At 47.2% G+C, this 72,089-nt stretch overlaps 1 protein-coding gene and 3 pseudogenes across 1 annotated transcript; 2 read left to right on the top strand and 2 right to left on the bottom strand.

Annotated features, from left to right (window-relative positions):
* Nucleotides 1-297: 297 nt before the first annotated feature.
* Nucleotides 298-845, bottom strand: LOC140912521 (olfactory receptor 5G9-like; annotated as a pseudogene).
* Nucleotides 846-34,128: 33,283 nt separating this feature from the next.
* LOC140913740 (olfactory receptor 5AP2-like) lies at nucleotides 34,129-35,067 on the top strand (annotated as a pseudogene).
* Nucleotides 35,068-49,161: 14,094 nt separating this feature from the next.
* On the bottom strand, nucleotides 49,162-50,101 carry LOC140913739 (olfactory receptor 5AR1-like; annotated as a pseudogene).
* A 5,374-nt stretch (nucleotides 50,102-55,475) lies between these two features.
* LOC140912504 (olfactory receptor 5J3) lies at nucleotides 55,476-56,420 on the top strand. The gene has a single exon (XM_073346984.2). The coding sequence runs from the start codon at nucleotides 55,476-55,478 to the stop codon at nucleotides 56,418-56,420; it is 945 nt and encodes a 314-aa protein (XP_073203085.1).
* The last annotated feature ends 15,669 nt before the right edge of the window (nucleotides 56,421-72,089 follow it).

Raw genomic sequence — 72,089 nt, 5'->3', positions numbered from 1 at the left:
TGCAACCTACGCTCTAACCTCTGGGCCTAATTATTGGATGCAGCACGTGACATTAGGTGGTGCAACTTTTTGGAGAAAAGCAGGCTCTCTGCAAGTAAGTGGCCTGTATGCAACAGGGACACACCACACCAGGTGTGAACAATGACCTCACTACATAAGTCTAGCCCGATGATATCCCTGCTGGAGTTGTGCAATGGAAATGACTGAAAAAGTCAGGGGTTACTTGAACCAGCTTCCGCCCCTGGACTTACTCCACCTTCTTGACTCGGACACCCAGCATCCTGATCAATACCCAGATTACATGGATACCTTTGAAAGAAATGGGGACTCGTTGCCTCTGCTCGAGGACAGACTGAATATAAATAGAGTTTGCACAATTGAATTCACAGAGCCACAGACATATGTGCCAGCCACCAACAGGACACAGTGTCTCTTGGACATAATGGTTCTGTAGAGCAGTGGATTACAGATAGCTTTGAAGCGGTCATAAGCAATCACAGCCAGTAGGCAACTTTCACTGGTCACAAAGAAACAGACGAAGAATAGTTGTGCCACACACTCAATGAAAGGAATGGTTCTCATCTCTGCTACCAAGGTCATGAGCAGCCTGGGAGCTATAGCTGTGGAATATCCAATATCTACAATGGACATCTGGCTTAGGAAAATGTACATGGGGGTATGAAGTTGGGTTTCAACCATGATTAAGCTATCATCCCAAGATTCCCCATCAGGCTGACCACATACATCACTAGGAACAAAATAAAGAGGGGGTCTGTAGATCTGGATGAACATCTGAATCCTACAAAAATCAACTCTGTCACCGTGGTGTGATTTCTCTCTGCCATTTCTTCCAGAAACTCTCTCCTCTGCTGGTGAAAAATAAAAATAAGGATTACAATTAATCAGGGGCCAATAAAGTACTGAGTACAGATCCCTCATAATCCCTGTGATTATACACCATTTCATAAGAACAAAAATAATACATCAAAGGACAATCCTAGGGAATGTTCTCTTTGTATTACCCACATGCTTTCCATTAGAGATAGGATATGTTCTAGCTACAGAAATATTTTATACTCTGTGTTAATATGCATGAAACCATCCAGTGGGTCAAATCTTCTATAAAATAAGAGATATATAGATTGGGAGTGTTTAGTTTAGAAGGGAGGCAAATAATCTCCTATCAATGTATCATGACATGAATGACATGACATGAATGTCTCTACAGGTACATATTAGACCTGCAACATCTTTCTGCTGGGGATTCCCAACGTTAGACACAGATCCTTTGTAGGACTTTTGCTTTGAGTTTCAGTGGTGCCAAGTGCCATCAACTCCCACTGACATTGATGGGAGCCAGAAGAGAAAACCAGTGTAAATGAAAATGTTCTACACCATTTGTTATTGTCTATACATTTACAAGAGATGATTTACCTCCTTTCCAAACTAATCTGATTTAACAACAGAGAGGGTGAGCAAAAGAGACATGGATGGCAAAGCCCTGTGCCCTAAGGGACATTTCTGGCATGGGAACAATTCAGATTTGGACAGTCTCTCGTATTGTGGCGGAATCTCTGCACATATTTAATTGAATGCAAAACAATGCACAGTGTGCTGTGTTTCTGTAAGGAGACAGTGCACCAGCTCCAGGGGGAAGTGTGTGCATAACCCATAATACATTCCCCAAGACACACTATTTCACAGGAGCAGTCAGAGTTGTTACAGGGAATCTACACATGCTCCCTTTTTGGCTCCAGTTTATTTGCAAATTTAGATTTCCCACCTATGCCGCCTCATACCATGGTGACACAATTGATTTTTCTGGGATTCATGGACCACCCAGAGCTGCAGGTCCCACTCTTCATGTTATTCCTACTGAGCTATGTTATCACACTGGTAGGGAATCTTGGGATGACTGTTTTAATCAGGATTGACGCCATCTTCACACCCCTATGTACTTCTTCCTCAGTAATCTGTCCATTGTAGATGTTGGTTATTCCTCTGTCATTGCACCTAAGGTGCTCATGACTTCTGTAGCAGAGAATAATAGAATCATTTCATTCCCTGAGTGAGCTGTGCAATTTTTCTTTGTCTGTGCCTTTGTGACCAATGAATGATGCCTCCTGGACACCATGGCCTCTCACCGATTCACAGTCATCTGTAACCCCTTGCTCTAGAGGGTCATCATGTCCAGGAAACTCTGTGTGCTGATAGTCGTTGTGTCTTTGTGAATTCAACGGCCCGAACAATTTGTATATTCAGCTTGTCTTTCTCTCACCCCAGGGTCAGCAATCATTTCTTCTCTGACATCCCTCCCCATCCTTAAGCTGTCCTGCTCTGACATACACAACGCAATGATGTTATTCATTTCCCCTTGTCAACTATATTTGTCAAGATTACTATGCTAGTTGTTCTAGATAGTCTCTTATATGTACAGCCTCGTCGCCATCTGGGGTACGATGTTGGCTGCGTGTGTGTTCGTTCAGTGTGCTGTCCCAGCTCTGTGGAGATAGCAGACCTGAATGAAACAGCCCAAGAAATCCACAGACTCAATTTTCAGTGAAGGCACCTGGCCAGGTTTACTGTCAATAGAGCACAGTAATAGCATCTGGATGGATAGTCAGACCTGTATGCTTGTGTCAATGGACGCAACTCAGTCACTGGTGGGACTCTCCACTGCTCGCTAGGCTGGCCAAAGACACTCCCTCTGAGATACATCTTTAAACACAAATACAAACAAGTGACATATTGCCCCTGACGTATCAGAATGACACCCTCTGACGTATTAGGGTGCCACCCATTGACGGATCCAAGGGCTGCCCATTACCTTGTACATGTTGGTTTGATTAAAACATCTCTATCCATCATGCTGTCATCCTGACCTTATCCTTAGGATGGGACAGCGTGCTCCTGTTATCTCTGGGGCATGTGTTTGGTATCGAGGTGTTCTGGTACCGCCTTTCTGGAATGTGCTGGCGCATATATACTTGTGCCTAGCACTACTTAAGCACGTGTGATTCTGCAATATCAACCCTGTTCTTGCCAGATTCTGTGAACGGGGCCTGCCTCTTGCTCACAGCTTGGCTTTGCTTTAGATCTGCAAAGTTTTGGTTACTTTAGCTCAGGCTTTAGGCCTCACACCAGGACTCTGAAACATGGCCTTATGTTTCAGGCTGTCTTCTTAACACACCATCCTGAAGATCCACTGAAACCTTTCTGTACTTTTGCCTCTCACCTGACAGCTGTCACTACCTTCTACAGTACTCTGATTTTATGTATTTACGACCCAGTTCTGGCTACACCTTGGACCAAGACAACGTCATCTCTGTGTTCCCTATGCTGAACCCTCTGATCTACAGCCTTAGAAACATGGAGTGAAGGACGCCTTTAGAAGGATGATATACAGGAAGATATTTTCTCAATAAATGTAGTTACTGATTTTTTAAAAAAATCAATAAACAGCTGTGAGAGAGGTGGCAAGTTCTCTGGGTCACCATCCGATTTTTCGGGTAGCACTATTTCTTTGAATTGCACAAAAATAATTGTGCATAATGCAGGCTCGTTAATATTGGCAATCCCAAGAGCAACATAGGACAGGAAGTGACCCCCCGAGGTCATGGAGTCCAGTCTACTGCTGTTGCAGGCAGCAATATGATATAATCCCATTCATAAACTTATTCAGCTCCACTTTAAATTGTTGTATAACTCCACTAATTCTAGTGGGAGGCTGTTCCTGAACCTCCCTCCTCTGATGGTTAGAAACTTTCTTCCACTTTCCAGACTAACTTTAGTCATAGACATTTTATACCCATAAATAATAAACAGGCCAGGGCTAGCTGACCCTGGTTTCAATCCACTGACCACTGGGTTATTATGGGAGTAGCACACTTCCAGCATTCTACTTAGAGGGTGTCTGCAGTTTGTTGTACTCAGTAAGGCTAGACCTCAAGAGATTCTGTTTGTAAATCACAGGCCTCTTATTCTTGATTTAAAGGTGAATTGCAGTTACCATTAGTGCTTTGGGTTGGATGCCCTCTGTAGATTAAAACTCAGGTAAAAGGATGCTGAAATCATACAAATACCTGAGCTGTTCTGAAATTGCATCTCACGAGAGGACGCTGTTAAATATACAGGTCCATCTCTTTTATATTCTCTTTTGTTAGACTGTGCTCAACTCCTGGTGTGCTAAGATCACACAATCTCAATTCTAGCACTACTGTGACAGAATTGTAAGGAGGCCAGGACTGCAGAGAACAGTACATGTCAATCCTGTGGGATCAGAGAGAGAACTCAGGGCCTGGTATGTGGAAAATATTTCCATCAAACTCATAGATCATGTGAAGTTCACTCTGATCCCAGTGCAGACTCAGATATGGACCTATACAAAATCAGGGAGGGTTAGAATCATTCTAAACAATCCCAGCTCCCTCAGCCTCTCCTCATAAGTCATGTGTTCCAGACCCCTAATCATTTTTGTTGCCCTTCGCTGGACTCTCTCCAATTTATCCACATCCTTCTTGTAGTGTGGGGCCCAAAACTGGACACAGTACTCCAGATGAGGTCTCACCAATGTCGAATAGAGGGGAACGATCACGTCCCTCGATCTGCTCGCTATGCCCCTACTTATACATCCCAAAATGCCATTGGCCTTCTTGGCAACAAGGGCACACTGCTGACTCATATCCAGCTTCTCGTCCACTGTCACCCCTAGGTCCTTTTCCGCCGAACTGCTGCCTAGCCATTCGGTCCCTAGTCTGTAGCTGTGCATTGGGTTCTTTCGTCCTAAGTGCAGGACCCTGCACTTATCCTTATTGAACCTCATCAGATTTCTTTTGGCCCAATCTTCCAATTTGTCTAGGTCCTTCTGTATCCTATCCCTCCCCTCCAGCGTATCTACCACTCCTCCCAGTTTAGTATCATCCGCAAGTTTACTGAGAGTGCAATCCACACTATCCTCCAGATCATTTATGAAGATATTGAACAAAACCGGCCCCAGGACCAACCCTTGGGGCACTCCACTTGATACCGGCTGCCAACTAGACATGGAGCCATTGATCACTACCCGTTGAGCCCGACAATCTAGCCAGCTTTCTACCCACCTTGTAGTGCATTCATCCAGCCCATACTTCCTTAACTTACTGACAAGAATACTGTGTGAGACCGTGTCAAAAGCTTTGCTAAAGTGAAGAAACAATATATCCACTGTTTTCCCTTCATCCACAGAACCAGTAATCTCATCATAAAAGGCGATTAGATTAGTCAGGCATGACCTTCCCTTGGTGAATCCATGCTGGCTGTTCCTGATCACTTTCCTCTCATGCAAGTGCTTCAGGATTGATTCTTTGAGGACCTGCTCCATGATTTTTCCAGGGACTGAGGTGAGGCTGACTGGCCTGTAGTTCCCAGGATCCTCCTTCTTCCCTTTTTTAAAGATTGGCACTACATTAGCCTTAATCTGTTCTCCCTAAGAATCGTCTGCTTTGTCAGCTTTGTCCACAACCCGGCAACAAAAATGATTAGGGGACTGGAACACATGAGTTATGAGGAGAGGCTGAGGGAGCTGGGATTGTTTAGCCTGCAGAAGAGAAGAATGGGGGCGGGGATTTGATAGCTGCTTTCAACTACCTGAAAGGGGGTTCCAAAGAGGATGGCTCTAGACTGTTCTCAATGGTAGCAGATGACAGAACGAGGAGTAATGGTCTTAAGTTGCAGTGGGGGAGGTTTAGATTGGATATTAGGAAAAACTTTTTCACTAAGAGGGTGGTGAAACACTGGAATGCGTTACCTAGGGAGGTGGTAGAATCTCCTTCCTTAGAGGTTTTTAAGGTCAGGCTTGACAAAGCCCTGGCTGGGATGATTTAACTGGGAATTGGTCCTGCTTTGAGCATGGGGTTGGACTAGATGACCTTCTGGGGTCCCTTCCAACCCTGATATTCTGTGATTCTATGATTCTATGACTAAACAACGTCAGAATAACCACTGCATGGGCCTCTGACAAAATGCCAAGATGGAAACAGACCATCACCTAATATACCACTATTTTCATTCTCCAGTGACCTAATGTTGGGGGAAGATTATCCCACATCTGCCTACTATCAGCTTCTTCCGCTTTCCTTAGAAGAATCTGGTATAAGCTACAGTCATAGACAGGCTATTGGACTAGATACACCTTGTGTCTGATCCTGTCTGGCAATCCCCATGTTTCTATGAGACCGAGGGGAACTGGTAGCTTCTACAGGTTAGTTCAGTCATGGAACAAGAGTCTGTCCCAGAACTTCCCCAAACTCTGCAGGGGTATGGTTAGGATTAAGGTTAATGTTGGGAAGCTATGAACATCAGACAATTCACACTTGCCCCTGTGGGTGGATAATTTGATGTGCATCTGTAACACCGACAGGCCCCAGTCTTCGGCGGGCGGGATGGAACATGGGACCTCTGCAGCTTAGTACTTGAGCCTCTACCACATGAGCTAAAAGCCACATGGCTCTTGACTAAGGATGTAGGGTAGACTCATTAAACTCTCTCTGAGTGGTCTCAGTGCCAGCAGATGGGACAGAGCACCACACCCAGGCGGTGTGTGGGTTACATATCTACACCAGGTTACAAGTTAAGGACATGATCTGCCAACTGGATAGAACAAGCCAGACTGCTGCCCCAATAAGGGGCGTTTGCCCGTAACTCATTTATGTGCCTTGGGAAAGCCTATGGTCAGAAGGGCCAGATCCTCTTCTTGTGTAAAGGTGTGTAGCCCCACTGACTTCAATGGAATGACACCAATTTTGACTAGTTATGGTTCTGGCCCAATGCGTTCAGTAGCGCTCCACCTATTTACTTTGGGGTCTCACGCATTAGCACCAATGGAGCTAATGCTGATTTTCACCTGCTGGGGATCTGGCCCCATTGATTGCAATGTAGTGACGCTAGCTTACACCAACTGGAGCTGGAGCGCCATTGATTTCAGTCTGTATCTGTGAGTTTTTTGTTGAGGTTGATGGATTTCCACTCAATTTAGCCGTATGGAATTGATTTCAATGGGGCAAAGATGATTTACACCCACTGGAGATATAACCACATTGATTTAAGTGGCACTCCATAAGTTACATTAGCTGGGGTTTCTGCCCCTTTGGCATCAATGGGGTGATGCTGATTTACACTAGCTTAGAATCTGGCCAATTGTATTTCACTTCACCATCAGGTTCAATACTGATTTATATTAATGTTGTATTGACATAAAACATTCTGAGGATTGCATTGTTTCTTCCAGATTAAATAAGAGATTCTGCTTATTTCCTGAACATAGTTTTGTGGCTTTTTAATGACAGATTTTTATCCCCTTACCCACACTTTTTCAGCAGGTGGGAGTCCATGAGACCACTCTCACAGTAAGGGGCTATTCAGTGTAAGGAAATCAGAATCGAGCCTCTAGTTTTGAGATGCTCTAACATGTTGTTATGTATGGGATAAAGCCCCTTCTTGTCTGTCTTGTTCCATTAACACTTTTAGTTTATTTAGAACCTAAGCCGATCTTGCTTTACTTGCAGTGAGTAGAACTTGATCTTATTGGGGCCACTGCTATGAGTAAGTGCTAGTCAATGTGAGCAAGGATCATAGACTCACGCCTGCAGTGACCTGGTTTGATTTGTCATGGCTTTGGACACAATGGGCCGAATATAGCCCTGGCATAAAAGAATGTTGCTAGAGATGAGGGGGAGGGATAGCTCAGTGGTTTGAGCATTGGCCTGCTAAACCCAGGGTTGTGAGTTCAATCTTTGAGGGGGCCATTTAGGGATCGGGGGCAAAAAATTGGGGATTGGTCCTGCTTTGAGCAAGGGGGTTGGACTAGATGACCTCCTGAGATCTTAATTTCCTTAGGTTTTTTAATAGAAAGAAAAACTATTATATAAGTGCTGTTTAAACAATGAACCTCTTAATCATCTGTTGTTTTCAGTATATATTTTATTGCCATCCTTATCTTTGTGAAGCTCCCTTTTCACCACTCAGTGCTGTGCTGAACACAGTATTGAAAGTAATTAAATTAAACTGTATTAAAACAAAACTCATTTTATGCAACTTGAGTTTCCGTGAAAGTGCTAAGCTATAACCCTGAATGTGTAAGAAGCAGATAAACAATATCCAAGAAAAAGAGCATGAATTTCGCATCTTATTTTCACCTAGCACTTACTAAGAAAAGTAGCAAACAATTGTCCTTTGAGAAGAAACACTGTACCGTACCACAGTACAAACCCAAATGAGCACAGCAGGCAGCTGTCCTGCTTATCCAAATCTGGTCCTGTTTCATTACAAACTGCCTTTCTGTGATGATGTTCTGGTCATAAGGGGACAAGCAGTTGTCACAGGTAGCTGTTGCCATGGCAGCCAGGGGGCTAGTCATTCTCCCCAGGTGTGACAAGGAGCTGGAGGCAGGGAGCGCTGAGTGGTGGATTATCTCTGATGTCACAATGCTACTGCTCAGGCAGCACCAGTGGGCAGCAAATATGCAGTGTGAGAGTGTGTGTGTGTGGGGAGGGAAATAGGCTTTCCCAGTGCTCCTGTTTCCCCAAATTTCCTAAAGAAACCAACAACATAACACCGAATGCACATTAGTGATTGTTCCACACACATGCTAATTAGTAGCTGAAATTTGATTCAAATTCCCCATGGCATGTTTAGAAACCAGTGTTCCAAAACAAGGATCGACCTTGTAAAACAGAAAATTTGGATGCTCTGGTGTATTTGTGGTTGTGTTAAAATTGAATACTGCGACTTTACGTTTTGGGCATGGTTCCTGGACCTACTTGCATGCTAGACAGCTCAGTGGGGGCTTAGCAGCAGTCAGTCAGCAGGTACCCAGAGACTTGTGCCTCTCTGTTATAGGCGGTAGCTTACATTCTCTCCCTCTGATTTTGGGGCTCTTGTGTGTTATTGTTCTTGCTGGAAGTTTGCAATGTCTTGCAAACTTCTCTGCTTGTGTGCCACACAACCTAAAAGACGCAATCTCATTAAAAAATGAAATAAAATTCTGCAGCCAAGAGTCCTAACTTCCCCCATACTAATTTTCCCCTACTCTTACTCACACCTTCTTATCAACTGTTTGAAATGGGCCTCCCACATTACCACGACAAAAGTGTTTTTTCCTTCCTTGGTATCCTACTCTTAATTCAATTGTCTCATTAGACTGACCTCCCACTTGGTAAGGCAATGCCCATCCTTTCATGTGATGTGTATTTATACCTGCTACTGTATTTTCCACTCCATGCATGTGATGAAGTGGGTTCTAGTCCATGAAAGCTTATGCCCAAATAAATTTGTTAGTCTCTAAGGTGCCCCAAGGACTCCTCATTGTTTTTGCTGATACAGACTAAGATGGCCACGACACTGAAAAAAAATTGAAAGTTTTCCAGGAGAGCATTTGTTTTCAACTGGGAAATGTTGATTCCTTGAAATTGACACATTCCTTGGGAACACATCCATCTCAATGACATTTCGTTTGGTGGGGGTCCCGACCAAAATGGGATCGTGGGGGAGTTCAGAGGTTGTTCTGGGGGGGTCAAAACATTGCCACACTCACTTCCATGCTTCCTTCAGACCTGGGCTCTGAGGGCAGCAGCCAAGAATCTTTCTGAAGTTAGAGGAGGTTCTAAGATGTGTGAGAGGGTCCCTGCTTCTGAGAGCACCTCAGCTGGGGGCTCCTACCTACTAGTCCCTGGCAAATTAAGACAAGGGCCAATTTGGTGGCATCCTTAAAAATGGAGCCCTGAGCCCCAGAAGGAAGTGCAAGGGAAGCCCTGAGCCCCAGCTGCACATGCCGGGCAGAAGCCCCAAGCCCAGGCACCCAGAGATGTGGATGGAGCAGAAGTTGCCAAGGACAAACGCCTGAGCCCAACACAGGGCTGATGCAGTGCACTCTCTTCTGCATGCCTCTGGTGTGTCTGATATCCCCAGCCCAGCAGACAAACAGCTAGGAGGACCCTACTGGGTTCTCCTGGCTGGGGGGATTCCAGCAGGACGGGGAGATTGGATTTCATGGGACAGGGCTACGTCAATCTAGCCAAGAAAGGCAAAACAGGAACCAACGGCTGTCAGTTGAAGTCAGAGAAATTCAAATGAGACATAAGGCACACATTTTTGACAGTGAGGGAGACTAACCCCTGGAACAAATTACCCAGGGAAGAGGTGGATTCTCTTTTTCCTGGTATCATCACATCAACTGGTTATCATTCTGGAAGGTGACATGCCACCTTTTCATAAATTACAAGCAATTTGGGCTTAATATGGTGGTAAACGTGTGAAATTTCATAGCCGATGAAACAGAGGATGGATTAGGAGATGAAATAGTTTTACAATCTATATCTGTATGAAAAACTCAGTGTGGGGTGAGGCATAGACTCTGCTGTTTTACTGGGTGGCCTGCTTGCTCCCCAGAATCAATAATGAGCAAGTGGTGTGATCCAGGGTGCAGCTCAAACATCCAGCCAGGCTGGCCAGGGGCAGACATCAGGCCTGCAAGGGAAAGGTGAGTGTGGCAGTGACTTCACAAAGGCCTTTGGCAGGAACTCAGCCTATTGGGCAAAGATGATGAGGCGGGTGTGACCCCACAGAACTCCCTTGACAACAGCCCGGCAGGACAGGGATGCGGGTCAGGGGGAACCTCGGAGACCCCTGTAGCCTTGCTGCAGCAAGCCTCCATCTCGCGGTCTCTCGGTGAGGACCAAGAGACGGCTGGTGTGCAGGAGATTCTCTGGGATTGTTTTCATTACTGTATTGATTGTGTGGAAAGAAATCATCATCTGTGTAGAAGGTAAGAAAAAATATAGGCTCTAAGTAAAAGATGGGGGACTCTATCCTAGCAGATTCAAAGGCATCCCCACCCTCCCAGGGAAAAAGGTTTTCCTAATATCCAAGCCTTCCACACTGCAACTTGAGATCATTGCTCCTTGTTCTGTCGTCTGCCAGCTCTACGAATTTCATGAGAATCAATCTTTCATTAGGAAAATAATTCAAAAATACATATACAAAAGGCTTGGAGTGAAATCAGTCCATCCTGATCTTTAGTATCTCAGGGTGTGGGCCTCGGAGGCCAGACTGAGACCCTCATTGGCTAGGGACCCCCAGGAAGCCAGTAAAAAAAATCCAGTCCTCTTAGCAATCAAGCCTCCATAATCCAAGGAACACCTGAGGGCTGCGGGAGACAGAGGGGTGCTGAGAATGTCTAACTCATGATTGCAGATGCAGAGATGTGTTATTGGCTTTGGATGGGGGACAACTATCAACTCCATCGGGATTCTTGCCCCAAACAACCGTCACTCATTGTCCTTTCGAGCACAAGGGCTCTAACACATCTGACGTGCTCTAATCTCTTGCCTGCTAGGACTTAGAGAATTTTCTCCATCCCCATGATACAGAGGGAGAGTGAAAAGAAGTGACCTCTCTTTGGTCACTCACCAAGGTCATGCTGGAGCTAAAAAAGGAAGCATCAGAAAAAAAGTTGAATCTAAATATTTTGCATTTCAAACGGATTTCTTAAACAAAGGAAATTTGAAGTGTGGTTAGTGAACTGAAATGATACGTTCTGGTCTCCACATGTTCCTAGATTTATGAACCAGTAGATCCATCCCCTCACACGTAGTTTTTTCTCCTGTGCTCCATCCCCGGCTCTATCCATGACTCCCAGTGTGACCCTGAGGCAGTGGCTTCTCCTGACAAGGCCTCTGTTTCCATCAGTGGGGCTGGGGACACTCCCCTACAGCCCATGGGTCGTCACGCTTCAGGAACTTGCGTGAGGTATGAGGAGACATGGAGATGGGAGGTGTCCTGCTGGCCGTCAGTCAGTGTTGTGAACACCCGGCTGCTAGGCTGAGTTTATCCATCCCCTGAGAATAAAACATTGTCTTGTTTACACAGCCACTTTCGATCTCCAGGCTTCTACCCCATGCCCTGCTGGCAGGGCATTGGGCAGCACCCTTTCCAGCCCACCTGGGTGTGGGAGATCGAGGAGGAGGGCAAATTACCAACAATCTGTGAGCATTTGCCACCCATCTCCATCCCATCTAGAGCAAGGGAGTGGAGTGCTCCAGAGCCATCCTCAGTGTGGGGGGAATGGCCCAGCAAGAGGGCTCCCAGCCCTTCCCTTGCAGGAGATTTTTCCCCATGTTGAGAGTCTTTGGGGAGAGCAGAACCTGCCAGGCGCTGAACACCCACAACCGCAATCAGTGAAATCAGTGGGAACTGAGGGCCACTCCTGCCTCCTAGGATTGGCACCTTGCGAACTTTCGCTGAAGACTATCTGGGTGCTGCTCTTTCTCTGGCCTGGGAGGGAGCGGGGCCTGGAGGGGTGGAGGGAGCTACTTCTCCAAACTAACGGAGAGCCCCACTGATCTGAAAGGACGAGACTCTCCCAGTGTCACAGGGCCACAGTGGTGAGAGGGAACGTTGGGAGCAGCCTGTGCTGTGAGCTGCTGCCAGTGGGTGTGAACTGCAGCCCCCATTCCCTGGGGTGGGGTGTGTGGTGAGGAGAAAGTGCCTCAGCAATCGGAGGTTGGCAGGGTGCAGGCAGGCACGTTAATGAGCGGCTGTCTTGAGCCCAGACTCATGGCTGCTCCCCACTCATTCCCAGGATGCAGCGGCTGAGGCGGATGCTGAGGAGGAAGGCCGGGCTGGTGGCTCCGGAGCTGGTAGGGAGCAGCAGCCGGCTTGCCCAGGAGGAGAGCGGCCCCTCTGTCCCCGCGGGCGGGGAAGAGGCCAGTGGCCAGGCGAGGAGGAGGAGCTCCCTGGCTTTCTGGAGGAGGAGGAAGACACCAGCTCCCTTATCATACCCTGAGGCACCTTCTGGTCCCAAATGGAGGTGGCCCAGGGTGATGCTCTGCGGGAAGGACACAGGAGCAGGCGGGGTCTGGGCAAGGCGGCTCTGCGGCTTCCTTCTAAGGAAGCAGAGGAGCCAGGAGCTGCACCCCAGTGCCCAGCCAGAGCCATCCACCAGCCTGGCCACTGGGGAGCCCGCAGCTAGCCCAGAGCAGGAGCTGGGCGACTCTGGCACGGGGACCAGCAGCTCTACCTACTCCCGAGGGGCCAGCAGCCCCTCCGTGGGGTCTGACAGCCCTGAGGCTCAAGGCTCCCTCTTTGCGGTGAGGGGAGACCCAGGGGAACGGGGGAGGACAGTGGTGGTGGGGGACTAGTAATACCCTGCGCCCAATGGCTCCCCAAGGTGCCAGGACTGAGCCACAGGAGCCCCACTGACACCAGTGGGAGTGGCCCAGCCACACCATGTGGCAGGGGATGCTGGGCAGTGTCAGGGGAGCTCCAGCCTCCCCTGATGAAGTTTGGATGGGGGCTGATGGCCACGGGGCCCTGAGGCTGATGGGGCTGAGGACATCTCTGGGAGGGGCAGGGTGGGACCCTCGATGCCATGGGGTTCCTTGAAGAGAGGCAGACATTGAGCCATTTCTCTACCCTGCATTCCCACAGCATCAGCACAAATGACCCTTTCTCCTTCTCTCCCTGGTGCAGAGACCCTCAGTGCCCAGCTGGAGGAGGTGGAGATGAGGCGGAGGAGAATGTGTCCCCTGAACAAGACACCATCAGGGTCATCCAGCAGCACCTCCAGGGCAGAGCTGAGGTACAAAAATCTTCCAGCTGTGCTTCCCCCGAGTCTGTCCTGCCCCTTGTTCCATCCCCACCCACACTGGGGGGTCTTGTCCCAGAGAATCCGTGACCCTCAATGGGGGGAACTTCTCTCCTGTTATCTGGTACCCCAAAGTGGGGGTGTTTGTCTCTCGCAGGCCAAGGTGTCCGCTCCCCGCAGACACTGACCCAGTTACAACCCCGTCTGTGCAGGGCGACACTGGTTTGGGGAAGCAGGGCGGCTTTGCCTGTCCAACTCCATGGGGCTCCTGAGCCCGGGAGCTGGTGTAGGTGGGGTGGGGAGGTCCCTACCTAACCATCTCTCTCTCTCCACCAATCCCACTCTTAGTGGGTGGAGGACAGGGACAAACAGCTCCACTTCCTCCATGCTGTCCCACGTCTGTGCTTCTCGGCACAGCAGCAGGGGCGGGACACTCTGGAGCCACAGTTCTCCAAAGCTGCCCTCGTGGAGAGCATTGCGGTGAGTGGGACCCTGTGCCTGGCCCCTGGGGTGAGGAAGCCAGACATGGGAGGAAGAGTTAGTGGGGCTGGAGTGGGGAGCAGAGCACAGGGGTTCCTGGGACTGAGGGCTGGGGAGCAGGGAAGGGGGAAATTCTGACTCTGACACTGATGGGGAGGTGGCAGTGGGGGAACTGTAAGGCCGGGGGGGCAGCTGAGGCTGAGGGGAGGGAGGAATTGGATGGGAGAGGGGGAAGGAAGGGGTAAGTTTGATGGATGGGAGGAAGGAGGGGCCCAGCTGGTTGCGGATGGGGGTGACACTGACTGTTTCTGCAGTGCACTGTGGCCTCCTCCCGGGGAAGCACCTGAGGGTCTGCGCTGAGTCTCACATGGGGTTTTATCTTCTTGGGGTCTGTCAGGAGCTGATTGAAAATCTGCCCATGGTGTCTGAGCTGAGCTCCATCGTCTCCAGCTCTGTGGCTGCGGTTTGCAGCCTGAGGTACCAGGACCCTCCCATCCAGCTTCCCTAACCCTGGTGCTGATCAGGTCCAGAGACGGTAACCCAGATCCTCTCCAGCCTACATTACCCCCAGCCGTGGCTGTTTGCATCCCCCAGCAGAGTAGGTGGAAACATCCCCTCTTTCCTGGCTGGGGGGTGATTTCACTCCCGTAACGTGACAGTGGCCATAGGGAGGGATCATTGCAGTGGAGGAGGGTCATGTGCATAGCATGTCCTCTCTCCTGCCAGCAAACTGAAGCCGCCACTTCCCCTGGAGCTGGAGTCTCGCCTCCTGCGGGCTCTACTCTACACCATCTTCACCATGGGCACTGGACAGACACCACCCACTTCCGAGTATGTCATGATCCTTCTTCTCTGTCCCAGGAGCAGGAGCGGCCACTGGTCCCTGCTCCCTTGGTTTGATGGAGCTGCTGAGAATAGGGGAGGGGTGAGCAGAGCTGGGAACAGGCTCGGGCAGGGAGGAGTTGGGGGGAACAACACAAACTGTCAGAGAGGACCCCTTCCCTCCAGAGGGGATTGCGTTACCCCTCTGTGGTTGATCTCAGCCTTCCCTCTTCTCCTCACTCTCTGCTCTGCTGCCTGGACTCTTCCGGGGATCCCACCTCCCACCCATTGCGGTTTGGCTTTTCCATATTCTGCTGGGTACCAGGCCCTGCGCAGAGAACTGCTAAGGGCAAGGATTGAAGAGCCAGCAGATTGCTAAGTGACCCTGCAGTGATGTGAATGGCAGAGGCCAGGATGTTCCTTTTGGGTCTGGCCAGGGCTCCCCAGAGAATCCTCCAGATCCCCTGACTGGGGTAGCCCCATGTCCCATGACTGATGGGTGCTCCCTCTTCTTGCAGGTTCTGCACAACACCTATTCAGAGAGCCTTGGACACCATGCTTGGGGGCCTGCTCACCGAGACCCCCACCACAGACAAGCTGCAGCACCTCTTTAAGGTGAGGAGAATGGGAGGGTCTGGGGGGGGGATTTCCCATGAACCCCGTGGGAGGGCTGCAAAGGAGAGACTGGAAGAACCATGTTTCCATTGTGTCCTCCCCCCTCGGTCCCAGGTGGCCACAGTTTCCCAGAGCCGTCAGTGCAGTGCAATGTTGGGACCCTTCCGCCATCCGGGGTAGCGGCGGACGGGAAGGGGGGGCAGAGGGAAGGAGCTGGGACTGTCAGCCAGAGCTCTGCACGGTTCCATTGAGCACTAACAGTGAGCACCAGACCTGGCTGGGGACTGAGAGGCTGAAACCCCTGAGTGATCTGGGACACAGGCCTCTGAGAAACGTTACTGGCTCCTTTCTAGGGAGACCCTGAGATACAGGAGGAGCCTCAGAAAATCAGCTCTTCTGTCCTAGAGACACGGCAGTTCCTGGAGGGATTGACCTCATGGTCCATCCATCCATCCATCCTACCAAGGCCTCTGGATCTGGGGTCTGGGGGCCCAGGGCATGTGCCTTGATCCTGATGGGCTGGTCATGGATCAGAGGTACAGAGCAAATAGAGCAGCCCCAAGGCCCAGCTTTGTCCCAGGCTGGAGGGACACTGACAGCTTGTGCCCAGTAAGACGTGGACAGTGTCATGAACCCCCACAGGAGGATTCAGATATTCCACCCTGAACATAAGGCCTCAGCCCCGTGTGGAGTGGGAGAGGCTCGTTTGTAGAGCACGTACGCCTGCTCGCTGACCCTCCCCACCTTCTTCTCCAGCAGCATGTCCATTTTTCGCTCGACTCCGGGAATACCAAGGAGAGAGCTAGGGCCATAAGAAGCAACGCTGCCCTGCTCCGATTCGCCACCTCCCTCGCCGGATTTGACGTAAGTGACCTTTGATCCCAGCATCCTGCAGAGCCAGGGCTTGAGTCAAATTCCTCATCCCCTGGTTAAGTGGTCCCACCTTGCTCCTTAAGGGACTGCGACATTCCAACGGCCACTGGCTGGCAGGGTCGTGCCTGGCCTCAGTGCCCTTGTTACTCCGGAGAATCCTGGCAGCGAGTGCTCATAGAAGTCCCATGCCCTGGTCCCTTTACTCCAAGCTCCCTTGGGGGCAGAGAGAAAGAGGGCTCTAGTTCCTCTCCTCCAGCGCCTCCTACAGATGGATGGGAGCAGAGCTCTGGCCCAGGGGAGCTGGGGAGCTGAAGGCAGAATGTTGATGGATTCCCCCCTTCTCCTCCTCCACCAGACCTCCTCCGATTTCCCCAAGGCAGACAATTTTGTGCTGCAGCTGGGTCTCTACATCTCTGACCCAGCCAACGACATCAGTGGGCAAGCCTGGGATGGGATCTATTGGCCTCAGAGGCTCCTGCTGCAGAGGAGGGGTCAGAAGCCCAGCTGGGCAATGGGACCCCGTAGAAGTGAGTCCCTTGGAGACTAGCTCCAGCTGGCCATTGGGACACCAATAGAACTAAGGCCTCTTCTCTTAGACCAACTGCAGCAGGGCAGAGGGACCCCAATGGAAAGAAGGCCCCTGTTTTGGGCCCTCCACTTACCGGCCAAGGGACCCTACAGAAAGAACCCTCCTCCTCTGAGACTGACCCCAGCTTAGATGATGACTCACACTCATCTCCCTAATTCAGAGAGAGAGGAAGGGGGTGAACATGCCAAGGAAATTGGCTGCTTTACCTCAGAGCCTGGCTCTGTCCCTCAGTCCAGGGAAATCAGCCCCCCCAGGGGGCTGCCAGCTGGTGAGGGGACAGGAACAGAGCTGTTGAGACACACGGAGGGAAGGAGCCATCATGAGGGCAGGGGACGGACACAAAGCTTGTAGGATGTCACCAGTTCGGTAGCGAGGGTCAGATCCTGATGTCAGTGGGTGTGGGAGGTTCTCAATATTAGACGCTACCATTAACAGGCACCCACTCCCAGAGCACAGTGACCGTAAGGGTCACATGATTACTGTGATGAATGAGACAAATCGCCCTTCAGGTACTAAACCACCTGGTGGGGACCCTGCGAGTCCACTGGGCCGTGGATTCCACGAGGACCCCGGCCAGTGTTCACCCAGCAAAGGGAACAGAAGGAAACAGGCACTAAAGCCGGATGCCAAACCTCCCCAATGGGTCTGTCTTTCTCCCCCAGGGCTGAACATCAGAGAAGAGAGCGAACTGTGGTGTCGGGATGGGCTCCAAGACACCGAGTGCCTGGCCTACAGGAACATGGCCAGGGTGGGGGAGGTAAGGACTCTCTGCCGGTGCATTTCAGTAGATCAGGTGTGGAGCTGTCTCCCCCTGCAGTGAGTGTGTTCTCTAGGGGGAGGGATAGCTCAGTGGTTTGAGCATTGCCGGCTAAACCTAGGGTTCTAAGTTCAATCCTTGAGGGAGCCATTTAGGGACCTGGGGCAAAAATTCATTCGATGATTTAATCGGTGATTGGTCCTGCTTTGAGTAGGGGGTTGGACGAGATCAACTCCAGAGGTCCCTTCCAACCCTGATATTCTTGGATACTTATTTCCAGCAGAGAGTGTTCAGCTGCAAGAGGCTGAGAACCCTGGGTTGGGTTGGAGCCTTGCTAATGGTCCAAACTTGTGTGTGTTGCATGGATCCATGGTTACGTAGCATAAAAGGGATCCCCTTGGGGGGTTGAGTTAACAGAGGATTCTATCTACAGGGATCTGGCTCTGCTCACTGTCTCCCTGGTTGACACCCTGGTGTCTGAGAGGGGAGCCCCTGGGTCAGTGAGTTGGGAAGCTCACACCAGCAAGTGCTGGAGCAGGTCCTTGTTGGATTCCCTGCACCTCTGGAAGCACAGGCAGGGTGTGGAGTTTGCCAGGCACCATAGTGAGTCAGGGAGCAGAACCTGACCTGCACCTGCCCTGGGCGTCAGGTGAGGGACACTGATCTCCTTTTCTGGGCTGAATCACGGCACCTGTCAAGGTTCCTTCCCCACTCTGAACTCTCGGGTACAGATGTGGGGACCTGCATGAAAACCTCCTTAGCTTACTTTAACCAGCTTAGGTTAAAATTTCCCCAAGGTACAAAGTATTTTACCCTTTGCCCCTGGACTTCCACTGCCACCACCAAACTTTATCTGGGTCCTGAAAAAACATAGTTTGGACACTTCTTTCCCCCCAAAATCCTCCCAACAAATGCACCCCACTTCCTGGGGAAGGTTTGGTAAAAATCCTCACCAATTTGCATAGGTGACCACAGACCCAAACCCTTGGATCTCAGAACAATGAAAAAGCATTCAGTTTTCGTACAAGAAGACTTTTAATAGAAGTAAAAAGGAATCACCTCTGTAAAATCAGGATGGTAGGTACCTTACAGGGTAATTAGGTTCAAAACATAGAGAATCCCTCTAGGCAAAACCTTAAGTTACAAAAAAGACACACAAACAAAAATAGGCATTCTATTCAGCACAGTTCTTTTCTCAGCCATTTAAAGAAATCATAATCTAACACATACCTAGCTAGATTACTTACTACATTCTAAGACTCCATTCCTGTGGAGTGACAGTGGCCATAGGGAGGGATCATTGCAGGGGAGGAGGGTCATGTGCATGACACTGCCAGCGCCACTCCGGTGCTGCCAAGCATAACATGGGCTCCTCTCTCCCGCCAGCAAACTGAAGCCACCACTTGCCCTGGAGCTGGAGTCACGCCTCCTGCGGGCTCTACTCTACACCATCTTCACCATGGGCACGGGGCAGGACACCACTCTCTTCCGGGTATGTTATGATCCTTCTTCTCTGTCCCAGGAGCAGGAGCGGCCTCTGGTCCCTGCTCCCTAGGTTTGATGAAGCTGCGGAGAATAGGGGAGAGGTGAGCAGAACTGGGAACAGGCCCGCTCAGGTTGGGGTTGGGGGGGGGAACACCACAAACTCTCAAGGAGGATTCCTTTCCCTCCAGAGGGGATTGCGTTACCCCTCTGTGGCTGATCCCAGCCTTCCCTCTTCTCCTCACGCTCTGCTCTGCTGCCTGGACTTTCCCAGGGATCCTACCTCCCACCCATTGCAGTTTGGCTGTCCCAAACTCTGCTGGGTACCAGGCCCTGCGCAGAGAACTGCTAAGGGCAAGGATTGAAGAGCCAGCAGGCATCCGGCCATGAACTCTTGCTAAGTGTCCTTGGAGTGATGTGAATGGCAGAGGCCAGGATGTGCCTTTTGGGTCTGGCCAGGGCTCCCCAGAGAATCCTCCAGATCCCCTGACTGGGGTAGCCCTATGTCCCATGACTGATGGGTGCTCCCTCTTCTTGTAGGCTCTGCACAAAACCTATTCAGATAGCCTTGGACACCATGCTCGGGGGCCTGCTCACCGAGACCCCCACCACAGACAAGCTGCAGCACCTCTTGGAGGTGAGCAAAATGGGAGGGTCTGGGGGGAAATTTCCCATGAACCTCGTCGGAGGGCTGCAAAGGAGAGACTGGAAGAACCATGATTCCATTGTGTCCTCCCACCTCGGTCCCAGCCGGCCACACTTTCCCAGAGCCATCAGTGCAGTGCAATGTTGGGGCCCTTCCACCACCCGGGGTAGCGGCGGACAGGAAGTGGGGACAGAGGGAAGGAGCTGGGACTGTCAGCCAGAGCTCTGCACGGTTCCATTGAGCACTAACAATGAGCTCCAGGCCTGGCTGGGGACTGAGAGACTGAAATCCGTGTGCGATCTGGGACACAGGCTTCTGAGAAAAGTCACTGGCTCCTTTCTAGGGAGACCCTGAGATACAGGAGGAGACGCAGGGAATCAGCTCTTCTGTCCTAGGGACACGGCAGTTCCCGGAGGGTTCCCTCACGGCCCCTCCATCCATCCTACCAAGGCCTCTGGATCTGGGGTCTGGTGGCCCAGGGCATGTGCCTTGATCCTGATGGGCTGGTCATGGATCAGGGGTTCAGAGCAAATAGAGCAGCCCCAAGGCCGAGCTTTGTCCCAGGATGGAGAGACACTGACAGTTTGTGCCCAGCAAGATTTGGGCAGTTCATGAACCCCCACATGAGGAGTCAGATATTCCACCCTAAACATAAGGCCTCAGCCCCGTGTGGAGTGGGAGAGTCTCATTTGTAGAGCATGTACGCCTGCTCGCTGACCCTCCCCTGCCTTCTTCTCCCGCATCATGTCCATTTCTGGCTCAACTCCAGGAACACCAAGGAGAGAGCTTGGGCCATACGGAGCAGCGCTTCCCTTCTCCGATTTGCCACCTCCCTCGCCGGATTTGACCTAAGTGACCATTGACCCCAGCATCCTGCAGAGCCAGGGCTTGAGTCAAATTCCTCATCCCCTGGTTAAGTGGTCCCCCCCGACTCCGTAAAGGACTGCGATGTTCCATAGGCCACTGGCTGGCAGGGTCGTGCCTGGCCTCAGTGCCCTTGTTACTCCGGAGAAGCCTGGCAGCTAGTACTCATAGAGGGCCCAGGCCCTCGTCCCTTTGCTCCCTTGGGGGCAGAGAGAAAGGGGGCTCTAGTTCCTCTCCCCTAGCACCTCCTACAGATGGATGGGAGCAGAGCTCTGGCCCAGGGAACTGGGGAGCTGAAGGCAGAATGTTGATGGATTCCCCTCTTCTCGTTCTCCATCAGACCTCCTCCGATTTCCCCAAGGCGGGCAACTTTGTGCTGCAGCTGGGTCTCTACATCTCTGACCCAGCCAACGACATTAGTGGGCAAGCCAGGGATGGGATCTATTGGCTGCAGAGGCTCCTGCTGCAGAGGAGGGGTCAGAAACCCAGCTGGGCAATGGGACCCCGTAGAAGTGAGTCCCTTGGAGACTAGCTTCAGCTGGCCATTGGGACACCAATAGAACTAAGGTCTCGTCTGTTAGACTAACTGCAGCAGGGCAGAGGGACCCCAATGGAAAGAAGGCCCCTGTTTTGGGCCCCCAACTTGCTGGCCAAGGGACCTTACAGAAAGAAGCCCCCTCCTCTGAGACTGACCCCAGCTTAGATGATGACTCACACTCATCTCCCTAATTCAGGAGACAGGAAGGGAACGAACATGCCAAGGAAATTGGCTGCTTTACCTCAGAGCCTGGCTCTGTCCCCCAGTCCAGGGAAATCAGCCCTCCCAGGGGGCTGCCAGCTGGTGAGGAGACAGGAACGGAGCTATTTAGATCCGTGGAGGGAACGAGCCCATCATGAGGGCAGGGGCAGGACTACAGGGGATGGACGTAAAGCTTGTAGGATGTCACCAGTTGGTTAGCTAGGGTCAGATCCTGATGTCAGTGGGTATAGGAGTTTCTCAGTATTAGATGCCACCATTAACGGGCACCCACTCCCAGAGCACAGTGACCGTAAGGGTCACATGATTACTGTGATGAATGAGACAAATCCTGCTTGAGGTACTAAACCACCTGGTGGGGACCTTGTGAGTCCATTCGGCCATGGATGCCACTAGGACCCTAGCCAGTGTTCACCCAGCAAAGGGAAGAGAAGGAAACAGGCATTAAAGCCAGATGCCAAACCTCCCCAATGGGTGTCTTTCTCCCCCAGGGCTGAACATCAGAGAGGAGAGCGATCTGTGGTGTCGGGACGGGCTCCAAGACACCGAGCGCCTGGCGTTCAGGAACATGGCCAGGGTGGGGGAGGTAAGGACTCTCCACCAGGGCATTTCAGCAGCTCAGGTGTGGAGCTGTCTCTCCCTGCAGTGAGTGCATTCTGTAGGGGGAGGGATAGCTCAGTGGTTTGAGCATTGGCCTGCTAAACCTAGGGTTATGAGTTCAATCCTTGAGGGGACCATTTAGGGACCTGGAACAAAAATCTTTTGGATGATTTAGTTGGGGATTGGTCCTGCTTTGAGCAGGGGGTAGGACTAGATGAACTCCTGAGGTCCCTTCCAACCCTGATATTCTATGATACTTATTTCCAGCAGAGAGTGTTCAGCTGCAAGAGGCCAAGGACCCTGGCTTGGAGCCTTGCTAATGGTCCAGGCTTGTGTGTGTTGCATGGATCGTGGCAGAAAAGGGATCCTCTGGGGTTAATAGAGGATTGTATCCCCAGGGGTCTGGCTCTGCTCACTGTCTCCCTGGCTGACGCCTTGGTCTCTGAGAGGGGAGCCCTTGTCTCAGTGAGTTGGGAAGCTCACACCAGCAATTGCTGGACCAGATCCTCACTGGTTTCCCTGCACCTGTGGAAGCACAGACAGAGTGTGGGATTTTTCCAACACCAGGGCGGGTCAGGGAGCAGAACCTGACCTGCCCCTGCCCTGGCCATTGGGTGAGGGACACTGAGCTCCTTTCCTGGGCTGAGTCACTGCACCATATATGACACTCGTGGGATTGTCGGTGGGGTGGGGAGCAGGAACGGAAGCAGATCGAAAAGGCCCCTAACCTCCAGCGGGTGAGCTGCAGGAGATAGCGCTGCTCGGAGCAGTAAGGGGTCTTTGTTGTCTTTGTGAGCTGGGTTCCAGAGCACGCAGACACGTTCCCAGCCTGTCATGGCACCTGTGGCGAATTCTGCTCCAGAAAGAGCTATTCCTCAGTGCCTGCAACCTCTTACTGAAGGGGGGTTCCATGGTCCATGGGACCGCAAAGGTTGACTGCCCCAGGACTCTTATTCACCTTGTGAGATGCTAGAGGGATTTGGAGCCTGGTTCTGGGCAATTGACAAGGGCTCTGGTACTGTTGGTTTTAGGTCTTTGGAGATATCTTCATGGAAGGCCAGAGAAGATCGTTCCTCCAGGTGGTGCTTCTGGTCATCCACGACCCCCAGCTCCATGTCAGCCAGGCTGGGCTTCTGCTGACATATTCCATCCTGGGGGAAGTCATCCAGCTGATAGGGACCGAGGTAACCAAAGAAGGATCAGTTGGGGAGGGACCTCCAGGCCGTTTACAGTCACTCCCATCCCATCCCCATGTACTGACCTGGGAGCAAGGAGAGGATGAACCCGGGCAGGTGCCATTGATAGGAGCCAGCTTGTCCCCTGAGCAGCTCAAAGCAGAGCAGACCCAGCTTGGGTATTTCCTAGCAGGCATCACATCAACATGACACGCTGCTATTGCTCATGCTAGGGGCTGCCAACTCTCCATGTGAGCCTTTCATATGCCTGCGGGCCTCAGGCTGGTTCCTAGGGCCCTGGTATCATGTTATCCCAGCCACCACCTGCTCTGGGAGAACTGGAAGAGTCAGTCAGCAGAGGCTGCTGAAGTTCCCCATTCTCCAGAGCTGCTGTCCATGGCACCACCTTAACAACAAGGGGGTCCCTTGGGAAAGGTGTCCACATCCTCTCACCCCACAGCACTACTGCCCAGAGCCTTCCAGCCCCTCAGCTGGAGCGGGAGAGGGTGGATGAGGGGATTCTGGGGAGCGGAGTTTAATCCCCGGCTGGGTTGGAGGTAGAACAGCTCTCACGGGGGGACTAAGAGGAAGGGGGCAGGAGTTCATTCAACAATGGTGGGAGTGGGGTTGGAGATCACTAGAGAGGAGACAAGATTTCATCGCAGGGGTTGGGTGTGGGAATCCATCCCTCAGACGTGGGAGGTTTGGGGTGGAAATTTTGGTGGTTCCCATTGCTGTTAATGCCCTTCGTTGCCATGATTGTCAGAGTCTCTGACTGATTCTTGTTCCCTTGCAGCAGGAGGAGGTTACAGCGACGATAATGGCCTACCTCTTCTATATCTGGTGCTTGCATCAGGTTCCCAAAGAGCTGAAGGGGCTGTGCTGAGTGGGACAGCCTTGAAGGGCCCCCCTTCCCATGCCCAGAAGCTCCCACTCCCTGCCGCAGGTACTGCTATTTCTCATTGGGCCTGGGGGAGAAGGGCTGCGGGGAGTGGACATAAACCCCACAGCACTGAGAGAAACCCAGGCCGAGCACCTCGCTCCCACCACCATGTCCCAACCCGACTCCTGGAGCTCGGGCCAGGCCAGATAAGGTCCCTTCCCCTATGCCCAGAGACCAGTTTCCGAAGCATCAAGCTGTCAGGGCTGTGGGCTGTCCCAGAAATGAGAGCATCCTCAGAGCCAGGGGTTATCGTCAGTAACCATTGCAGTCTGGGAGGGGTGGCCCGATGTGGAGCCCCTCCCCTGTCATCACTGCTCAGACCTCCCCATGGACCATGTCACCCCGTCGCTGTGAATGTCTGACCATCCCCCACCTGGGTCCCAAGCCACACACATGGTATCTGAACCCTTCCCATCCACAAATGAACCCCCCCCCCCTTAGCACCCTGGGGCAAGGAAGGATCCTCCCCATCTGGCAGGTGGGGTCTGAGACACAGAGGAAGGGCTGTGCTCCTGGTCACACACTTCTGGGGGTAGATCTGGGAACTGGACTGGGTCCCAGGCTAGTCCCTTTCCCCCAGGGACATCTTTATTTTCTGTCCCTTTCCCTGAGGGGCAACTTCACTTTCTACCCTTTATTCTCCCCTCCTGCTCGGGGGGTCTCTGAGTGCACAATGAACAGGGATGGTGATGGGATCCTGGCTCATAGCCTGGATGGGAGCTCCCCTTGGCTTGGACCCCAGGGTCAGAGACAGCTTTGTCAGCTTGCTCTCCTTCTTTTATTCCCAGGAAGGGAGACCCCTGATGGGGGGTCTCTAGGGATCCAGTTGGGCAGTGCCTAGGAGAACCTGTAAATCATCCTGATTCCCACCTGCATGCACCACCCTGTCCTGCCCTGCCCTCCAGTTCCTCGTTATTGAATCTTGCTTGACTCTTGGCTCCGCTCTGAAGGGTTCATGTAGCGTTCATGCACCTGGAAACAGTCAGGGCACACCCTGACTGTTGTGTAGGAGCAATGCACACATTGCTCTGCTTTGTCCAAGGACATGAACCATGGAAACATGGACCATCTGGGAAGTCAAAATAAGGACATCAACCGTGGGAAGCTTCCTCAGCCTAAGCTCAAGGCCTGAGAACAAAGACTGTAGTAGATAGAGGCTAGTAAATAGGAATATTAATCAAAGTCATATTATTTCCTTTGTTGATGCCTTTTGCGGTCGGTTGGGGTATGTAATGCGCAGGGGGGAGAGAAATAAAAGAGAGGTGGAAAAGCTGACAGGGGCAATCCCGTCAGCAGACCAGCCTGCTTGCTTGCCTAAAGCCGTGTCCTGTCTTGTATTGAACTGCCACACCGCTCTCTGGCTATGACTTTGGCATGACCCTTGGCTCCAGATTTTGGTTACCAACCCTGGCTCAGTATTCTCCTTGCCCTTCTCTAGCCTCTCTCCAGGCCCTCCACCCACCCGCACCGCCTCCTCCTCCTCATATTCGTCAAGCCCTCAGATTTTGACTACCCGGCTTTGACCCTCGGCCTGTATCTGGACTCTGGCTTGACATGGCCTTGGCTGATCTTTGGTCTCTGGCCACCCGGCTTCGACCTCTGGCCTGGACTGGCTCTGGTTTTGCTTCTGTTTTGTTGTTGGACTCTGATCTCGGTTTTGACCCTGGTGTGTCCCTCGTCCTTGATTCTAGCACCACTCTTAGCCTAGGCACAATCCTGCACCTCACTGCGACCTGCGCTCCAACCACTGGGCCTAATTATCAGATGCAGCATGTGACATAAGGTGGTTCAACTTTTTGCAGAAAAGCAGTGGCCCGTATGCAAGAGGGACACTCCACACCAGGTGTGAACTATGCCCTCACTACATGAGCCTGGCCCAGGGATACCCCTACTGGAGTTGTTGAATGGAAATGACTGAAAATGTTGGGGTTCCTTGAACCAGCCTCCACCCCTGGACCTACTCCACCATTCTTGACTTGGACACCCGGCATTCCTGATAAATGCCCGGATTACATGGATACCTTTGAAAGAAATGTGGACTCGTTGCCTCTGCACCAGGACTATGACTGCCCTGTTGACCTACAACCTTGGTTGAAAGTTACCTTTGGCTGTATTTACACATTGTTGGAACCAGAATTTTTGGCTCTCCCAGCGTACAGTCATGAAAACTGGTCCAAAGGGTTTATTAGCTACTCTGCGTTTCCCACGGGTTTCCAGGGCCTTTTGGGGAAGAAGAAATGTGGGACTCTACTATGCTTCTGTTTTGACAATTGGCCCCTGAAGAAAGTGATCGTTTGGAACCATAACCCCCTGCTGTGAATCCCACAATTGTTGGCTCACAGGAAATTTGCAAAGGTTTTTATCAAACTACATCTGCGAGGATTTGCAATCTAACACTCATTTGGGCAGTGGACAAATGGAAGACAGATTTCAAAACACACTATGGACATTTTAACTCTCTGGTATGCTATTTGGGCTCACTAACGGATGGTCCCCTGCCCTTGCAACACTTCATCAGTGACGTATCTGGGGACATTGCGGATCCATAGAGTGTCATCTATTCAGGTGGCAGACTTCTCTTTTTGGAGAACCCAGAGCAGCACACGCACCACAGCCAAAACTTTCTACCTTTCCTCTTCCCTAATGCTTAATGCGCTGACTTCCCCCCAGGAAGGGGAATAACTCACTGCATTAACTAACTACACCAGAAAATTAGGTTGTCATAAATCCACATCCCTGAGCGATGTAGTTAAGCCAACCTAAGTGCCTATGTAGGCAATGCTAAGTCAAAGGAAAAATTCTTCCATCCACCTAGCTCCTGCCTGTCGGGGAGAGGGATTGCCTCCGCCAACAGGAGACTCCCTCCCATCAGTGCAGGTCGCGTTTACGCTGTAGTGTTTTAAGGGTAAACCAGCCCTTAGCCTAGCCTTAAGCCACACAGGCTATTTCTATACTGCTGCTGGGAGCTCTCCTCCCAGCCCGGGTAGGCAGACTCACTTTAGCTCCCCTAGATCTAGTGTGTTAAAACTTGCCATTTAGACATTGCGGCACAGACAGTGACTCTGGGTAGCCGCATGAGTTTGGACCCAGGGGTCGCGCAGGCTTGGAGACGGCCAGCTGGTTTGAGCTGCCACGGGTGCTGCAATGTCCACGTTAGTATTTGTAGCATGCTAGCTTGCGTGCACTCTCTGAGGCGCAGTACAGACATACCCACAGTTGCTGTAACAACGGGCTGCTTGGAATTTCTCTTGGTTCAACAGAGAACTAGCACAGAAAATAGAATCCAAAGAAGCAATCAGATGTTTAAGCATATAGGAGAGAGGACTTTTAACCAAAAAGTGCTGCTCAAAATTAATTGTAATATATCATTATAATAATGGTCCCTTCTGGCCTTAAAATCTGCAAATTTATCTTATCCCTTACACAATCTGACGTTCTGAATTTGCCTTCCTGGCTTGTGTTGCATATAGGAACATAGGCCCCGATCCCCAGCGGTATTTAGGCACCTAACTCCCAAAGATTTGGGCCATAAGAAATTATCTTAATGCATCAGATTACAGTGGTGCCCAACCTTATTACACAGGAGGGTCACATGAACCAAACAGTGGGGGCAAGCAGATTCTACCCATTTTAATAAAAAGAAAAGGAGGAAGTGAGCTGTAGCTCACGAAAGCTCATGCTCAAATAAATTGGTTAGTCTCTAAGGTGCCACAAGTCCTCCTTTTCTTTTTGCGGATACAGACTAACACGGCTGTTACTCTGAAACCTGCCATTTTAATAAGTTTTAAGTCGCTGATATTGATTTATATTTTAAGATCTGTCCGTTTTTTATGTCTTTGGATTGTTTCTATGTACAGGATTGTCTATTTGCACACATGTGTAAACTAAAATGATGTAAACCTGGCGCCAAAATACTAATGAATTGGCCCATGGGTGCTGGACCTAGGGGGGCTGCTGCCGCACCCCCCCTGGCTTGAAGTGGTTTCCATCATGTACAGGATTTACAGTTTGGTTCAATGGCTTTCAGCAGCTCCACTATAAAAACTGTTCCAGCACTCCTGAATTGGCCGTCAGTAGATTGTGTTGAAGCGGGCTGCGGATCTTACAAAATGCTCTCGTGGTCCATATATGGAGTGCAGGACATAATCTGTGCATCCCAGTATCAGAACAATGGGAAATATAGTCCTGTCAGGCACCCCAGCTCTTTGAGGAGGATTGCCACACGAGACACCTGAACAATAACTTCCCTAAGGCCACAAGGAAACTTTTCCAAAGAGACATTTTTTAGTTTTCAGTCAAAAGTTTCAGGCTGAACATTTCTAGGGGTTTAATATTTTCTTTAAGAAACAACACCCCCAAAAAGAAAAACACAATTTGCTGTGTAAAAACTCCCCTGTTTTGTGACAAGCACCAGTATTTCCATTGTTCAGTTCTGAATTTGCCAAGTTTCCATTTCACTGGGGAGAAGCTGTCGTTCAGCTCTTCATGGGAACCCCAGAGAATGTTTCACTGGCAGTTACTGAACTTAGAACACAGAACTGTGCGTGAGCTGTTCAAATCCTTTAATGTCACCTGCCACTGAGCTGCCCATTCACACAACTTCCAGCTAGGTCCCTCTGAACTTTTCATGCTCATTCCCCAGCCTGGACTCACCAAAACAATTCCTTGTCATCCGCAAATGTTGCCACTCCCCAGCCCAGTTAGACAGACTCACTTTAGCTCCTCCAGAGCTAGTGTGCTAAAACTTGCCATTTAGACATTGCGGCACAGACAGTGACTCTGGGTAGCCGCATGAGTTTGGACCCAGGGGTCGCGCAGGCTTGGAGATGGCCAGCTGGTTTGAGCTGCCATGGGTGCTGCAGTGTCCACGTTACTATTTGTAGCATGCTAGCTTGCGTGCACTCTCTGAGGCGCAGTACAGACATACCCACAGTTGCTGTAACAACGGGCTGCTTGGAATTTCTCTTGGTTCAACAGAGAACTAGCACAGAAAATAGAATCCAAAGAAGCAATCAGATGTTTAAGCATATAGGAGAGAGGACCTTTAACCAAAAAGTGCTGCTCAAAATTAATTGTAATATATCATTATAATAATGGTCCCTTCTGGCCTTAAAATCTGCAAATTTATCTTATCCCTTACACAATCTGATGTTCTGATTTTGCCTTCCTGGCTTGTGTTGCATATAGGAACATAGGCCCCGATCCCCAGCAGTATTTAGGCACCTAACTCCCAAAGATTTGGGCCATAAGAAATTATTTTAATGGATCAGATTACAGTGGTACCCAACCTTATTACACAGGAGGGCCATGTAAACCAAACAGTGGGGGCCAGCAATTTCTACACATTTTAATAAGCTTTAAAGTCGCCGATATTGATTTATATTTTAAGATCAGCTTGTTTCCTGTGTCTTTGGTTTGTTTCTATGTACAGGATTGGCTATTTGCACACATGTATAAACTAAAATGATGTAAACATCGCACCAAAACACTAATGAATTGGCCCATGGGTGCTGGACCTAGAGGGGCTTCTGCACCCCCTGGCTTTAAGTTGTTTCCATCATGTACAGGGTTTAAAGTTTGGTTCAGTGGCTTTAAGCAGCCCCACTATAAAAATTGTTCCAGCGCCCCTGAATTGGCCATCAGTAGATTGTGTTCAAGTGGCCTGCAGACTTTACAAAATGCTCTGGTCGTACATATATGGACTGCAGGCCATAGGATGGGCACCCCGGTATCAGAAGAGTGGGAGATATAATCCTGCTAGACACCCCAGCTGTTTGAGGACAACTGCCACACAAGACACCCAAACAATAAGTCCCCTAAGGCAGCAGGGAAACTTTTCCAAAGAGACGTTTTTGGTTTTCAGCCAAAAGTTTTAGGCTGAACATTTCTGGGGTTTAATATTTTCTGTAAAAAAAACAAACAAAAAACAAAAAAAAAACAACAACAGCAGCAAATTTCCTGTTTAAAAACTCCCCTGTTTTGTGACAAGCATGAGTATTTCCATTGTTCAGTTCTGAATTTGCCAAGTTTCCATTTCACTGGGGAGTAGTTGTCATTCAGCTCTTCATGGGAACCCCAGAGAATGTTTCACTGGCGGTTACTGAACTTAGAACACAGAACTGTGCATGAGATGTTCAAATCCTTTGTCAACAGTTAATGTCACCTGCCACTGAGCTGCCCATTCACACAACTTCCAGCTCGGTCCCTCTGAAGTTTTCACTCTCATTCCCCAGCCTGGACTCACCAAAATAATTCCATGTCATCTGCAAATTTTGCCATCTTACTGCTCGCTCCTTGTACCAGATCATAATAAATATTTGAAACACCACCAGTCCTAATGCAGAACATTGTGTCGACCCATATTTTTTTCCCTGTTGCTGTGTTGAAATTGACCTTTTATTCTACTCTTTGGCCCAGATGCTCAAAGGTAGGTAGGCTCCTAACTTCCACTGAAATCAACGGACGTTAGGTGTCTAGATGTCTCTGATGACATGTGCACTTGTTTCCTGTTGTGTAACCAGTTTCTCATTCATGACAGCATTTTGCCTCTTATTCCATGACTACCTAACTTCCTTAATAGCCTCATGTGAGGGACTTTGTCAAAGAAAGTCCAAGTATATTATGTCAAATGGTTCCCCACATATTTACTCTTTTGTCAACAAAATAAAAGAATTATAGCAGATCGATGAGGAATGATTTTCCATAGTAGAATCACAAGTGTTTAGTCTCTATCATGACATGCTCATCCTGGTATTTTTTAATTCCATTTCATCATCACTATTAGAGACACACACACATTATTGCTGATATAGGGTGAGATATGTCCCAGGCCATGCCCTTCATCCCATTACTCTTGGCATCACTCTAGGCTACTGCAGCCCTTTCTGAATCCCTGAGTCTGCCAGTGCCCCTCAGTCCTGATCTCCAGCCATTTTTCCCACTCCAATCCCAGGCTTTTAGACATCTCTTGGGGGGAAAAGAAGCATCTTAATTCTGATCCATTGCATTCTACATGGTAACTGCTTAAAAAGTTTCTGTCTCTGAGCTCTCAAAAAAAAACAGTGTTATGAATGATTCCATTCTTATTTTCTCTGCAATTACAAAATAATTAAATAAATGTAATGGAAAACGCATTTTCAATAAACATTCCCACATTTACTCCCGACTGGAAGTAATTCTTGCTGGGGGAGTGTCAGATTTATAGAATGCACAAAACAGGGGAAAGGGATGGAGAGCAGCATCAACACTTCAAAGAACTTGAACAAAGTTAGAAGCCAACAGATTGGCATCCCATTATCTACTGCTCCCATGCGACCTAAAGGGCATTTTAATGATGCCTTTAGTGCCAGACCTGAGATTAACGGCTCTGAGGGATTCTGTCTCCAAATGCCAGCAGACCAAATAAATACGCCCTGCCGCTAATTACACCGTTTGAATCCAGGAAAGAGAGAGGTTTCCCTTGCAACAGGCCGCTTTAATATTACCGGACAAAGACTAACTTGAGTAAAAGAAATGTTTTCTTTTCTTCAGCTACCTGGTAAAGACACCCAGATCAATTCTTTTTACTGAGAAACAGCGTTGTTGTTTTTTCTGTTCTCAAAATGGAGACACTTTTACCACCAAAATGTTGTCTTGATGATCTCTCACTGTACAATTTGCAATAAAATGGGATAAAAAGCCTAAAATACCCTGAATGCGGGAAGTGATTTTTTGGGGGGTATCATATATGGGGCTAGAGACCCTCAGCTGTTGTCGCAATAGAGCTGTGATGAGTTACACCAACTACGGATCTGGCCCAATGTGCTTTAATGCGCTAAGTTATTGTATATGCTCCCCAAAGGAAAAGAAGGAAAAGGTAAGATAAAAATACCCCTTGTTTGCCAGGAATCAAGTTACAAGGGTGTTTTTCCCTGTAAATGCAATTCATGCTTTTGAACAACAAATGCTTTCATTTTAAACGTCTTAGAGCAGGTTTTCTGCTGGTGAAATTTTCTAGATTGGCAGCCCTAGAGAGAGATGGTCTCTCCCTGTAGAAAGAAGGTCCTGTACAGAATGGGCAGCACTGGCTTCCCCCAACACACCAGTCTCTGTGCTGATGGAAGGTCTCGCGGGTTCAGGGCGGATACACAGAGATAATGGAATGAAAATAAAAAGCTTGTGTATATTTCAGATTTTCTCATTAGCTTGAAGTGGAAGAACAAACACATTTGGACCCACTTGGACTCCAAGGAAACGTCTCCCTGGACGCTGTCTGACCGACACTCCCTGCTACTGGGGCATCTCATTGTGGAGTTCTCGGTGGCTATCGGGTGCGTATTCACTATGAAGCTGCTTAATGTCTCTGCTTTCAAAATATCTTCTGAGAAAGAAAGAACGGTCCTGCCTTCATCTCCATGCATGCTGGGTACATGAGAGAGGTTAACACAGCTTCAAAGTATGTCTACACTGCAGAATGGAAAAGTAACCCCTGGCAGAGAGTCTTCGAGGCCAGGTCAATTGATTCTGCCTTGTGTGGCTTGCTCTACAGGGCAAAAAATAGCTGTGTAGACATTCAGACCCACACTGGAGCCTGGCCTCTGACACCAGGCGAGGAGGGAGGGTGATCTGATATTGCCATAGTGAGCATGGGCGGGGGGCGTGGGGGCATATTTGTATCACTGTTCAGTAGATTGTTTTTCTCTTGAATAGTGATCTTTACCAAACCCACTCGTGTTGCTTCTGATTCCCTGCTGAGTTATACCAGTTCCATGCTCGTGCCAGGGGCCAGAATGGGTGTGAGAGCGTCTTTCAACCATGCTTTAACTACAGCCTCTCTTTGTTGAACTCTGCTGTTCATTCATACCTCCTTTAGTTATGTGAACACCCCCCTTTGTGAATATTAACTTAGTTTTCTCCAAAATAATTGTCTTTGTTGAATTTACTCTGGGACTTTATTCCAAATGTGAGGTTTTGGCTGACTTGTCATAAATATATACTGGTTCCTAACTGATGATTTAATTATGGAAGGAAACTAAAGCTGCAATCTAAGGCTGGTTTTCAAACACCTCATTATGTTGTTGCAGAGTCCAGAGAATCATAGAACCATAGGTTTAGAAGGGATCACATGGGTCGTGTTCTAGTCGAACCCCCAGCCAAGATGCAGGAATTGTTGTTTCTGACCAACCCAAGACTGATGGCGATCCAGCCTCCTTTCAAAAACCTCCAGTGAAGGAGTTTCCACAACCTCCCTTGACAGATCTGTTCCATTGCCCTACTGTACTGACAGTTAGGAAGCTTTTCCTGAGGTTTAATTGAAATCATCTGTGCTGTAGTTTGAACCCATTGCCTCTTGTCCTGCCCTCTGCGGCAAGACAGAGCAACTTTTCTCAAACTTTTTTATGGCAGCCTTTCAAGTATTTGAAAAAGAGGAGATTAAGGAGGGACATGATAGCCATCTTCAAACTAAACATACCCAGTTCCTTCAGCCTTTGCTCACATGGCTTGCATTCCATCACTTTGATCACCTTTGTCACTCCTCTCTGGATCCTTTCTAGTTTCTCTACATCCTTTCAAATCATGCCTAGCCATATAATACCATGAAAAGATATTAGCAAATGCCAATGCCTGCTTGGGATGCAGACTTAGAAAGATCACTTCAGAATTTTCAATTTTATTTTATTTTATCATCTCTTTTCTTTAAAAGGAGTAAAATCTTGGCAATTATAAAGATGCACATGAAATTATTTTAAGTTTTCAAATGTTACGCAGCCAGAACAACATAACTTATTTTTTTTATCTTGGCTTTCTACTGTATTTCACAATGGTGGTGTCCACCAACCAGCCCCATACGGTTAATTTTGAATCATAAGCTTTATCTTGGCTGTGTTTCTTTCTTCTACCCCAACAGCGTTGATCGCATCTGGAATACATGGCGCATGGCAATCACACTGGAGTGTCCATGTTCATCCTTCTAGGATTCAAAGGCAGCTGATCAGTGCAAGCTGTCCTCTTTGGGATGTTTTTGCTTATCTACACCATGAGCCTTGCGGGGAATCTCAGCATGATCTCTTTAATCAGGATCGAGACGCGGCTACACACCCCCATGTATTTTTTCCTCAGCAACTTGTCCCTTGTAGACATCACTTACTCCTTCATTATTGCCCCTAAGGCACTGGTGAACTTCTTAGCAGAGGGTAAAGTCATTTCCTTTGCTGGGTGTGCCACGCAATTTTTCTTTCACTCCTTCTCCGTGAACTCTGAGGGTTTACTTCTGGCTGTGATGGCATATGATCGATTCATAGCTATATGCGAGCCACTGATGTACACACTCATTATGTCCAGGAAAGTCTGTGTACAGCTGGTAGCTGCATCATACTTTTATGCCTCCATTAATGCCACTGTGCATACAGGCTCTTTGTTCAGCCTGTCCTTCTGTGGTCCCAATATCATTGATCACTTTTTCTGTGACCTCCCCCCACTCCAGAAACTCTCCTGCTCTGACACTCGCATGGGTGAGACAGTGCATTTCCTCTTTGCCGCTGTAGCTGCATTAAGTACTATCCTGGTCATCCTCGTCTCCTATGTTTCTATCATGGTGGCCATCTTGCGGATTCGTTCCAACGAGGGCAGACACAAAGCCTTCTCCACCTGCGCCTCCCACCTGACGGCCGTGTCCATACTGTATGGGGCTCTGTTCTTTATGTACTTACGACCCACATCCAGCAACTCATCAGAGTACGACAAAGTGGTGTCCATGTTCTATACCCTTGTGATCCCCATGTTGAACCCCCTGATCTACAGCCTGAGGAACAAGGAGGTGAAGGACGCCCTGAGGAAGACAATATGCCATAAAATTATTCCTCACTGAATCTAACTGAGAGGATGAGTTTCATGATTTAATAATAAATAGAAGTGAGAGGAGCTAGCCTAAAAATGGAATTTCTCTCCTATGGAAAATGTTGAGACTTCAAAAAAAAGAAGAACCATCCTAACTCAGGACAAAAAGTTAACATCTCAAAATACTTTGTGGGACAGAAATTCTGAAACATTCCATTTTGAGAAAACCAAAATGAATTTTTTTGCCTGGCTGGCCACCCGCCAAGAAGGCTCTTCCCGATTTCACTTTCTATCTGTTGGTAGAAGACGAGATTGGCACTCGCTTCCCAAGAGGATAGCCAGGAAGCTGTCCTTTTGACTTCTCCAATGGCAAATAAACTTTTCCTCCCTAAAATTTTGTGAGAAAGGTTTGTTCTACCAGAACATCATCCCAATGGAAAACTCCCAACTGGCTCTAGCGATGTGGCAAAAGTGAGATCTTACCGTTGTTACCCCTGTCACTGGGCCTTGCATGGTGAGAAAGAAGGCAGGAGCAACATAAGAGGGAGATGCCTTTTGGCTCCAACCCAGAGAAGTGGATCCAATGGCCAGAGAGGGCCGAAGGGAGGGGGATCAGCAGAGAGGCTTACATGCTGATGTCTCCTTGCAGAACAGCTGGATCCTAATGGACAGTGAGAAGAGCCAGGGGAGCAAGGGATGCTCCCTGGCAAAGATGTGGGAGTGCCCACTGGGAAGTGGGGGGGTTGCACCAGAGAAGGAAGGGCTGGACGGTGGGGGGAGGGAGGTTGGGGGGGCTGTTCTGGCACAGGGTTGGAAGAGGACAGCTAAGGAGCTGAGCTGTGGTGGAGGACACTGGGATATGGGGAGAACAAGGACTGTATGCATTGAGATGGTATGGAGTACTTCCCTGGAAGTCAGGGAGATCCCAGATCCTGGGTGTGCAGGCAGTCACTCCTCCCCCTCCTCCCACAGCACACCAGACAGGCAGCCTGGGTAACTGGCCCCCAGGATGACTACTGTTTGAGTAAGAGTGTGAAATGAAGAGCTTGGAGTTACCCAGAAGGGAAACTGAGATGGGGGGCCACTTGCAGGGTTGCCTCAAAGCCACAAAGAGACATTTGGGAGGAGGCCACACATTTACAGACTGAATTAAAATGTACCACAGGAAGCCTGGTCTTCTTGCCTGGTCTCATACCAGGCCACGTGCATGCTTGCTGGCTGATGGGTGGGTGGGCAAGCCGTCCTGCTCCTCCAAGCTCTCAGGCTCCCCAGCCTACCTGGTTCCCCATTTTCCTGGGAGGCCAGTTGCCCAGGCTGCCTGCTTGATGTGCTGGTGGACTGGAGAATTTCCTGCATCCCCAGAATCTGAGACTTCCCTGACTTCCAGGATGCCCAGATTATCCGCTTCCCTAATCGTTGTTTTTTCCATCTTTAACCCACTTTAATTAGTTGGCTTTTTTAAATAGTTTCTCTCTGAAGGGCTTTATATATTTGAAGCTCTTCTTCATGAGGTGCAGACAGGCTGAAATCATTCTGATTCAGTGTGATTTTCACACAGAATTAGGTATTTGAGTGAAATATAATAGTTGATCCTCTCTTCAGTAGTCACTGTGATCAGGTATAAACGATAGCACAAGAAGCGAGGCAGGAGAGAATCAGAGTCAATAACGGCAACTTTTCCCCCATGCTGGCTGAGCAACATGGAAGGAATATAGCCACTGCAGGCAATGGCATTCCCCCGTTCAACATCCAGTCAGCCGAGCACTCCATAAACATTAGTAGAGCTGTGTTAGAAATAGAACTGGTCAGAAACTACGATCCCTCTTCCTCAGAAAATTCCCACATTTCATTCCGAATTGTAACAGAGAGCCAATATTTTGACATTTCCCACAAAAACCACAATTCAGAGCAATTTCAGTTTGGGACCATGAAGAAGTTTCATTCTGATAATGTCTAAACATGTCATTTTAATAATCTTGAAACTTTTTGTTTTAAGAAGGTAAAAATGTATTATTTCAATAAGGAAAAATCTTTTGGTTCAACCTTATCATTTCCTTTTTAAAAAATGTTTATATTATATTAAAATATTAAATATAATATATTATACACCTAGAGCATAAAACCTGGCAAGTCAAGTGTGAATGTCTAATTAGGCAGGTGAAAAAATAATTTGAAGAGCAACTAGCAAAAGACTCAAAAGCTAACAGCATTTGTTTTAGGTACATCAGAAGCAGGAAGCCTGACAAAGAATGGGGGTGGGGGGCACTAGATGTTTGAAGTGCTGAAGGAGCCCTCAAGGAAGACAAGGCCATTGCAGAGAAGCTAAATGAATACTTTGCATTGGTCTTCACTGTAGAGTATATGAGGGAGACTCCCACAGCTGAGCCATTCTTTTAAGGTGACAGATCTGAGGAACCATCCCAGACTGAGGACTCATACAACTATCCCCATAAAATGATGGGGTCTAGATTAGCGGTTACCACTCAAGAGAAAGATCTTGGAGTCATTGTGGACAGTTCTCTGAAAACATCCAGTCTAGCTGCCGTAGCAGTCAAAAAGCTAACAGAATGATAAGAACCCTAAGGTAAGGGAGAGATAATAAGACAGTAAATATCGTAAGACTACTATATAAATCCATGGTACACTCACATCTTAAATACTGCATGCAGTTTTGGTTGGCCCATCTCAAAAATAGATATTAGCAGTGGAAAAGATACAGGGAAGGGTAACAAAAATGATCAAGATTATGTAACAGCTTCCATATGAGGAAAGATTAAAAGGACTGGGACAGTTCAGTTCGGAAAAGAGACAACTACGGGGGGATATGATGGAGGTCAATAAAATCATTAACGATATGGAGAAAGTGAATAAGGCAGGTTATTTACCCCAGGAAATGCTACTTCCCCCTACACAAAGGACAAGAATCAGAGATCAGCCAAAGAAATTAATAGGAAGCAGCTAGTGACTCCTGCTGTGTTTACGGGCAGGTTACTTCTACAAGAGATATTTTGTTGCCTTCATGATAGTTTCCGAACAGTCCAGCTTAATCAATGTATGTATTACATCATCCAAGAACGCAGTGTAACTAGTCCGATTTAATCTCACTATCCATGTCATATACAGTAGCTATAAATGATTACGGACGAACCCTCCCAAACTTCACATTGCAACAGGACTAAGAAATGGTGCCCAGATCCTTGCCTCCAGCCCTCGATTATGGTGCGTCTATACTTAAAATACTCCCACAGCACAGGGCCAGTGCTGCACCCGTAGCACTTCGGTGAAGACGCTCACGACAGGGATAGGAGGTACGCCCATCTGTGTCGTTAATCCCCCTTCCCGAGAGGCGGTAGCTAGGTTGACAGAAGGATTTTTCCATGGACCTAGCACTGTGTGTGTCAGGGGTTATGTAGGGATGGATACATCTCTCGGAGGGTGTGTGTGGATTGTTCACACTCCGGAGAGACGTAGCTACACTGATGTTAGTAATCAGTGTAGATCAGCCCTTATACAGGTGGAAATAGAGTGAAAGGATATGAAACAGTTAAAAATCAAATCTCTAGAGAGGGTGGGAGCAGTTGTCAGGTGCTGTTTGTGAGGCTCAGGCTGACATAGCCAAGGGCCCTGCAGAAGGGCCTTCCTAATCTACCCGGGGTTCTGAAGCCCTAGGTGAGACACTCGTGCACACAGACTGGTTTACTGTCTGAAAATCCTTTTGCTCCCATGCTGCATTGTGTTTTTGTTGTTAAGATGAAACACAGATGTTGGTTGTTGGGGTTTTTTTTAAGAAAGCTGGTCACTGTGTTAATTATTCATCACAGCTCCCAAAGGAAAGACTTGCGGGCTCCATGCCCAGATGGACCAGATGAGAAGTCACTGTAGATACACAGGAGGCGATAACCTAAGAGTGGGAGAGTCCGGGGATTCCATCCCAGGACAGGTGAAGGCAAGAGCCCAAACATGTGAGGGAGTGCAAAAATACTGTGAATACATGGAAGAGCCAGTTCCAAAGAACACTGTGATGGCCACCAGGCGGAAGATGCAGGTGGAGGAGGCTTTGCACCAGTCCTCCATGGATTTGGCCAAAGAGGGTTCAAAGACCGTTAACTCTTGACGCGTTTCACCTTGGCTACATTGCATTAGCCCAGAACAGCCTCACCACTTGCAGAAGTGGCAACTGTGATAACGCAGTGGGGAAAATATTGTGCATATGACTCCTGTGACATCCTCGGAGATCCTTCAGTGGATGTAATGTGCCAGGCAAATACATGGAAACCATAGCTATCACTGCCAAAATGGACCTTCCTAAGGGACAGATCAGCATTTAAGTAGATCCATCTTCCCATCACATGACATTTTAAAGCATCACTTTGAATAGTTTCCAAGGTATAAACAGAGGAACTATTAATGGCACAGATACCATCCAAAAATGGGACATGTAATGTTGTATTAACGAGAGAGGAAATTTCATTTTGCTGCATTTACTGGCCCAAGCTGAATTTGGCTCTTCAGATATTTGTGCAAGATGGGTAAATAAAAATCATTTGGAAAATGGAGAAGCTCAGAGAATTCCCTGTCCCCACCCTCTTTAAGGGCTTGATTTGCATCAGTGAAATCAGAGGAAGTTGTGCAATTGGCTTTTAAGGCACACTGGATCCAGCCCTAAATCATTGCCACGTGTTACAGGTTCGACTGAATTCAATAATACCAAATGGCTAGGCTTAATCATTTTTTATGAAGAAAAGATTATTAGTAACAGATAAATACAGCATAACAAAGAAAGGAGGACTACATATATTACCAACCCATCTGGACGGTAATAGTGCAGAGGTCACACTGCCTTAAAATCTGAGCTTCACTCTGCCTCTGTATATACACTAGAGTTGAGGGGTTTTTTAATCTCTTATCTTTGACATGTTTTTGAATGTTTTTGCTAGGCTGGCACAGACTCGAAAGTAAACAGGACAACATGTATAACTACCTTAATATCTATGGTCTGACCACTATATTTGAGAAGTTGGCAAAACCTTAGAAGCATCCTCTACCAGTAAAAACTTGTTATAAAGCCAACGTTAGTGAGGCTTTAGCAAAATTATTTGTCTTATCCTTGTTCTCTGAGATTACCATAGTTCACATCTCCCCTTGGCTAAATAGCATAACGTAAGTAAAAATCGTTTGGGAAGATCTTAAAATGAATACAGTTCATATTTGTATAAACATACCTACTATTATATATAATATTGTATATGATATTGGCAAACACTATAAAACGTTTACATAGGTAGGTAGATATGCAAGACAGAAGGTTGCAGAAGCCAAGCATAGGAGAATACCTAAATGCTGTCAGGTTGAAAGTATTTCTCTAGCCATGTTGAATTCTCCTACTGTATACAGAGCAAGGGTCATGCAAAGGTTACATCATCTAACAGTACAGTTTCAGCATGAATATAACGCATTCTAAATACAATGTACTTTACCTATTCACTACTTTCTTATTGTGGCTACACCACTTCTCCTTTTTAATTGCACTTATAGCTGCAACAACAAACACATCCCATGATTTCATTAATATATTTTGCCTGTGTGAGTTAAATGCATCTATTTTCTATGGGTTAGCAAAAGGCAATTTGGATTTGCATTGCTGGTTCATGATTCTCTTTGTTAGACAGGTTTTCCTAATATATTTTTGTGTTATAAGAGCCAGCTGCACAAACCTTGACAAAATCCCCCATTTCTTCTCTGATAACTGTCACTGCCGCATTTAGCAATGTAAGAACTTTGCGAGATGGGTTTTCCCATTTGTGCCTCTGACCTGGCTGGACACACAAGGGGGCCTGGACTTAATCCAGTCAACACGTCTCTTGGAAATGATCATTTGCCATTTGACATGGATTCCACTAGAGTAATTACTGATCAGGCCTGATCCAAGGCTGCTGTTGTTGTGAGTCTTTCTTTAAGTTTTAGGATTAAATCCTTCTAATGTTTGGTTGTGGGATTTTTTGTTTGTTTGTTTTTAAGTTTCTGCTCCCATCTTAGTCAACTATTTCTATTCTGGAAATCATTTAAGAGTGTGCTTAAATCGCCGGGAATTCAATGGGATTTAATCACGTGATCAATATCAAGCATATGCTTAATGGATTCACTAGACAGAGAGGGGTGGGAGCACATGCTTAAGGGCTTTCCAGAACCAGGACCTATGTTTGTAAGGGCTCTATTCTGATAAAATGGGAAAGCTTTCCAAACTGGCAATATACCTCAAAAGAAGAGAAAACTTTGAGTGAACATTTCGGGACAGACAGTACAACATGTCTAGCAGCACCTACAATTGGAGGCAGATTTTCAGAGGTGCTGCTCTCTCCATTAGACACCTCGGTTAGGAAGCCCGAGTTATAGCAGCAGTCAGCACCCAACACTGGGATAAATAGTGCAGGTCCCAAATGAATAATTTAAGTCCCCAAGTGGGAAAAGAGACCTTTGGCAAATCTACTCACTTGTTTGAGTGGTGAAATGTTAGCTGTTGAATACAGAGCTTTTTGGAAAAATCTGGCCATTCGTTTGTTTTTAATGAAAGACAAACACATCTGGTTATTCATATAAAGATAATGACACAGAAAACTCACTCCTCCATCTCGCTCCCATTTATTGATTAACCGCCAAGTCTAACATTTACATACATCAAGGAAAACCCTTTTTTTTTTTCCCTATCACCCTCCTAAAGACCTCTTTCACCTCCTTTCAGAGAGGTAGCCGGTAGTCTGTTTCAGCAAAAACAACAGGGAGTCCTGTGGCACCTTAAAGATGAACAAGTTTATTTGGGCGTAAGCTTTCATGGCCTGGAATCCACTTTGTCAGCTTATGCCCAAATAAATTTGTTAGTCTCTAAGGTGATATCAGGACTCGTCATTGTTTTTGCTGACACAGACATAAATGGCTACCCCTCTGAAACCAAGATCAAACAGCTTCCAAAAGAAAGTCGCACTGAAGAGCATTATGGTTTTAGGAGTTAAATATCCAACTAAAAACAATAGGGAGTGGGTGCTTTTTATTTAGGCAGTTCCAAAATTCCACACGCAATATTTAGCTGCAAATTTGGCCTAAATTCAATTCCCAAACCTTTGTTAATGCAGAGTTAAGTTTGCCCACTGGTGTCTTGTGCCATTCAGGTATGCAGACAGAAATGAAGAGTTAAGGTATTTTCCATGCCTGAAACGCAATGTTATCTTTTCTCACTTTAGCTGGCAACAACAACTGGCAATGGTGCATTACAAAGAAAACATAACAATAAAAGGGTCTAAAAAATGCTCATTTGGCTTACCAAGGCCCAACCATCATCCACATGGAGATCTGGCAGGTTCCAGTCTTAAAATCCCTCCAGGTAGGTTTTGTGCCCTTGATTAATGGCCCGTGCCAGTTTGCTGGATCAAAACAAGGGCCCCTCTTAATTTCAATTCAGCCTTTGTACCCAAAAGGCTTTCTTTGTGTTTCAGGCCTCCTGAAACAGGTAAAACCAATCACTGCTACTTATCCCAAAGGACAAAGCTTTATAGGCTAGGTTTTGCATAACTCACCCCGAGTGACTCCAGATTCCGTGGGAAACCCACTGTGATGGTGCACCCCATCGTGCCATATGGGGAGATGCTTATAAATGTATATGTGATAGAACTGGAATATGTTTTGTGCGACATATGCCATGTAGCATGTCTCTGTAGAGGTTGTCATCTGCTGAATCTTTTCCTCCTATTTGTACGCATGTATCATTTTTGTGTTCGAGGTTATGAATATTGGCTGTGTACTTGCTTGATTTCTGGGTAGCCTTGGTAAAAGTATTTCATCAGATTTCTAAGAGAAGACTATTCTCAGGAAGTGCCCAGTCAAGAACCACTTAAGCCAACAATGAATTGGGAAAAAGAAAAGGAGGACTTGTGGCACCTTAGAGACTAACCAATTTATTAGAGCATAAGCTTTCGTGAGCTACAGCTCACTTCCTCAGATGCATATCGTGGAAACTGCAGCAGGCTTTATATATACACAGAGAATATGAAACAATACCTATTCCCACCCCACTGTCCTGCTGGTAATAGCTTATCTAAAGTGATTTCCAGCACAAATCCAGGTTTTCTCACCCTCCACCCCCCCACACAAATTCACTCTCCTGCTGGTGATAGCCCATCCAAAGTGACAACTCTTTACACAATGTGCATGACAATCAAGCTGGGCTATTTCCTGCATAAATCCAGGTTCTCACATCCCCCCCACCCCCATACACACACAAACTCACTCTCCTGCTGGTAATAGCTCATCCAAACTGACCACTCTTCAAGTTAAAATCCAAGTTAAACCAGAACATCTGGGGGGGGGTAGGAAAAAACAAGAGGAAACAGGCTACCTTGCATAATGACTTAGCCACTCCAAGTCTCTATTTAAGCCTAAATTAATAGTATCCAATTTGCAAATGAATTCCAATTCAGCAGTTTCTCGCTGGAGTCTGGATTTGAAGTTTTTTTGTTTTAAGATAGCGACCTTCATGTCTGTGATCGCGTGACCAGAGAGATTGAAGTGTTCTCCGACTGGTTTATGAATGTTATAATTCTTGACATCTGATTTGTGTCCATTTATTCTTTTACGTAGAGACTGTCCAGTTTGACCAATGTACATGGCAGAGGGGCATTGCTGGCACATGATGGCATATATCACATTGGTGGATGTGCAGGTGAACGAGCCTCTGATAGTGTGGCTGATGTTATTAGGCCCTGTGATGGTGTCCCCTGAATAGATATGTGGGCACAGTTGGCAACGGGCTTTGTTGCAAGGATAAGTTCCTGGGTTAGTGGTTCTGTTGTGTGGTATGTGGTTGTTGGTGAGTATTTGCTTCAGGTTGCGGGGCTGTCTGTAGGCAAGGACTGGCCTGTCTCCCAAGATTTGTGAGAGTGTTGGGTCATCCTTTAGGATAGGTTGTAGATCCTTAATAATGCGTTGGAGGGGTTTTAGTTGGGGGCTGAAGGTGACGGCTAGTGGCGTTCTGTTATTTTCTTTGTTAGGCCTGTCCTGTAGTAGGTAACTTCTGGGAACTCTTCTGGCTCTATCAATCTGTTTCTTTACTTCTGCAGGTGGGTATTGTAGTTGTAAGAAAGCTTGACAGAGATCTTGTAGGTGTTTGTCTCTGTCTGAGGGGTTGGAGCAAATGCAGTTGTATCGCAGAGCTTGGCTGTAGACGATGGATCGTGTGGTGTGGTCAGGGTGAAAGCTGGAGGCATGCAGGTAGGAATAGCGGTTTCTAAACTACTACATGCTACAAGGGGCCACAGCAACGGTTCCCTCAACCCACCTAGCAATATTGTTAACCTATCCAACTATACTCTCAGCCCAGCAGAAGCAGCTGTTCTATCTCGGGGCCTCTCCTTCTGCCCCTCCACCCCCACGAACATGATACAGTTCTGTGGTGACCTAGAATCCTATTTTCGACGTCTCCAACTCAAGGAATATTTCCAAAATACCTCTGAACAGCATACTAATCCACAGAGGTCTCCCTACCAACACTACAGAAAGAGGGATTCTAGGTGGACTCCTCCTGAAGGTCGAAACAGCAGACTGGACTTCTACATAGAGTGCTTCCGCCGACGTGCACGGGCTGAAATTGTGGAAAAGCAGCATCACTTGCCCCATAACCTCAGCCATGCGGAACGCAATGCCATCCACAGCCTCAGAAACAACTCTGACATCATAATCAAAAAGGCTGACAAAGGAGGTGCTGTTGTCGTCATGAATAGGTCGGAATATGAACAAGAGGCTGCTCGGCAGCTCTCCAACACGAGTTTCTACAAGCCATTACCCTCTGATCCCACTGAGAGTTACCAAAAGCAACTACAGCATTTGCTCAAGAAACTTCCTGAAAAAGCACAAGATCAAATCCGCACAGACACACCCCTGGAACCCCGACCTGGGATATTCTATCTACTACCCAAGATCCATAAACCTGGAAATCCTGAGCGCCCCATCATCTCAGGCATTGGCACCCTGACAGCAGGATTGTCTGGCTATGTAGACTCCCTCCTCAGGCCCTACGCTACCAGCACTCCCAGCTACCTTCGAGACACCACTGACTTCCTGAGGAAACTACAATCCATCGGTGATCTTCCTGATAACACCATCCTGGCCACTATGGATGTAGAAGCCCTCTACACCAACATTCCACACAAAGATGGACTACAAGCCGTCAAGAACACTATCCCCGATAATGTCACGGCTAACCTGGTGGCTGAACTTTGTGACTTTGTCCTTACCCATAACTACTTCACATTTGGGGACAATGTATACCTTCAGATCAGCGGCACTGCTATGGGTACCCGCATGGCCCCACAGTATGCCAACATTTTTATGGCTGATTTAGAACAACGCTTCCTCAGCTCTCGTCCCCTAAAGCCCCTACTCTACTTGCGCTATATTGATGACATCTTCATCATCTGGACCCATGGAAAAGAAGCCCTTGAGGAATTCCACCATGATTTCAACAATTTCCATCCCACCACCAACCTCAGCCTGGTCCAGTCCACACAAGAGATCCACTTCCTGGACACTACAGTGCTAATAAACAATGGTCACATAAACACCACCCTATACCGGAAACCTACTGACCGCTATTCCTACCTGCATGCCTCCAGCTTTCACCCTGACCACACCACACGATCCATCGTCTACAGCCAAGCTCTGCGATGCAACCGCATTTGCTCCAACCCCTCAGACAGAGACAAACACCTACAAGATCTCTGTCAAGCTTTCTTACAACTACAATACCCACCTGCAGAAGTAAAGAAACAGATTGATAGAGCCAGAAGAGTTCCCAGAAGTTACCTACTACAGGACAGGCCTAACAAAGAAAATAACAGAACGCCACTAGCCGTCACCTTCAGCCCCCAACTAAAACCCCTCCAACGCATTATTAAGGATCTACAACCTATCCTAAAGGATGACCCAACACTCTCACAAATCTTGGGAGACAGGCCAGTCCTTGCCTACAGACAGCCCCGCAACCTGAAGCAAATACTCACCAACAACCACATACCACACAACAGAACCACTAACCCAGGAACTTATCCTTGCAACAAAGCCCGTTGCCAACTGTGCCCACATATCTATTCAGGGGACACCATCACAGGGCCTAATAACATCAGCCACACTATCAGAGGCTCGTTCACCTGCACATCCACCAATGTGATATATGCCATCATGTGCCAGCAATGCCCCTCTGCCATGTACATTGGTCAAACTGGACAGTCTCTACGTAAAAGAATAAATGGACACAAATCAGATGTCAAGAATTATAACATTCATAAACCAGTCGGAGAACACTTCAATCTCTCTGGTCACGCGATCACAGACATGAAGGTCGCTATCTTAAAACAAAAAAACTTCAAATCCAGACTCCAGCGAGAAACTGCTGAATTGGAATTCATTTGCAAATTGGATACTATTAATTTAGGCTTAAATAGAGACTTGGAGTGGCTAAGTCATTATGCAAGGTAGCCTGTTTCCTCTTGTTTTTTCCTACCCCCCCCCCAGATGTTCTGGTTTAACTTGGATTTTAACTTGAAGAGTGGTCAGTTTGGATGAGCTATTACCAGCAGGAGAGTGAGTTTGTGTGTGTATGGGGGTGGGGGGGATGTGAGAACCTGGATTTATGCAGGAAATAGCCCAGCTTGATTGTCATGCACATTGTGTAAAGAGTTGTCACTTTGGATGGGCTATCACCAGCAGGAGAGTGAATTTGTGTGGGGGGGTGGAGGGTGAGAAAACCTGGATTTGTGCTGGAAATCACTTTAGATAAGCTATTACCAGCAGGACAGTGGGGTGGGAATAGGTATTGTTTCATATTCTCTGTGTATATATAAAGCCTGCTGCAGTTTCCACGATATGCATCTGAGGAAGTGAGCTGTAGCTCACGAAAGCTTATGCTCTAATAAATTGGTTAGTCTCTAAGGTGCCACAAGTCCTCCTTTTCTTTTTGCGAATACAGACTAACACGGCTGTTACTCTGAAACCAATGAATTGGGAGACGCCATTCCACATCTGAGCTTTCCCAGGAATGTGGCTTGACTGGTAAGGAACTCAGTCTTGCAGGGACATGTGACTTGCCCATGTGACTCCAAAACTCCATCTTGTAACTGGATTCTACACAGGGAGAGAGAGGGGTGTCCACCCAGAGGACAAAGTCTATAAAAATCCCTGGGAGACCCCTCCATTTTGTCTTCAGCTGGCTCAAGGGATAGCCTCTCCACCCCCAAGGATACCTGAAAGAAACTGGAACAGAGGACAGTGACTACAGGGGGGTGAGAGTGATTTCTGGACCCAGAGTAGGGGGAGTCTAGTCTGTAAAAGGAAGCTCATGGAAACTTTGCTGAGGGTGAGGCTTTTATCTGTATTCAGTTTTATTACTGTATTAGAGATAGATCAGAGTGTTTTATTTTATTTTACTTGGGAATTCACTTTGTTCTGTCTGTTACTACTTGGAACCACTTAAATCCTACTTTCAGTACTTAAAATCACTTTTTACTCATTAATTAACCTGGAGTACGAATTAGTATCTGGGGAAGGGGTGAAAACAGCTGTGCATATCTCTCTATCAGTGCTAGAGAGGGCGAACAATCTATGAGTTTACCCTGTATAAGCTTCATACAGGGTAAAACGGATTTATTTAAGATTTGGACTCCATTGGGAGTTGAGCATCTGAGTGCTAAAGACAGGAACACTTCCTAAGCTGCTTCCAAGTAAGCCTACAGCTGTTAGGGGACATGGTTCAGACTGGGTCTGGGTTTGCAGCAGGCTAGCGGATCTGGCTCAAACCAGGTAGGGCTCTGGAGTCCTAACCTGGGAAGGGCAAGGAAGCAGGGGCAGAAGGAGTCTTGGCACATCAGTTGGCAGCTCCCAGGGGGGTTTCTGTGATCCAACACATCACACCCACCCAGCGAAACCAGAACACACAAATACATATAACACTTATTGAATACAAAGGGCTATGAATATTTTCTGGGCACCTCTTAATATGACAATCTATGATGTTGTCATGTTTCCTGAGTTTTTGCTCACCGACATACAGATAACATTTTAAAAGTTAATGCGATAGTCTCAACACCATTCCTGTGTTTGTCATTTCTGTCACTGATGTATGTATGGGACCAAATTGTCAGGTGATCCTTAGAAACCTGAGAAGAACAAACCCATACAAAACTTTTAGCATCGACAATCAGCCAACTATCAGATGTAAATTATATTTGGACATCCATGAAACAGAAAGGGCTGTTGGTGAGTAAGTAGAAGGTTGTACAAAATAAGTGGACTAGTACTGTATAAGGCAGTGATGAAATGCCCCTAAGTGGCTCACTGGCACATGCCCGTAATGCTAGGAAAGACCCTGTTATGAAATCTTCCAAACATGACCAGAGTTCACCCAAATATTCACTAGTTTGAATAACTCAAATATTCAAAAACTAGAAGGCAAATAATGAGCACACACACCTCATTATTATTATGAAATATAAATGATTTTTCAGCCACTCTCATTATTAGAGGACCCAGCTCATGCTTTTAAAACACTTAATAAATCAATAAATAATAATAAAAATAATGCCTATTGCTTACATCAGTAGCTCTCTGAGCACTTTACTGTCTTTTTCTTTAACGTTTCTCCCCTCTCAGCACTCCGGGAGACTGGGCAGTGCCACCATCCCCGTTGTAAGGATGGAGAACAGAGGCACAGAGAGGCTAAGTGACTTGCCCAAGGTCACACAGGAAGTCCATTGTGGACCCAGAAATTGAACCCAGGCTTTCTATGTCCTCAGCCAGTGCCTGAACCACGGGACCAGCCTGCCCTTCCCTTGAGGATGGCAACGTGGCCTTAGCACAAAATGGTTCCTAACTGGGAGTTGAGCAGCTCTGAGAAGCTGGCTACTTGATGAGTTGCCAAATCATAGCTGTCTGGTGCAGATCTCCTTGGAAAACCTGCCCCTTAGTTCTTTTTGGTGCAAGACGAACAGGGCTGGTTATCCACAAAAACCAAGATAATGATGTAAAGAACTCACTCCCCACTTACACTCCTGTTTACCATTAAAAAACCCATTCCCAACATTTAAATTCACTGAGAATAAATCTTCCTGTGTAACATCCTCATAAAGGCCTCTTTCACTTCCTTGTTCCTCAGGCTGTAGATCAGGGGGTTCAACATGGGGATCACAAGGGTATAAAACAAAGAAATGATTTTGTCCTGATCTATGGGGTACTTTGAACTGGGCCGTATATACATGAAAGCGCCTGTTCCGTAGAAGATGGTGATGGCCATCAGGTGGGAGGCGCAGGTGGAGAAAGCTTTGAGTTGGCCGTAGGCAGAGTTGATCCTTAGGATAGCGACCACAATGTAGATGTAGGAGATAAGAATGATCAAGATAGTAGGTGTTACCACCACAGCGGTACAGGTGAAATGAACAATGTCTGTGATGTGGGTGTCAGAGCAGGACAGTTTCAGGATGGGGGGGTACATCACAGAAGAAACGGTTGATGGCATTCGAGTCGCAGAAGGACAAAAGGAATATAAACATAGTTTGAACAATTGCATTCACGCAGCCCACTAGGTACGACCCCAGCACCAGCAGCATGCAAAACCACTTGGACATGATGACAGTGTAGCGCAATGGGTTGCAAATGGCCATGAAGCGATCGTATGCCATGACACCCAAGACGTAACATTCACAGGACAATGCGATGCATAAGAAGAAAAATTGCAGAGCACACCCAGGGAACAAAATGACTTTTCTCGCTGATACTAAAGTAATCAGTATGCTGGAAGTGATAATGGTGGTGTAATCAACATCTAAGAGGGCCAGGTTGCTGATGAAAAAGTACATGGGGTTGTGAAGCTGGTAGTCAGTCCTGATTAAGGTGACCAAGGTGAGGTTCCCCACTAGGATCAGCAGGTAGATCAACAGAAACATCACAAGGAGGATGACCTGCAGCTTTGGGTCTTGTGTGAATCCCAACAAGACAAACTCACTCACTGCAGTGTGATTCCTCTCCGTCATTTATCCCAGACGCACTCTCCACTGCAGGTGAGAAAGTGAGGCCTACACTAAAAAAGGAGACAAATGAGGGCTGAATGCAAACACCTCAAAGTCTGTTACTTTCAACAAAGCATAAACTCTAGGCAGTGGATCCATCTCAGGATTCCATAAGCCTCACACCCACCATGAAGATCTCTGTTTCCCTCCACTGTCTGAACTACATGTAGTATTCGGAGTCCAGCAGTGGCTTCAAGCTAGGTTTTCTAGCTCAGGGAGCGGTGGCTCATGCTCTTGAGATCAATCTTTGCAGCTGACAACCCACACACCTGCACAATGTCATTTCCATGGTCAGATTCTGATACAATCACCCACATCAATTAGTGAGACCACTGGGCAATGAGACTTTTTGCAGGGCAAAGTACTACTTGGGGTGTGAACGTATATGAGGCATGGATGCTTATGCACTGTCTGTTATGGAGCCAGGCTAGTTGTCTCATTAGCAATAAGGGATATGGGCAGGCAGGGAGTTGCAGGAAAGAGAACTTTATTCAGCAGCCTGGGGCTACCCAGCATTCTATGCAGAGCCTCTAGCATTTGTGCACAAGTAGCCTGACCCCTGTTCACACTCCTGAGCTCCTGATGTCACAATAAACTAGGTCCCTCCAGAAAACTGACCCTCTTTCTCCAGTTCCACTCCTCACATTACTGCAGTGACTCAGCTCTTAAAACTGCATGGCCATGTTTATCACAAGCTGAGTTTTACAACCCTGCCTTTCTGAAGAAAAAACAAAGTTCCTTCACTCAGAGCACCAGATCCAATACATTTCCTCATGTGAGCAGCAAACTTACCCCAGTCGGGCAGTGGTGCTATTCACTTCGACGGGAGCAATGGTGGGTTCTGATGCTATTTGGCATGTCCATGGGGATGATCGTCTGGCCCACAGTGTTTAAGTCTCATAGTCTGGAATCCATGCAAGGACTCAGGCATTGCAGCTCCGAGCATCCTGGCACCTCATGTTTAGGTGCCTAAACGAAAAAAACCACAGCAGTGCAATCCAGAAAGCCAAGTTAGGTACCTCCCTGTAGAATCATAGAACCGTAGCGGTCGAAGGGACTGCAAGGGTCATCCAGTCTCACCCCCTACCAAGAGGCAGGATTTGTTGTGCCCAAACCATCCAAGGCAGGTGGCTCTCTAGCCTCCTTTTGAAAACCTCCAGGGAAGGAGCTTCCACAGTCTCCCTGTACAATAAATGGGGACAGATAGGCACCTTAAAATGCATTCCACAACAGCCCACAGGATGCCAGGTGGGAAGTCCCCTAAGCTTGCCAGTGGGACCCACTGATTTGCGAAGCACTGCCCCTTCCTCACAGATCGGCACCTCCATTCCACCTGGATTTATGTGACTCTCTCTACTAGCAACCCACACACAGGTACCCCTCTCCTGGCTTCGTAGCAGTTTCTTGAGGGAATGAATTGGACACTGGCCTCGTTCTACACAAAATGGCGGAAGGAGGCAGGTGTGGTGCTCCTGCCCCCATGATAACTTTTGGCCCAGTGGTTAGAGAACTCGCCCGGGATGTGGGAGACCCAAGTTCCATTCCCCTTCCCTGGCAGAGAGGAAAGAAAGGATTTAAACAGGTATCTCCCACCTCTCAGGAGAGTGCTCTTACCTCAGGCCTCTGGCATATCGTGTCTCTCCTGTTGAAGCTGTTCCATTGTGGATAAAGAAAGAGCGATTGGCACAGGGAGACTCGACCCAGGGTCTCCTTCCCATGAGGTGTGTGCCCGAACCACTCGCACTCTCTGGTCCAATAATTTTGGCATCCTCATGTTCCACTGCCCAGCTCTCCTCAGCCACTGCCCCTTTGGCAAGGATGCCCATGGCCACAGAAGGCAGGAGCTGAATGTCAGTCCCTTCACTATCTTTACATCATCTCCTTGTCTCCTGTTTCTCTGTCTGTACAGAGCAGACCAGTCCTCCAATCACGTGGCCTCCTGCAGGTCGAGGATGCAGGACCAGCACAAGGATTAACACGGAGTCAGTGGAGGCAATTGTTTGAAGAGGGGACACAATTAGAGAGCTTGGCTGTGAGGAGGTTTTTCTGGGGGGAGGGAGAGTAGAAGCTCCTGCTAGACTTCAGGACCTGGTGGAGAGGGAGAGCCTGGATCCCCCTACCCTTTTCTTCTCCTCCATCCACCCCCAGAGACCTCAGAGGGATCTAGGGGTAGTGGGGAGGTGATAAACTGTGACTTGGCTGCTGGGCCCACCAGGCTGCCCAGAAAACCCATCCCAAAACTCAGAGAGATAGTTTGGCAGCAGCCTGACCACTAGGCCTGCTAGACCTCAAGAAAGCCCCTCTGCAAAATCTATGATGGGTTAATTCCTCCCCCTCTCCCCCGAGGAAGATGTTATCTTGAAAGTTGAGTTGCTGGTCTCAGTTGTGCTCAGCTAAGAGACTTAGGAACCCAACTTCCATTGAATTCTAATGGAGATTTGGGCTCCGAACTCCCTCAAGCCTCTTTGATAATCCCAGAAATTGCTAACGTTCAGGTATTTATATCCCCACGCAACCCAACCGAATAACCATAGAGTGATAACTGGCTCTGGCTGGGACCCCGGTAGGCAGCCTGGGCACAGTTGCCGAAGAGTGAGAGAATGAACTCCCCCTTGTTCCCTCTCCTGACGATTCCATTATCAAAAAATCTGCTGTCTGCAGAGGCAGCGGCTATTTTGTAAGGCAGAGGTGATGCATCACGTGACTGAGGACAAAGACATACACCCACTGTGCTGTCGCCTGAGGACTTACATTCGTTCTTTCTTGTTCTGTTTTCCTTCATCCAGAATGAAAGTCATTCTGGCATTTGGTTCCTCTCTGTGTATGTTAAATATATATTCCCTATGAATATGAATGAACTTGTTCCAACCCCCCCACCCAGAACAAACCATCGACCCCCCGCATAGACCCCACCTCTTCTTCACGTTCAGACATGAGTTGGTTTAAGATTCTGAAACACTCACATATATTTGTATGCCTTAGACTATGTCTATGCTACACAGCTTTTAGTGACATGGCCGGGTTGCTAAAAGTTGGGCTTGTGTGAACACTGTTGGTCGGCACTTTTGCCAACAAAATACTTCTACCCCCAATGAGTGGGATTTGCATTGTGGACAGGAGAGCGCTCCTGCTGACAACGCGGTCGTTCACACAGGCACTTCTCACAGCAAACTTTTGTCTTTCGAGGGGTGGGGGAAGGTTAAGTACCTGTGAACGACAAAAGTTTTGTCTTTCAATTACCAGTGTAGACATGGACTTAGTGTTTTCAGTGTCCAACTGAGACCAGGAGTAGAGGTGCTGGGACTCTCGTGAGAAAGTGGATGTTTGCCACCCACTTTTTGCTCATTGCCAGCCCAGTGTTATAGGTTCCAGATGTTTGCTGTGCACAGAAAAGTTTGGATGCTTAAACAAAACAGACATACATTCTGAGAGCCAGAGCCTGGCCTAGCTCTACGGGGGTCATTCACACACAAGGAGGAGCAGGACCCCACAGACTTGACCCTACGTAGGGGACACAATGGGGAAAGTGGGGGCTGCACAGCAGACACACAGGTGGGTGGAAAGTTGGCAGAGCATTGCCTCTTCCCCTCTGTCTCAATGAGCCCACATAGGTGAGGGTAGCGATCGGCTCCAGCACCTGAGTCACAATTCAATCCCTGACCTCCTCCTGGGGTGGTGTAGTTAAGCACTGCCCCTTACACAGAGCAGGTGATCAAAGCACAATGTAGCTCTGAACCTCTCGATAATTCCCAATCTCTTGAGCCATCCAATCTGCCCAACCTGCACAACACCTAGCATTGAAAAGTCTCCATATTCCATTCCCAGTGCTTTGAATCACTCAGTCTCAGCGATCTAGGGACACACTGGGACCAATTACCGACACGCATCACAACGGCCTGGCACGGTGTTATACAAATCACTTCTCCACAAATACACTTGGCCCCAGCAACAAGAAGATAGCTGAAGCTCCTTTGTCTGACGGTCCGAGCCTGGAGAGACTTAAGATCCCAACAGACTGTAAGGGAATATAACTCAGCCCCCTGCCCTTCCTCCAGATGGGAATCTCTTGGACCCATCACATAAATGATTCATCCTTACGCAGGTAGGTTTGCTTTGTCTGGGTGTAGCACTGCGGGAGGGAGGGGGGAAGAGTAAAAGCCTGTTGCGAGCAGCAAGAAAAAATCTCACAATCCACTGGAAAGTCAGTTTGAAGGTATAATTTTGACCTAAAACTTCCTAACTGATATGAGAGCTACTTATGTAGGAAACGACCCCTTCAGCTGAAGCTGCTACATCCAGAATCTAAGGAGCAGCCCTGGGTGCAGACCCACCAGCAGTACACAGCAGGTGAATCGTTGTGTCGCTCAGCTGTAGCCTGGGCTTGGGCTGTGTCTGGGGAGAGGGATGGTGCTGCAGATAACAGCAGAATGTTTTTGATTCATTTCCTGTGCTGTAGTTATTAACTGTCCGCCCAAACTCTGAGTCATTTCTTCTCTCGCCCCCTTGTATGAGGCCACCTTGTAAGATCCCAATGGGTAGTGTATACATCCCAGTTCATCGTCTGAGCTTTACAGGTTCGGCAACTGCCCTGCACTGGCTAGAGGTTAATAATGCCTATGAGATTTCCAGGAGGAGGCACCAGAATTGACGCCAAGGATCATTCACACCAAAGCAACAGTGTTAGCCCTGGCAACACAATACTGGGAGTGTAAGAGTCACAGAAATAATCTTCCAACGGAGTTATTCTGAAATAAAAAGGTGAACTATTTCAATTTTGACATTTTTGAAATAATGTGTTTCAAGGTTTTGTTTTGAAATGATGTTTTGTTTCCAAAAATCTGTTAGATTTAACTTGAAAAAAAAAGGGAGAAGAGGGTAAAAACCTGACAACGAAATGATTTATTTTGGGAGAGAAGGGAACAAGTTGCTGTTATTTTGGGATTTTTCAGGTCAGCCACTGAACCAAAAAACAAAACAGCCCCCCACCCCCCCCCAAAAAAAACCAACCACCCAGCTGTAATGCAAACTCTCTAGATTTCTGCTGTGGGGGGAAAAAGTTTTCCAACTGAGCCAACAGTGAACTTCACCCTCTGGCAATCAAGTCGGCACTATGCTACAGTTTTTTGCCAATAGTTGCTCTTTGCAGATTGTCCACATCAAAAGAGAAAGAATGAGATACGCACACATGGGTAAAAATATTCTTACTTTCAGCAAACAAGGGTCTCAAATGGACTAAAATGCTGTCATTGGTCATACGGAATTCCAGGTCCTCACACTGTTTTTTATTTCTACAGAAATTCCCCCTGTGCATGTCTCTCCTCAAAGCCCATGTGAAGCAATGGCCCAGGGAAATGACACTACCGTGACTGAATTCATCCTTGCAGGATTCACTGACCATCCAGAACTGCAGGTTACCCTCTTCCTCATATTTCTGGTGATCTATGTTCTCACCTTGCTGGGGAATTTTGGGATGATTGCCCTAATCTGGACGGACTCCCGATTTCACACCCCCATGTATCTCTTGCTCAGCAACTTGTCACTCGTTGACCTTGGCTACTCCTCATCCATCGCCCCCAGGGTGCTGGTGAGCCTCTCAAGGGAGAGTAAGGCCATTTCCTACGCTGGATGTGCTGCACAGATGTACTTTTTTGCTGCCTTTGCCACCACTGAGTCCTTCCTCCTTGTGGTGATGGCCTATGACCGTTATGTGGCCATCTGTAATCCACTGCTCTATCAGCTCATCATATCTGAGAGGTCCTGCATCTGGCTCTTGGCTGGCTCCTACATGGCTGGGGTTGCAAATGCAACCGTGTTTACCAGCTGCACCTTTCAGCTGTCCTTCTGTGGGCCCAATGTAATTGATCATTACGTTTGTGATGTCCTTCCGCTCATGCGGCTCTCCTGCACCGACACTCACACAAATGAAATGCTGCTTTCTATCTTTACTGGTTCCATACAACTGACAACCATGCTGATCATCCTCTTCTCATATCTGTATGTTACTGCTGCCATACTGAGGATCCGCTCCTCCGAGGGCAGGCGCAAAGCCTTCTCCACCTGCACCTCCCACCTGACAGCCGTAGCTATATGCTATGGGACAACGTGCTTTACCTACTTACAACCCAGTTCCACCTCCTCACTGGAGCAGGACCAGGTGATCTCTGTGTTCTACACGATGGTGATCCCCATGCTGAACCCCCTGATCTACAGCCTGAGGAACAAGGAGGTGAAGGACGCCCTGGGGAGAATGTTAGAGAGAAGAAAGTTCTCTCAGCATCTTTGATGAATAATTTAATCATGTTTTGAACTAAAGTGACAATGTTCTTTCCATTCCCTTCCACTCTATGTAATTTTATAATGAAAATAAAAACTCTAATGTGTTCAAGTTTTAAGAAAAATGTTTTAGAGGTGGCATTGTCCAACAGATAAGACACTCAGAAGATCTGGTGTGACAGATATTGCGACCCCATGCAGTATCTTTGGGACCATTATATTAACTTGCATTGTATGAATGATTTATGTATGACTGTGTTCTACTCCACGGGGGGGGGGGGGGGGGGGGGTTCTGCAGCTCCTTCCAGAACTAAAACCTGCGGGGGTGCGGGGGGGTGATTAAGGCAAGTCCCTGAGACTAAACTCCAGAGAAATTCCAAGGGGAGTGGAGTCTGTCTCATTCAGGACCCTTGAACCTGTAACCCCCCCAGCAAGGACACCTGCTTTTAGGTTTTCCAGTTCCTCAGCTGTCACCTCTCTTGGGTGGAGATGTACACCTCTCACCCTCTTGATTGGGGTTTTTTGAGGCTCCACAGTTCCCCACCTACACTGTGAATTCCCCAGTAAGCCAGACTGCCTAAGCCAACCTGCTATACTTTACTCCTTAGATAGACAATGGTGTTATAAGTTACCACGCCACTCTTTCTAAGCAAACAAATTTATTCTCAAGGGGAAAGTGTTATAGAGAAAACTTTAAAAGCAATAAAAGAACCTACATACATGCTAACAACCTCACCAGAGATCACCCCAGCTCCAACAAGGGCTCTAGATACTGAACAGTAATTCAAACCTTACCACCAAAGATTTTTTTCTGTGGTTAAAAGCTCACACCACCTTTTGCTCAGAACAAACACACAGACTGGGCCATGTCCTTCCAAACCTTCCCAGGAAGGATTGAAGCAGCCCTTGGACAGAAGGTCCTGTCTATTTGGAGCACTAGAAATAAGGCTCTGAATCAGTTTTAACTAAGGCTATTTAATTCAAACTCCCTTCTTTGTCCATTGACCCTTAAAGAATCCAGTTTGAACAAGCATATGTAAGCCTCTCTCCAGGTGGTGGTAGCTCTCTGGAGGTGTTACAACTTGAGTAAATTTGCCTCTCCAACCTGTTCTTAATTTTTGGAGGGTGGTGGTCCTCCTGTCCCATGTAATCAAATACAGTCCCTAGCACACCATGATACATACATTTAATTCAATAAGATTTCACAGAATTCAGTAAGGTTTGTGCAGGATATTGTGGGATGCACCATCATAGGGCCTAATCACATCAGCCATGCTATCAGAGGCTCGTTCACCTGCACATCTACCAACGTGATATATGCCATCATGTGCCAGCAATGCCCCTCTGCCATGTACATTGGTCAAACTGGACAGTCTCTACGTAAAAGAATAAATGGACACAAATCAGATGTCAAGAATTATAACATTCATAAACCAGTCGGAGAACACTTCAATCTCTCTGGTCACTCGATTACAGACCTAAAAGTCGCAATATTACAGCAAAAAGACTTCAAAAACAGACTCCAACGAGAGACTGCTGAATGGGAATTAATTTGCAAATTGGATACAATTAACTTAGGCTTGAATAGAGACTGGGAGTGGATGGGTCATTACACAAAGTAAACCATTTCCCCATGTTTATTTCCCCCCTCCCCCACTGTTCCTCAGAAGTTCTTGTCAATTGCTGGAAATGGCCCACCTTGATTATCACTACAAAAGGTTTTCTTCCCCCCGCTCCCCCCGGCTCTTCTGCTGGTATTAGCTCATCTTAAGTGATCACGCTCCTTACAGTGTGTATGGTAACACCCATTGTTTCATGTTCTCTGTGTATATAAATCTCCCCACTGTATTTTTCACTGAATGTGTCTGATGAAGTGAGCTGTAGCTCACGAAAGCTTATGCTCAAATAAATTTGTTAGTCTCTAAGGTGCCACAAGTTCTCCTTTTCATTTTACAGTTGGGGATTCGAAGTACAGAGAGACTAAAGGCCCGTCTACATAGGGACATCCAGAACAGTTAATCTGGATTAACTAAAAGCATGAATTTAAAGTGGATTTGTGGAGAAAAAAAGAAGTAGATAAATTCATGGAGGATGGGTCCATCAATGACTATTAGTCAAGATGGTCAGGGATGCAACCCCATGCTCTGGTTGTCCCTAAACTTCCAACTGCTAGAAGCAGGGTCTGAATGACAAGGAATCACTTGAAATCACCCAATCCTGTGATCTGAAACCTCTCCTTCTGACCAGGCCTGGCACCTGATTCCACACTGACCATTAGGTCAGACTGCCCACAACCTGGTGGATGAAGGTCTGGTAAGTGTGAGGGATTCCAAAGCCTTCTGAGACTCAAATGGGATTAATCAGAGAGAAGCGGCTGTCTAGGTCTGGATTTGTTTTGGTCCCTGAAATAAAAAAATAACCTAAGTGTGAACTGAGTTATTGTGATTTCCATGTGGTTCCAGGAGAGCAGAGAGGCCCATGGGTGTAATTCGTAATATTTGTACAGCTGGGGAAGAGTAGATGAAGCTGGATTTGAATGCTAAGCAAAGACACCAAACTTTAAACCAAGCTTGATCTCCCCCCTCTTCTCAGCCTTATGTTGCGAGGCTAGTCCAGATTCTCATTTCAGGCCTTTGCCCAGCCTAGGAATGAGTGCCAGCATTATACTATCAAAGTAATCCAGTCAGGAGGCCTTTATATACTGAGTGAGAGAAACATACTAAAGACAAAGCTGAGCAAGTGGTCAGCCATTTTGTGTGGACAAAAATGAGACACCTTAAAGGGGCCTAATTTTTCAGAAGGTGGGTGCTCAGTGCTCTCTGAAAATCCAGTCCTTTTGAGGTGCTTCAAGCTAGGGACCCAAAATCACTATTCACTTTTGAAAGGCTTGCCTCTCGCAGCTTCACTCTTCTAGCCTTCGTCCCCCACCTCACACCCAAACCCATGAGGGGAGCGAGTGCTAATGCGAATCAAACTCATATTATCATTCTTTAAACATCACTGTTTTTCCCCACTCAGCCATGTGAAAGCTGGATCCCTAGCTGGTCTGGGTTAGCATAACCCTATTCATGCCAATGGACCAGGTGTAAATAAGAAATGCTCTATTCAGGTTACCCAGATCTCCTGCTAATGTACACTGGCCATAAACACTATGTAATTCAAAGGGCCCAGATCCCCAGCTGGCATAAATCAGCTTAGATCCACTGAAGTCAGTGGGCCAGATCCTTAGGTGGTGTGAAGCAAAAAAGCCCCATCCAAGTCTCTACACCAGATTCTTTGCTCGTGTAACTGACAACGGTCATTTGGAACTTCTGGATGGTGTAAACTGGAGTGTTGCCATTGAAGTCAACAGACCGGAGCCACTGCAGTTGTGACTCCTGAGCCAATTTGCACCCGCAGAGGATCTGAGCTAAGGATCACCAATGCACAGCCTCCTTTGGGGAACTTCTATACTATGTCCGTAGGAATCAGAGCCGGCCAACAATGGCACTTTATTTATTAAAACTCTCACAAATTATGGTTTTGGTATTTGGCCATCTTGAGGCCAGGTGTACACTGGAAACTTGTTGCCAGTATAACGATGTGGGTCAGGCGTGTGATTTTTTTTTATATAGAACATTTCTGTACCAGCAAAAGCCGTAGGGCTTGTCTAGACTTGGAATGCTACCGTGGCACTGCTGTAGTTCTTCAGTGTAGAGGCTATCAATGCTGACGGGAGGTGTTCTCTTGTCGGTAGAGGTAATCCGCCTCTGTCATAAATATAAAGGGAAGGGTAAACCCCTTTAAAATCCTCCCTGGCCAGAGGAAAAATCCTTTCACCTGTAAAGGGTTAAGAAGCTATGATAACCTCACTGGCACCTGACCAAAATGACCAATGAGGAGACAAGATACTTTCAAAAGCTGGGAGGAGGGACAAAAACGAAGGGGCTGTGTCTGTCTGAGTGAGGCTTTTGCCGGGGACAGAACAGGAATGGAGTCTTAGAACTTAGTAAGTAATCCAGCTAGATATGCGTTAGATTATGATTTCTTTAAATGGCTGAGAAAATAAGCTGTGCTGAATAGAATGGATATTCCTGTCTGTGTGTCTTTTTGGAACTTAAGGTTTTGCCTAGAGGGATTCTCTATGTTTTGAATCTTATTACCCTGTAAGGTATTTACCATCCTGATTTTACAGAGGTGATTCATTTTTACTTTTTACTTCTATTAAAATCCTTGTTTTCAGAAACTGAATGCTTTTTCATTGTTCTTAAGATCAAAGGGGGGAGGTTCAGTAGGCTGACAATCACTTTCAGAGAATATAGGTATCCTATTACAGCACAGCAAAATTTTACAAGCCAAGTTTTGTTTGTTTTATTTCTAACCCTCGGGTGTAAAGTTTGTTAAAAACAGAGAGGTAAAGATGACAGACACCAAGGTACTACACAAATTGGAGTTAGCCAAACTGGAGGCAGTGAAAGAAGCCGAAAAAGCCCTAGGAGCTGCTCACCAGAGAGCAATGGAGGCAAAGGACAAAGAAAGGGAGGTAGCGAAAGAGACAGAACAACACCAAGCGGCTGCTCACAGGAGAGCTATGGAGGCAAAGGAAAAAGAAGTGGAGGCAAGGACCAAAGAACTGGAGGAGAAGGAAAAAGAGAGGAAGCATGAACTGGAGATGGAGAAGGCAAGGGCTCAGCAGAATATACGAACAAACCCTAGCAATCCTTCTCCAGGTACCACTTCCCATCCCAGAAAGTTCCCCACCTACAAGGCAGGCGATGATACCGAGGCCTTCTTAGAAAACTTTCATCGGGCCTGCCTTGGGTACAGCATCTCTACTGACCAATATATGGTAGACCTGAGGCCGCGGCTCAGTGGACCCTCAGCTGAGGTGGCGGCAGAAATTCTCAAGGCACAAATGAACGAGCATGAAATGTTTAAAACCAAGGCGAGAGTCATAATGCTAACACCCGAGCATTCCCATTGGCAATTCAGAGCCTTAAGGTGGAAACCAGACGTGTCATTTACCCGGCGTGCCTACCACATTCTGAAACATTGGGATGCCTGGATATCATGAGCAAGTGTTGAATCTCCAGTAGATTTGCCCTTCCTAATGGAAAGGGAACAGTTCTTAGAGGGTGTTCCTGAGGAAATAGAAAGGTACATCTTAGTTGGGAAACCCAAAACTGTAATCGAGGCAGGGCAGATTGGAGCCAAACTGGTGGAGGTGACAGAGAAGAAAAAGCTGGTCGCAGTTGGAGCAGATACCAGAATGGACAACCTCAGACCACGCCCTATTACCAGGGTCCGCCCAAGGACCCACCTACCCCCCAAGGAACCCTCCAGCCACCTTATCATCCCACCACACCTTTCTCCAGCAACCCACCTCGCCCCAGTGACCCGTCAGCTGGACGATGTTTTAAATGCAACGAGATCGGGCATGTAAAGGCCAACTACCCCAAGAACCCCAACAGATTACAGTTCATTGTACTGGAATCACACCAGAGGTCCTCAGGCCCAGATACCTCCCAGATACTCTTGGAGCGGAGGAAAACTGTGAGTGTGGGTGTGAAGAAGGTCACCGCATGGAGAGACACCGGAGCACAAGTGTCAGCTATCCATGCTTCCTTAGTGGACCCAAATTTAATCAACCCAGAGATCCAAGTGACGATTCAACCCCTCAAGTCCAACTCTTTCAACCCCAACACCAGAGGGCCCCACCGACCCTGAACCGGCAGCAGCCCATAACACTACACGAGAGGCTCAGCTGGAACCTAAATCCCAACATAGTGTCCCAGCAGAGAGCGGTTCACAGTCAACGGAAACAACCCCATCCCCTACATCGCTTCCAGAGGGACCAAGCATAGGTCCACAATCCAATGAGGAACTGACGTCTCTAGCATCAAGGGAACAGTTCCAGACCGAACAGGAAGCAGATGAAAGCCTCCAGAGAGTTTGGACGGTGGCATGGAGCAACACACCACCTCTCAGCTCTTAATTGATCCAGGTTTGTTGTAGAAAGAGTACTTTTATACAAGGAAACTCTTTCTGGTGGACACCAGGAAGACTGGCATCCTCAGAGACAGTTGGTAGTTCCAACTAAGTACTGGGACAAGCTCTTGAGCTTAGCCCACGATCATTCTAGTGGCCATGCTGGGGTGAACAGGACCAAAGACCGTTTGCAGGGGTCATTCCACTGGGAGGGAATGGGCAAGGATGTTTCTACCCATGTCCAGTCTTGTGAAGTATGCCGAAGAGTGGGAAAACCCCAGGACCAAATCAAAGCCCCTCTCCAGCCACTCCCCATCATTGAAGTTCCATTTCAGCGAGTAGCTGTGGATATTCTGGGTCTTTTTCTGAAAAAGACACCCAGAGGAAAGCAGTACATACTGACTTTCATGGATTTTGCCACCCGATGGCCAGAAACAGTAGCTCTAAGCAACACCAGGGCTAAAAGTGTGTGCCAGGCACTAGCAGACATTTTTGCCAGGGTAGGTTGGCCCTCCAACATCCTCACAGATGCAGGGACTAATTTCCTGGCAGGAACTATGGAAAACCTTTGGGATGCTCATGGGGTAAATCACTTGGTTGCCACTCCTTACCACCATCAAACATATGGCATGGTGAAGAAGTTTAATGGAACTTTGGGGGTTATGATACATAAATTCGTAAATGAGCACTCCAGTGATTGGGACCTAGTGTTGCAGCAGTTGCTCTTTCCCTACAGAGCTGTACCACATCCCAGTTTAGGGTTTTCACCATTTGAACTTGTATATGGCCGCGAGGTTAAGGAGCCATTACAGTTGGTGAAGTAGCAATGGGAGGGATTTATACCTTCATAAGGAACTAACATTCTGGACTTTGTAACCAACCTACAAAACACCCTCCGAACCTCTTTAGCCCTTGCTAAAAAAAAATACAGGATGCTCTTAAAAGAGCAAAAAGCCTGGTATGATAAACATGCCAGAGAGTGTTCCTTCAGAATAGGGGAACAGGTCATGGTCTTAAAGGCGCTCCAGGTGCATAAAATGGAAGCCTCGTGGGAAGGGCCATTCACGGTCCAGGAGCGCCTGGGAGCTGTTAATTATCTCATAGCATTCCTCACCTCCAACTGAAAGCCTAAAGTGTATCAAATTAATTCTCTAAAGCCCTTTTATTCCAGAGAGTTAAAAGTTTGTCAGTTTACAGCCCAGAGAGGAGAGGACGCTGAGTGGCCTGAAGGTGTCTACTACAAAGGGAAAAGTGCTGGTGGTGTGGAAGAGGTGAACCTCTCCATGACCCTTGGGTGTATGCAGTGACAGCAGATCAAGGAGCTGTGCACTAGCTACACGCCGACGTTCTCAGCCACCCCAGGACTGACTGAACGGGCATACCACTCCATTGACACAGGTAATGCTCACCCAATTAAAGTCCAACCTTACCGGGTGTCTCCTCAAGCTAAAACTGCTATAGAACACGAGATCCACGATATGTTACAGATGGGTGTAATCCTCCACTCTGGAAGTGCATGGGCATCTCCAGTAGTTCTAGTTCCCAAACCAGATTGGGAGATACATTTTTGCCTGGACTACCGTAAGCTAAAAGCTGTAACTCTCCCAGACAACTATCCAATGCCACACACAGATGAACTACTAGATAAACTGGGACGGGCCCAGTTCATCTCTACCTTGGACTTAACCAAGGGGTACTGGCAGGTACCTCTAGATGAATCCATCAAGGAAAGGTCAGCCTTCACTACACATGTCGGGCTGTATGAATTTAATGTACTCCCTTTCAGGCAGTGAAATGCACCCGCCACCTTCCAAAGACTTGTAGATGGTCTCCTAGTGGGATTAGAAGAATATGCAGTTGCCTACCTTGATGATGTGGCCATATTTTCGGATACCTGGGCAGAACACCTGGAACATCTAAAAAAACTCTTTGAGCGCATAAGGGAGGCAGGACTAACTGTTAAGGCTAAGAAGTGTCAAATAGGCCTAAACAAAGTGACTTACCTTGGACACCAGATTGGTCAAGGAACTATGAGCCCCCTACAGGCCAAAGTGGATGCTATCCAAAAATGGCCTGTCCCAAAGTTAAAGAAACAGGTCCAATCCTTCTTAGGCTTGGCCGGTTATTACAGACGATTTGTACCACAACACAGCCAAATCGCTGCCCCACTGACAGACCTAACCAAAAAGAAACAGCCAAATGCCGTTCAGTGGACCGAAAAGTGTCAGAAGGCCTTTAACAAGCTTAAAGCGACACTCATGTCTGACCCTGTACTAAGGGCCCCAAACTTTGACAAACTGTTCCTAGTAACCACAGATGCGTCCGAGCGTGGTGTGGGAGCAGTTTTAATGCAGGAAGGACCGGATCAAGAATTCCACCCTGTAGTGTTTCTCAGCAAAAATCTGTCTGAGAGGCAAAGCAACTGGTCAGTGAGTGAAAAAGAATGTTACGCCACTGTCTACATTGCGGAAAAGCTACACCTATGTTTGGGGACGGCGTTTCCACCTGCAAACCGACCATGCTGCGCTACGGTGGCTTCATACCGCCACGGGAAATAACAAAAAACATATTCGGTGGAGTTTAGCTCTCCAAGATTTTGATTTCAACATCCAACACATCTCAGGAGCTTCTAACAAAGTGGCTGATGCACTCTCCCATGAAAGTTTCCCAGAATCAACTGGTTAAAATCGTCCTTCAGATGTGGAAAATATAGTTAGTCTTTATGTACTTGGTAGTATATTTAGAGGTGCATGTGTCTTATTAACTCTGTTTTTTCCTAGAGCTCCAGGAAGAAATCCCAGCCAGTGTTTCACCCTAGCTGTAATTTGCGGGGGCGTGTCATAAATATAAAGGGAAGGGTAAACCCATTTAAAATCCCTCCAGGCCAGAGGAAAAATCCTCTCACCTGTAAAGGGTTAAGAAGCTAGGATAACCTCGCTGGCACCTGACCAAAATGACCAACGAGGAGACAAAATACTTTCAAAAACTGGGAGGAGGGAGAAAAACAAAGGGTCTGTGTCTGTCTGTGTGATGCTTTTGTCGGAGACAGAACAAGAACGGAGTCTTAGAACTTAGTAAGTAATCTAGCTAGGTATGTGTTAGATTATGATTTCTTTAAATGGCTGAGAAAATAGTTGTGCTGAATAGAATGAATATTCATGTCGTGTGTCTTTTTTGTAACTTAAGGTTTTGCCTAGAGGGGTTCTCTATGTTTTGAATCTAATTGCCCTATAAGGTATCTACCATCCTGATCTTACAGAGGTGATTCCTTTTTACTTCTATTAAAAGTCTTCTTGTAAGAAAACTGAATGCTTTTTCATTGTTCTAAGATCCAAGGGTTTGGGTCTGTGGTCATGTATGCAAATTGGTGAGGATTTTTACCAAACCTTCCCCAGGAAGTGGGGTGCAAGGGTTGGGAGGATTTTGGGGGAAATACATTTCCAAACAACGCTTTCCTAATAAAAATAAACCCAGATAAACATTTGGTGGTGGCAGTGGAAGTCCAAGGGCAAAGGGTAAAATAGTTTGTACTTTGGGGAAGTTTTCACCGAAGCTGGTAAAAGTAAGCTTAGGAGGTTTTCATGCAGGTCCCCACATCTGTACCCTAGAGTTCAGAGTGGGGAAGAAACCTTGACACCTTCCATTTATATTTATGACAGGAACCGAGGTGGGTCTTCCCACCCCCTTTCCTCCCTGTGACTGGGGGGTGTTAACAGGTCACTTGCACTTCGAATTGTCACATGAAATATGTGTGAACAACTTACACTAAACAATCTGTTTCACCTTGTATTTACCTATGATATTCTGAGTTAGTTTCCCAGACCTGAAGAAGAGCTCTGTCTCAGCTCAAAAACTTGTCTCTGTCACCAACAAAAGTTGGTCCATGAAAAGCTATTACCTCCTCCACCTTGTCTCTGTACAGTTCTGGTCAGTTATTGTACCAGCATCCCTTTGCTCTCAATGGCTAAGGTCATGTCTACACTAGAGAGCTTACAGCAGCACAGATGTACTAATGCAGCTGCTCCACTGTATGATCGCTCTTGTAGCCGCTCTGTGCTGATGTGAGAAAGCTCTCCTGTTGGCCGAATAAAACCACCTCCATAAGTGACAGTGGTTATGTCGGTGGGAGAGCTTCTGCTACCAACATAGAATCATAGAAGATTAGGGTCGGAAAAGACCTCAGGAGATCATCTAGTCCAACCCCCTGCTCAAAGCAGGACCAATCCCCAGTTTTTGCCCCAGATCCCTAAATGGCCCCCTCAAGGGTTGAACTCACAACCCTGGGTTTAGCAGGCCAATGCTCAAAGTACTGAGCTATCCCTCCCCCCATTAAATAAATAAATAAATAAATAAATAAAAATTAAAAAGTGATGTTAACTCAAAGATATAAGGCCTCCAATGCCATTTCTGTGTGGGGTGATGCTAGCTTAAGTAGTGTCATTTTTATATGCCTATCCTGGTATATATCCTGCCCATCCTGGCATCATTCCTGCCCATCCTCAGGTCCATACTATCTGAGCTGAATGAGATTCCCTTTAACTTTAATCCATGGCTTGACTGCCACTGTTCCCCAAGCCTGCTGCTGGAAGGTCGTACATTCGTGCACGCACACACACACACACAAAGCCAGTGTAATACATAGGCATAAGGCCTAGTAATTGTTCAGTTACTAACACCACATAATTACTGTGTCTCTTATTCACTGATCGCATTTTGAGAGTCGGCACCACTGTGAGGTAAGTGCACCTAAGGTTAGTAAAGCTTCAAGTCTGTAGGGGAGTACCTGTGTGGAATTGCTCACCAAAAAATGATTCGGCCTCAGGATACACAAAAGAAATGGCACGAGTGAAGGAACCAGCAGAGGCTGTCCAGAAGGCTTTAGAGCTGATGGTCTCCAGGCTAGCAACACTATGGATTCTCCTATATGTTTAAGACCTAGTTTTTTGACGAGTACATGTCGCAGGCACAAAGAACCCTGAAATCATACTGATCTTTGGACCAGAAGCATCACACAGGTACAGCCATGTAGGCCTCATTCCTAATATTTCTGGGTCTAGCAACCCCACACAGAACCTGCTGGCCAGAGAGACAACCTAACAATTACTGGGCTTGAGACACCTCACAAACCCTGCCCTGCAGTCATTACAGTCATGCCCTTTGTCACCTTGGAGCCATTAATACCACAAAGACACCGATGGGCAGGTGTAATGAGGCTTTCCTGTGAAAGAAGGACTCACATGTTCGACAAAGATCAAACCAAAGACATCCAAAGATGCTTTTAGCTAAATGAAAGTCATATGCTTTTATAGTGGTTGGGAACTGTCACTATCAGATGCACTAATTCAATGTATTTCACAAGCATCCGTTTTAATCTCTAAGCTACCAACATCACACAAAGACACTGCCCGGGAAGGAAAAGGTTTAATAATCTTTGAAATAGTGGCACAACAGAGCAAACATCAGGCTTTATACCCTTAAAGTTAGCAACACACCACAAAATGGCCCTGTTTTCAAAATTCTTATGTCTTTAGGTTAGAAACACCACAAAGGACGAGTTTCAGAGTAGCAGCCGTGTTAGTCTGTACCTGCAAAAAGAAAAGGAGGACTTGTGGCACCTGTGAGACTAAAAAATTTATTTGAGCAGAAGCTTTGGTGAGCTACAGCTCATTTCATCGGATGCAGAGGCCTAGTAGCTGTTTGGTTAGTCCCATTACCCAACTCAGAACCCTAAAATCAGAACCATAAAATCAAAAGTTGAATCTTTCCCTGTTTGCTAACCACACCAACGTTACCCTTAATACCTCTGGAGCTGATTCCTGGGATGACTTTGAGATTTGCTCTCTGGATTATCTTTGCTCCCTAACTGCAGCCTGGCTAGGAATAGTTGGGTTACACTCAGGCTCTCACCGCCCTCGGTTATACTGGATGGTGACTCCAACACACTCCCCACTCTTCAATTTCTCTCCAGAAATGTATGTCCTGTGCTGCCCAGTCCTCTCCTGGACAATACAAGCTACGTTGTCCATTATTTCTTTAATAGCACTAATATGCACGCAACTTAGTTGCTCAGACATTTCTATTAAAACACACTGGATTAGATAAAGCAATAAAACAAAGTTTTTTGACGAGAAAGATAGAGCCTGCCAGAAAGTTGCAGCTCGCCAGGGGAGAGGCCCTCCCTGGGATGGACAGAAACATGTACCCCAAAGGTGGAAGTTGGGGTAGTGTAACAGCTGAGGTGGGAACAGACCCCAGGGACTCTGTCACTGGAATCAAGCCCAACCTGAGGGAAAGAGGGGGATTGTGCTGGCCAGCAAACGGTCTGTCATAGCTGGTAGCTGTGAGCCCACAGCTCAACCAGGGTCCCCTGCCCTTTTGGGGGACACAGGAGTGTCTGTCCCAGTGGGGAGCCCAGAGAGGAAGGTGAGGGGAGACCGGAGGGTCTGCCCACATTTTGTAGGGAGGCTTTTTCCAGGAGGAGGGTGAAAAATCTGCATTTAAAATGCCTGACCCCTCTCCTGTGAATCAGGTTTTAAGGGAACACTGTTTGCCCCCTGGCCAGGTATTCCCCATCCTGGCTAATAGCCATTAATGAACTTAACCTCCATGAATTTATCCAGTTCTCTTTTAAAACCTGTTATAGTCCTAGCCTTCACCACCTCCTCAGGCAAGGAGTTCCACAGGTTGACTGTGCGCTGTGTGAAGAAGAACTTCCTTTTATTTGTTTTAAACCTGCTGCCCATTAATTTCATTTGGTGGCCCTAGTTCTTATGTTATGGGAACAAGTAAATAACTTTTCCTTATTCACTTTCTCCACACCACTCATGAATTTATAGACCTCTATCATATCCCCCCTTAGTCTCCTCTTTTCCGAGCGGAAAAGTCCTAGCCCCTTTAATCTCTCCTCATATGGGACCTGTTCCAAACCCCTTATCATTTTAGTTGCCCTTCTCTGAAGTTTTTCTAATGCCAGTGTATCTTTTTTGAGATAAGGAGAACACATCTGTACAGTATTCAAGATGTGGGCGTACCACGGATTTATATAACGGCAATAAGAAATTCTCTATCTTATTCCCTACCCCTCTTTTAATGATTCCTAACATCCTGTTTGCTTTTTTGACTGCCGCTGCACAGTGTGTGGACTTCTTCAGAGAACTATCCATGATGACTCCAAGATCTTTTTCCTGATTAGCTGTAGCTAAATTAGCCCCCATTATATTGTATGTATAGTTGGGGTTATTTTTTCCAATGTGCATTACTTTACATTTATCCACAACATATTTCATTTGCCATTTTGTTGCCCAAGTTTTGTGAGATCTTTTTGAAGTTCTTCACACTCTGCTTTGGTCTTAACTACATTGAGCAGTTTGGTATCATCTGCAAAATTTGCCACCTCACTGTTTACGCTTTTCTCCAGATCATTTATGAATCAGTTGAATAGGATTGGTCCTCGGACTGACCCTGGGGGAACACCACCAGTTACCCCTCTCCATTCTGAAAATTTACCATTTATTCCTACCCTTTGTTGTAAGACCCCAATCTCCATTCTTCCTGGTTTGTCCCACACATACACAGGAAAGCTTGAGAGTAAACAGAGCCATTCACAGTTCATTGATTCTGAAGCATCTTTAAAGGCTTTCACTTAATATGTCTAAATCAGTAATACAAGTTAATATCTTATTCTCCTAATTCCAGACATAAAAATAACCCATGTAAACTAATAGGATGAACACACTTAGTAGATTATAGGCTTTATAATGACATGTTACAAGGGGCACTGAGCATAAAGCATATTCCAGTGATGTCATATTCAGAAGCATATTTTCATAAAGCATATGGAGTGCAATGTCACAGAGAGTTTTGCCCAGCACTGGACAGAAGGGGGAATTGAACCCAGATCTCCCACCTCACAAGTGAACACCCCAAATATTGGGTTAAAAATTACAAAGGGAAGGCCCAGCACTGCCTCCTACAGTGGCTGTGTTGCGACCGGTATGAAAATCCTCCCCCCGCACACACACATTGTTTTGGGACAAAGCTATTTGGCGTATTTGTAACACATTTGCGAATAGTTTCAGGTCAATCCAAATGGTATTGTTTTTAACAATAAATGATTAGTCCCGAAGTAATTCACTGATTTATAGACACCTTTGCATCCCAATGCTGGTAAACTACTCAAAGAGACATTTGGAGAGGTGACCAACAAATAAGGTGGAATACAGTCACCTCAGTTTTGTATCATATTAAAATGACCTCCGGGAGAGACAGCGATCCAGGCCAGCTGATGATCTGGCCGTCTGTGTTCCATTTCCACAAGGAAAGACACGGCAAGAACATTCACTGCATCTGCTGGGCATACCTGTTTTCTTGGGAGGAAAGATGCTCCAGGGAGCAAATCTCAAAGTCATCAAAGTCAAATTTAAACTCTCCTGCCAAGGAAGGCATTCCAGAGGTATAAAGGGTAACATTGGTGTGGTTAGCAAACAGGGAAAGACTCAACTCTATGTCTGATTTTAGGTTTCTGATCAGGTACTGTTTCTGTCCTTTCAACTCATTGTAAGTGAAGGGAGGAAAAAGAAAGAGGTACCACCAAGTCATGGGCAAACAAGTCTGTTTCAGAGCATTTCAGCCTTTAATTGAAATGACATTCATGGGAGGCGAAGGAAGGAATTATGCCGAGAGGAAAAATGTCTGAACTTATTTACCTGTCAAAAGAAGGAAAGATCTTTACAGGGGAGGGAGAAGAATGATGGAAAAGGAGAGAAAAATCGCTTTAATGGGAAGGGGGAAAACTCCCCCATCAAGTCAGATAATGTCTATCCTAAGGCCATTACATTGACTCAGCTATGGTGTGCAGCAGCGCTTTAGTGTAGATGCTTTCCACATTGATGGAAGGGTTTTTCCTTCAATGTGGTTAATCCATGTCTCAGAGAGGAAGTAGCTCGGTCAATGGAAGAATTACACTGAGGGTCTGTACAAGCTAACTGCCTCGCACAGGCTGTGTAAAGATTCTCCGCCCTGTGCTTCAGAGCTCTGTTGATCTAATGTTTAAGCATAAACCAGGCCTCAGAGAAGCTGCCCATGGAAAAGACCAGTTGTCAAATCTTGTCCTATCTCATTGCCAGCTGTTTGTCAAACCTCCTCTTAAAAAATCTCCACTGGTGAAGATTCCACAACCTTCCTGGGCAAGTTATGTCAGTGCTTAGCCACCCTCACTGTTGGGATGTTTTTCCTATTGTCCAATCTAAACCGCCCACGCTGGAATTGACGTCCATCGGTCCTTGTCCTATCCTTCCCCAACTCCCACACTGTTTTGCAATTTTATTCTTAAACTCTGTGTGACGGGTTTCATCTCAGACACCCCTTTGGGACTGCCACCTGATGTGCCTAGACTACCTCTGAGCCTGTTTTCCCTGACAACTTAGGACTTCAGTACATTAACTTGTATGAGCCAGGCACGATTGCCTGCTGAAAACCCAGATCCAAGTCTGAACCACGTCCCCCACAAGAAGCAGGCTTAACTGAAAACAGCTTAAGAAGAGCTCCTGTCTCCAGCAATGGGATCCAAACCCCAATAAATCAGTTTAATCCTGTATAACGTTTATACAGGGTAAACTCATGAATTGTTTGCCCTCTATAACACTGTTTACCCCTGGCCAGGTATTACTTAAAAAGTAAAAAGTGATATTATTAATTACAAAATGTAGTATTG

Source organism: Lepidochelys kempii, chromosome 6, assembly GCF_965140285.1.
Source record: "Lepidochelys kempii isolate rLepKem1 chromosome 6, rLepKem1.hap1, whole genome shotgun sequence".
In the NCBI taxonomy this organism is placed as follows: domain Eukaryota; kingdom Metazoa; phylum Chordata; order Testudines; family Cheloniidae; genus Lepidochelys; species Lepidochelys kempii.
Note: the sequence above shows the minus strand (reverse complement) of the source record. Positions and strands in the feature narration are given on the sequence as shown.

Coding starts and splice junctions, on each gene's coding strand:
- LOC140912504 (XM_073346984.2), top strand. CDS start 55,476: ATGGCCCAGGGAAATGACACTACCGTGACTGAATTCATCCTTGCAGGA.